This window comes from Puccinia triticina, chromosome 5A, assembly GCF_026914185.1.
Source record: "Puccinia triticina chromosome 5A, complete sequence".
Classification (NCBI taxonomy): Eukaryota; Fungi; Basidiomycota; class Pucciniomycetes; order Pucciniales; family Pucciniaceae; genus Puccinia; species Puccinia triticina.
Window position 1 is genome coordinate 1,286,057 of NC_070562.1, and position 69,577 is coordinate 1,355,633.

Below are 69,577 nucleotides of genomic sequence, written 5' to 3' on the forward strand. Positions count from 1 at the left end.
ATAACTGTGGCAGAGGGACTAATAACTGTGTCAGATGCACTATTCAATTTGGCGGAGGGACTACTAACTGTGCAGAGGGACAAATTACTGTGGCAGAGGGACCAACAACTGTGGCAGAGGGACTAATAACTATGGCGGAGGCAATTAGTAGTAGATATGACCAAAAGCCCCAGCTGACTCAAACTTATTTCTGTTGGTGGGCTACTGCCTTGCAGCTAAATGCTTTAGTACAGATTATTTAACTTGATGATCAAAAATTTGGTGCACTTTGCAGCACAGCAGCTGGTTCTGGCGGATATCCTTAGTAGGAAATCCGCCAAATTAGGCCCCCAGTTGCACGCGAATTGCCTGGGATGTGATACTGCCAGGAATCTCACGAGGTGCTTTTCAGCGGTATTTCTGCCCACTGTAAAACTTTGGGGGGCTTTGGGGCACCATAGCTAATGCTTTGGCGGATTTCCTTAGTAGGAAATCCCCAAAATTAGAGCCACAGTAGCACACCCATTTCCTGGGGTTTTCTACTGCCATGCAGCTCACCATGTGCTCTTAAGAGCACTTTCTGACTGCTGTAAAATTTTGGGGGGCTTTGGGCGCCCCAGTGAGGAGGTATAAGTTTTTCTTTATTTTTGGGCATTTGTTGTGATATTAAAATTCCGACTCCCATTCTGGGTAGCGGAATTAATTTTCCGACTCCCAAAATCCGCGCGCGTCAAAATTTGGTCCCGCGGACCCGGGGTGGACGTCGTGAGACGGTCCCCGCGACGTAAACACGTTTTGGGAGTCGATAAATTAATTTGTGGGAGTCGATTTTCAACTCCCTATAATTATAGGTGAAATAATCGCTGATTAATTCAATAAAAAATACAAAATTCAACATAAAGCCTCCAAATATTTTTTGTAGGCATCCTACAGTGCTGGTCTCTTCAACTGTGAAATCAGATTCAACTGATTCAGCCATCTTCAGCACCATAATACCATTATATCACTTTTGACCAATATGAAGTGATATAATGGTATTATGGTGCTGAAGATGGCTGGATAAGTTGATTCTGGGTTCACAGTTGAAGAGACCAGCACTGTAGGTTGCCTACAAAAAAAATTGGAGGCTTTATGTTGAATTTTGTATTTTTTATTGAATGAACCAGTGATTATATCACCTATATTTATATCAGTGCCAAACAAGGCCCAGGCTCTTTGTTGAAGATTGTATTGGCAAAAAAAATTTTATTGCCAAAATGAGGTGAAAGTCTATGTTTTGGGCTTGTTGGAATATATGCTTCAAGCCCCATTTGAGTAGCCAAGCTATATGATCTAATATCCAAAAATCACCAGTAAGACCAACTGTGTGTTTAGCTCACACTGCGGGCATCTGCCAATTCAGTGGGGATTCAAACCCCGCGCAACAAGTATTGCAGTGACACCTGGCTGGCTGTCCATCAGCTGGCCACTGGGGTATGTACACACACCAAACCTCTCAATGGCCTGCACAACAACCGGTCACCGACAGGAGTACGCACTCCTCTCAATGGCTGGCCCAAGGACCGGCCATCAGGAGTAGTCCTTGTGCCGGCCATTGAGATTTTTCCACACTCCTCTTGATGACCAGCATAACAACTGTTCATTGGGAGGAGGAGTCCACACTCCTTTCAATGACCAGCACAAGGACTGGTCATTGGGAGGAGGAATCCATACTCCTCTCAATGCCAACACAGGCCGGTGTTAAGAGGAGTACATGCACCTCAATGCCCGGTCTGTGCTGTCCATTGAGGGATGTGTGTATGTACTCCTCCCAATGACCGGGCCTTGGTCCAGCCATTGGGAGGAGTGCATACACCTCTTGGTGACCGGTTGTTGTGCCGGCCATTGAGAGGTGTCTGTACTTGTCTTGACGCCGGTGTGTGCTGGCATCAAGAGGAGTGTGGACTCCTCCCGATGACCGGTCCATGAGCTGGTCACCGAGAGGAGTGAGAGGAGTGTGTAATCCTCTTGATTGCCGGCACAAGGACCAGTCATCAAGAGTTTGTTATGTACTGCGGTGGCCGGCTGTCCAAATGCAAATCAGCCGGCCATATGTTGCTGCAGCTGACGCTGCATATTCTGATAATATATGCAGCTTCATGATGTTGCTGCAGGCCCCAGCAACAGCAAGATGCCCGCAGTGTTGGTATAAGAGCAGCTCTCATGAATGTAGAAGGTTGTGGGTTCAAATCCCACAACACACAATTCTTTTCACCTGAGTAATTTCAACAGGGCTGCCACAACAAAATTTGCACTGGAAAAATACTGTAATCACAACTCCAACTTCAAAAAGATATGCCCCATTGAATTTTTGATTAGAAACCACCCACAGCACTTCCCAAAAAGCTTGCTTTGAGGGGGGGGTCAATTTTGACTTTTTGCAGCACCAAATTTTTATGCCTCACCATCCTGTATTGAACCCAGTGTTGGGTTGTCTGTTATTCTGCTACCATGATGTATCACCACAGTATGGAGGGCTTTTGGATCAACCCATGAGCACTACCAACCAACCACCCAGCTGGCAGCCACAATTGTCTGTAGCCTAGTTGGTAAAGGTAGCACTCTATTATGTGTCTCAGCATAGCTGGGGTTGTGAGTTTGACTCTCACCAGACACTTCTTCATTTTACAGTCTCTACAGAATCAAGGCCAGGACAACTTACACCCAAGGAAAGTCCCCCATTCCCTTTTTACCCTTTTTCCCACCTTCTGGATACCCATCTACACCAACTCAATATTTCTCAAAGCACCAAGCTAGGCAAAAGTGTGAGAAAGTCACCGATAAGACAGAGCCAGACTATTAGGAAAGACGGTGGATGTTCATCATCTTTTTTTCCCTTCCCAATCCAGCATAACAATCCCATCTTGGAATTAGCCACACATATAATAACCATGGAGATCCCATCTTGGTTACCCCTTGTTCCTTTTAGTTTCAGCCCTTCCCTTTTCAGCCTCTCATGTGATGTGTAATCTCTTTCTTCTGATGTTTCATTGCCTCTCCACACTCCAGCCTCTTTTCAGAACTTTACAACCCCATAGGATTTCCAGCCTCAGCCCCTTGCTTGAGAATTTTCACTGTTTCATCTTTTCTTCCAACCACAACTCAGCCCCATAATATTGGGTATATAGTCTGCCCTCTTTGGCCCTATCTTTTGTTCCCCATCAGATCCTGCCCCAGAAATTCAGATAACTGGTCACTGTTCATTAGCCTTGCTTATGCCAATAAATCAGATTGGACAAGCTAGATATTCAGTATACAACTATTAGATTAGATTAGTAGACAAGTAAATACCTTTTAAGCCATACCTAAAGAATCTACATAGCCACACCTTTCCTTAATAGTCCATACTCTTATATTCTTTTTCTTTTTACCCTGAGAGGCAGACCTTCAAGAACCAAATCCCTCTCAAGCTCTATTCTTCCCTCAAATTAGTTCCACACTGCCACTACTAGCCAGTCCGTGCCGGCCTTCTTAAGTCAAGTCCAGCTCCGCCTCAGCCATTGCGCTGTGTACATTTACCCCGCGCTCCACCTTGAAGACACCCTCCGCGCTGTGCCACTCTGCACCAGCGCTGCAGTCTACACCCTCTGCAAATCCGTGCAGTCAATTCAAGTCCCCAACCCGGATTTACCACCACAGGTGGTGTCCAAAATCCTGGAAATTTGAGGGGGGGGGGGTGCAAAGTGACATTTCTATCATCATTGTACTTACACTTGCGGAAGTACTAGAGCATTAGGAGAGTTTTATGTGACCCTTATATTTGCTTACTTGCTATTGGGGAATTTGTGCTTGCGGAGTGTGGGGCTTCATTAATTGCGACTATTATGCTGAAGATCAGGCTCATTGTGGAGCACTGAAGCTTAGTGGAGCCAAGAAATTGTTAATTACTCAAGCCCAGATAAAAATTCTTGAAGAAGGTGGAAGCAAAAATTTCTTTACCATGACCTACCTTTATTTCTACAACAGTTGTACTAGAGTATTAGGAGAGTTTTACGTGACCCTTATTCGCTTAATTGCTATTGCGGACTTTATGCTTGTGGTGTGCGGAGTTTCCTTACTTTACGTTAAAGATCAGGTTCATTGTGGAGCGCTGAAGATTAGCCAAACATAGCAGTGCAGAGAGGTAGTCACTGATAATCACTCAAGCCCGGATAAAAATTCTTGAGGAAGGCAGACGCAGAAATTTCTTTACCATGACCATTCTTTTATTTCAACACTATCTTGAGGGGAGGAACCTTGAATATCCCGCTCCACCTTCCGCATCTTGAAGTCTGCCTATTGATACATTTGCCATCCTGAGACTTCCACACTGGTGACCACAACATACATGTCACAGGCCACACTCTCAAGGTTTGAGAGTCTGAAGATCCAGCCTGCTTCCACATCCTGCAATCTATGTACCAACTAGGATCAAGAAACCCCAGAACCCGAATCCTCAGATATAATCTTCCTCTCCACAGACCTGACCACACTGAGGTTGTCTTTTCTGGTTCATGTTTTAAATTTGTGGTGGAGAAGAACCAGGTGACTGAATGATAAATTGCTGGCATTGTGGGTTAGAGCAGAGATTCTCCGAACTCTAGTCACACATCTCTGAGAAAGCAAATCTAACAGAAATTTTTGATATACCAAGATAAATAACGAAAGAAGTTGGAACATAAAAATACATTTATCAAAGCGGTTGGGAACATTTTGACAAGATTAGATACAGAAGACGACATTCCTTTTTAATTATCCTCATAAATTAACCCCCTATCTTCTCCTATCAAGACCATCGTAGGAGGTTTTTTAATGAAAGCAAAAGTCGCGGCATGAAGACTATAAAAATGTACTTCCGGTGATTTAGTACTTGTATGGAGAAGGAAGCTATTTCATTTGTTCAATTAACAGTTTCAGAACTTCCGGTTGGATACCGATGTATCTGAAGGAGGCGGATTGGATGGCTCAGGGTCATCGAATGAATTCATGTCGATAGTGGCCAGGGAATACTTCGCTGGCATGAATTGTATAACATTACCATTGATTCGGCTGGATAGCGACTTCTCTGCTGGCTTGGCTATTAGGATATTCGGTGACTTGAGTTCTAGGCCGGGTTGGGGGCTGATGAAAGGCTGTCGATTTTGCGGATCTGAAGCATCTGGCAAAGTGCCTTTCGAATTATCCCCATGGCTCGATTCGGTGACAGGATTTGTGGATCTGGCTCGGATTGCAAAAATGTTGCGCGTCCACTATTGGGAAAAAGAAAAGAAAGAGAATGAGCATCATAATATTATTCATGTTATACTTTCAAATTGACTGCATTGAAAGCAGGACATACACAGAAAACCACTGAATCTACAAGGCCAACTAGAGTGAATATTACTCCGCATGCAATCTGGACGTCAAGAGACCACGTGCGGCCGAAAATCGAGGTGATTCTATCGATTCCCAATGGAAGCATGAGTAACAGGTAGCAAAGCGGATAGACGAGCATCTTCTTCGCCGCGTTTTCCATGGATGTTTCTTCGACTGATCGATCATAGCTTGTTTGCGCATACTGGGTTCTGAGCCTTCGGCGGACGTTCCAGAATATCAACGCATATGTTACTGCCGAAGCAGCACCTGCAAAAAAAAGCTTTTGGAATGCAAAATTTCAATCGCTTACTCAAAAATAAATTCCGTCAAGTGAGCAATAGACGGACCCAAACATAGTGCAGGCATAGCCTCTGCCAAGGGTACGCGCTGCTGATCCAACACCAAGCACCAGCTGGGCCATCTGGAAGTCAGTAGACGAAAATCAGACCTCGCACAAGGTCACAAACCAAGATAGTGAGTACTCACAAAACGGCCCAAGTGCATCCGTGGCAAAGGCAAGTGGGCCTATCATTGCCAAAATAAAAACCAAAGCCCATTTTATTCCCAGCACAATTAGAAGCGCAGCAGTTGAGGGTGGTGTGCGATTGATCAGAACAATGAAGGTATGGACTGCTATTGCTACCGTTGCGAAGGCGCCACTAGTATCTCCGAGTTGAATAAACACCCCTTGGACGGTGCAAATGGTGGAGTCTTCAATGATAGGCTTGCCAACGTGAGCAAGATTGAGCAAAAACCCAAGTGATTGAATAAGATCCGAAGCAAGGAGGTCGATGAAAACTGAAATGTCAACAAGATTGAGACAAGTCAGTCAAGCGGATAGGAGTGATCAGGTCTGAACAGACAATCATGCGATAAACTGACGGATGGCAAATTGGCTGCGCAGAAACTTAAGGCAAAACTCTTCTGAGCCGATCACACTGCGGGACTTGGGGTTCCATAGGCGCAATCGATAATACAGCAGGATACCTATGAGAAGAAGTGTTGCCAAAAAAGAAAGCTAGCATTGGAACGTAGGCATTGTCAGTCTCGGGGGAATGGACTGCTGGTATGATCACACGCACCTGCGCTGTGATTGCCACAGTCTTAGGATGCGAAAAGAGACGCATTTGGTGAGTGACAACTGCTTTAGAATAGTTGTGGCTAGGATTTCTTCAAGTTTTTTGCTTACTATTATGCCGCCTTGATGTCCCGAAACAACTTGGGGAGCCATGTCCGGAAATGAGAAAGTACTTGGTATTGATGAATTGATTGCGGCGAGGGCTTCAGTCTAGGAAAACCGGATCCGCCGGGCTCGAGAAAGGAGACACGGGAGGGAGGGGTATCAAGTGGGCTCGCCTCACAGAGAATGTATACTCAAGGTTATAAAGATTATTTGTAGAGAAGGTCAATCAAGCTGTTATGGTGATGTGTGAGTTGGAGTTGGCCAGGGACGAATTGGTGATTGATCAAAAGCATCAGCCTGCCGGAATCACTGGAGATTGTGGAGCCCGGCGAAGGAGTGAATGTGGAGCCGGAATATGGGTATTGTATTGATCCTCAAGATGTTATTGCGGGTAAGGCTTCGGGGAACAATTATTCGGTAGAGTGACTTGAGTGAGGCCGAGGCATGTGTTCTGAGAGAAGCCAAAGCTATTACCTAGTGACAAACATGGATAAACTTCTGGTCGTCGTGCACAGTGGAGCAGACAGTGTAGGATTGACCAGCCTCCTGTTTGTATATCTTCTGAGTGTGTACAGCGGGCTACGGTAGACAGGTGTTTTTGACTCGGGCCAACTTTGGGGAGCTTGGATAACGCCAAAAAAACAATCCACCAGCCATGTACTGTATACACATTTATGTATTTATACAGGGAAGAGCTCAGGGCAAACCAGGTGTGCGCCATTGGCGGCCTGTCAGGAAATCGGTGATCGAGCATGTAGAGCGTCCAGCAGGCTGTATGTTTCCAGGTCATTCATCAATGGCGAGATCACGTATGGATCTGTACTTCCTTCCATTTGGACAGTTGAATTTGAGGAGATACATCATACATACATATGTACATGAATAATATTTGGATGCGAGGTGATGTGCTCCCTTGACAATTATAGCCGGTCGCCGGTGCGGTGGTGGCACATTCCAAGGTTTTGCTTCTACCGGCACTCAGGCAAAAGAAGGCGACACTCCACCGGTGCGGCAGGGTGGGTCAAGCCAGAATCAATCAGGCGAGGTCAACCAATGTATCCAACTGGGCGACGAAATCGTGCAAGCAGATCGATGTTATTGGCAAGATGCATTGTGATACATGTTTATAATCGTGCGCGGGCTGGAGGGCCACTCAAATTCCTGGGAAGGGCGAGCCATGCCGCACCGAGGCGATCTTCCAGCCATCCTTGGAATTCTGATGTGCGATCGGAAAAGAAGCTCTATCTGCGACCGCGACTGGTCATAGGAATCTCGAGAGTGGGAATCGTTCGCATTTCTAGTGGTTGTCCATAGGAAGCCCTTTTTTTTGGACTGCTGGCCGAGAGCAACAATACCTGAAGAGGGCCCCGGCAGGGTCTCTCCATTCGCATTCGTCGGGACCTTGCCGATTTCTGGCAACTTAACCCGACTGGCAATCGCATTGGTCCGGGCTAAACCGTAACTTGGCTAATTCCCTCCTCGAGGGAGCTCCGAAGGAGGGACTTGCCAACCCCTTAGGCTGAGAGCATTTCAACTTTTGGTGGGCACTTTTTCATAATCAACCTCATTACACTCGTCACTGGAAGCTTTTCCTTCTAGTTTTCGTTTCTGGGACCAATTAAGTTCACGGGCCGCGCACCCCCGCGCGTGTTCAGCTCAGGCGCGGACACATGTGCAGGCGGCCATTTGAGTAGGTTATTGTTTTTTGGGCAGATTGAAACAAACAGGAGCGAATGATGAGAGCAAACAACAACAGAAGAAGAAAAAGACACTGATCTACATTAATAAGTTATGGTGATGAGTAAACTACTGTAGATAATAGATAAACAAACGTGGTACATATTATAAGCATGTGTACATATCTGGCATCTGCATTTTTTTGCAACGGTGGTGGGGGCGGGTGACGACGATAGCATTGATTTTCTTTTGGAGGGGTGACGACGAAGATGATGATCGTACATAACAAAGTTAAAAAAAAAGTGTTGAGAGGGGGATCAGGGTCACGAAGAAGAAGACGGCTTGAGAAAGCGATGAAAGAGTTGAAGGCGCCGGAAGGTGTTCAGACGAGAGCGGAGAGCGTTGATGATGAGCCGGGAAGAGGCGAGTGCGTTTGGGCCCCAGAGGAAGGAGAGAGTGGCGAGGGTTGCGGAGACGGTGAGGATGCGGAAGAGGACGGAGAGGATGAGGGCCTTCCGGACGGAGCGGTAGAACTCCTTCATGGCCAGACTGGTCCACGAGATCTGATTGTTCATGTAATTGATCGTCATCTTCTGGCTGCTGCTGCCCGTCCACCCCTGCTTTCCCTTCTCCTCCTCCTCCTCCTTCTCTCCCTCTTGCTCCTCGCCCTCCTCACCTAACCCCGCGCGCGGTCTCCCCCGGATCGTCCGCGTTTGTTGCTGCTGGCATTGTTTGATCAAGTTCCGGTATCTTCTTCCCAATAACCAAATCAATGCGTTGATATCCGGATCTTCGGAAGCCGATGGGGGAAGAAAGATTGTCAGTGGTCTGATGAATCTTGGGGCAAAGCTCAGAAAATGGGATGAGACGCACGAGTAAATCGGGGGAAGATGCTGGTGATGCTAGGCGCAACCAGTGTGATTTCGTGTGGTGGGACGTTGAGATGTTCGAGTGAGGGGGATCTGAACAGGTTAGGGTGATCGGGCAGAGAGTGATTTGGGGTTCTGAAGAAGGAGAGCAGGTCACTAGAGCAGCGCCACCCCCGAAAAAAAAAGAAGAAGATATGAGGTGAGTGATCTGGGGAAAGGTGAAGATTGGCAAATTTCGTGTGTGTGTGTTCTTACAGGGTCATTCCCAAGGTGAGACCCCAAAGGTTGAGATCGGGAGGTGGGTCTTCTGATTTGGCTGGGGGCCGATCGACTTCGGCGATCGGGTTGTGGGGGAGGAGGATAGAACGGAAGCGCATGGATCCGACGAGGGAGCGGAGGAAGAACCTGATGAGTTTGCCTCTGGAGGGGGCGAGTCTGGAGGAGAGGTCGATGGTCATCTCGCCCCACCTGGTCTGGGGCCCGGCGAGGGAGTGGAGGGGGACCCAGTAGGCCGCGGTGACCTCTGCGGGCTCGAGCGTCGGGAGGGGCCCGCCGGCGGGATGGGTGGAGAGGAAGACGTATGGGCTGAGGACCATGAGGAGGCGCTTGCCGAGACTGGTGGTGATCTCGCGGTCGTCGAGTCTGCCGAGCGGGATGAACTCCTTCTCGGCCAGGTCGATGCCCACCTCCTCCCAGGTCTCTCTCATCGCACAGAACAGCCCGTCCTCGTCCTCGGGCTCCATCCGGCCGCCCGGGAAGGCCAGATGGGCCGACCATCGATCGCTCGCCCGTGTGGCCCGCTCGATGAAGAACAGCTCCGGGGTGCCGCTCTGCACCCAGGCTTGAGAGAAGAACCGACGGAGCTGGTGGGAGAGATCATCTTGGCTGGCTGATGCGTTGGGATGCAGGGATGATTGCTGGGTCGGCTGGAATTCTGATTTCGGGGATGAGCTTGGTGAGTTGGTGGGGGATGACTGGGAGGATGTGGGGTCGGGTGCGATTCGGATGACTGTGGATGTGGGTTAGTATATCTGTGCTGTTCTTGTTCTTGTTTTTTTGTTTTGGTTGTGGGTGCTTACTGATGGCTACGGAGGCCCGTCGGTTGTGGTTCGTGCTCCGTTTTGGGTGTGGGCAGGGGGTTGCTGGTGTTGAGGGTGTTGAGATCGTCGTTGGTTCTGAGTGGTGGATGTGGAGGAGGGCGTTGAGTGTGGGCTGGTCCATCTTACGGTTGCTGGCTGGCTGCTTCCACCCAGCCACATCCCACCCGCACCCCGCCCCACCCAGAACACCACCCCATAAACACATACATACACATCATTCTGCCGAAAACCTCACACTGCACCTCTCAAACGAACCCAAGTACGCCAAACCATCGAAATAGTATTATGTATTACGTGGACACGATAAAAATAGAGTATGAGTAGGAAAGTTTACATTCACAAATTCATGGAGAATCACAGACGCGGATAATTGTTGCGGGGTATTTATTTATCGTGTTTATCTACAGCGCGTATCTGGCGAGTACATATTGATATGCTCCGGGCGGATTACAAAAGGTACATATTTGATATTTCTTTCTTTTTGGGTGTATTGAGTAGTAGCAGCCAGCTAGTAAAAGTCGCTGATCCAATCATGCGATAATGAAGCCCATCGGAGATGAAGGGAGTAATAAAACGAGCAAGTCGAACTGCAAAAACTGCATGAAAAGATCTGAAGAAGGGGCCAGTTGTCCACATGCAACCTGGCGGGCACGATAAATCCACCAGTTGTGGCCTTTTCCTCTCCGGCACCTCTTTCCCTTGCCTAAAACCGAGTACAATAATCTCTGAGAAAAAAAAAGAAATTGGGCCATCAAATCGTTAGATGAGCCGCGGATATCTAGTATTGAGTGATGATCAACAGGATTGGATAATGCAAAAGACCAACCTCAGAAAAGGGGCTGCCGGGTTCAAAAGGTAATGAGGCACTTTAAGAATGAGGGTTTAAAGGATCAGTGCTTTCGAACTTGATCATAGCGATAAACTACGGGATAGATGATGATTGTGGAAATGGAGCTCACATTTGATTTTTCCGGTCGCGAAGGATAATAAGAGGACGGCGATTTGAGTCTACAAGACCAAAATAATTCAGAAGCAAAAGACTTCCGTCAACCTGAGTACTTCATGATTGATCAACTAGTGATACACGATTGGTAGGAACACTTACTCCACCATCCAATGCGGCACTCAGGACGTGCTGTCAAGAAAGAAACTTATAAGATCATCTTCTAGTGTGTGTGTTTCTGTCTGCACATAAGAAACATAAAGAAGACGTACATTGTAATCGGTGAAGATTTGGGGGCGATAGATTCGGACGTAATATTGGCTGATGAATCCAACGACTATTGCAGTGACTCTGCCGGAGGTGGTACCATTGATCGCAACTTGTATTGTCCCGGCGACCAACTGTTTTTGAAAAGAAAAGCCTGAGTAATTATCCAAACAAATCATCAAAGAAGTAGATGACTGACTGGTACGTTAAACTTCCCAAAAATCGAATTCGGCCAGGTGTTCTCAATGAACAGGAACGGGAGAGGCGCGAGAAAACCAACGAACTTCAAAGGTTTAAAAAAAAAAAGTCACAGATGAGTTTTCCCTTTCCAGAAAGAATCATGAGTGGGACGTTCAGGATCTCACCAAGCTGGCAGGAATGAAGAAATATCGTTTCTTCACTCAAATCGTGGTTATCAGTCCCCAATAATCTCAAACCCTCTTTTGTACCTTTGTGAAGATGGAATCACACTAACCCCTGGTCCGTATAGTTCATGGGAAAACAGACTCCAAGTACTAACTTCATTGAATAAACTGCGTTGATAAGAAAAATTTCAGGATCATGTCTAAATGCTTGGACAAACCTCAAAATCAAATGACTCACGCCTGTGTGGAAACTCCCGAGAACTGGTGTTTGGAAAATGAGTAGAAGATCGCAGCTCAGCATCTCGAGTCACTAATCAAACAACATCTTTGGAGGAATAATCTTGATCGAAAACAATTGTAGCTGGATCGAAACGCAACTTGTCCACTGGCTGTAGGTTCGATCAAAGCTTCTGCGTTTGCAGAAACAATGATTTGCATCACGAACTGGTTCACGAACACACCAATGATGCTTATCAAGTTTAAAGAATAGCGAACTCAAATCAGCCTGTATTTATGCGCATTAAGGGAACGACTGGTTATAACACTTACGTTCCGCATATTTGAGCGAAAAATCCTTTGCGAGGGGGAACTTTGGTATACTGTGAGGTAAAAGCAATAAGCGATTGAATTTACGAAGATGAATTTTTCATGGATAACTAGACCTGGATTAAATGCTTGTCACTTACGATCATCATTTTAACACTAATTGTTTTTATCGACGCAATCAACACACATGGTAAATCATGAGTCTGAAGGTCCGAAGCTCTGACGGAATGACAAAAAAACAAAGAAGCTCAACTCTTTGGCTATCAGTAAGGAGATCGTGGCACATGTGGCGCTGAAGATGCTAAACCTAATGAACGGATTGCCGAAGTTAGAAAATTGTTTATAAAGACTCATTAAGACAGGGGATTAATTGACCAGAGGGAGCGGATGACAGATCCACCAAAGACAGAGCCGATCATTTGACAAGCTGGGGCGACAACCTGAACACATCACAACAAGTCAATTAGCTGATGACACACATGGAATGTGCATACTGCGTAGGGGAGAGAAGTGTGCTCAACTGGATTGAAGCCCGTGGTCGCATTCAAAAAACCAATGGAAGCGACAATGATGGACGCCAACTGTAAAACGCCAAGAAGATAGATGAGTGGTTTTTCTAAGAATGGGCTTCGCTCTGATTTTTAATTTCGGGTCTTACAAGAACGGATGCCAGCATCGCGAAAAACCCCATCTGACTTCCAGCTGCGCCAATAAAATGATCATTAGAATCCAGAAAGTCGGTGAGCACTAGGCAAGTTGGTGATTCTACTCACCGAGCGTCGCGCAAAGATAGCCAAGCGCCACAGATGCCACAGAAATGCATCCGAGAAACCATTGGGGGACTTGCGAATACTAGCAGATCGAAGTGTCAGTCGATCATCGGCGGTAGGAATATGTGTGCCAAAATAATGGACTCACTTTTTCCATCTCTTGGAGGTGGGGATCCTCGGATTTCGACGCTCCCCCATTACGATTGGGAAAAAGAATTCCAGTGATCAGAGTCCAATTCTGAATGATAGCCTGGGTACTGAAGGTTCTCGAACATCAGTATATTTTGAACTTTTCTTTTCATTTGATGCAAGTCATGGATCTCACACTGCGCTCGTCATCAACAGTGCAGCAAACGCTGTGAAAGCAATCATAACAGGAGGATCGGGAGGAGAATTTAGCTTTGTATTTGGCGGACAGTGGGCTCATTACCGTTTGAAATACCTTGTGAGGTCACGAAGGAGAGAGTGAAGGCTGGGAGTCCCTCCTGAGCAAGGCCTTGCTGGCTAAGGGAGCCATTAGGCAGGAATACTGCAGTGTGATTATATTCTTTCCCGGATTCAGTGAGCAAGCTTGTGCTGATCGAGAAAAAACAGGTTTCAGATGGCAAATCGTCGTGAAATATATTCGAAGTCATAAGCCTTACGAAAGCAGGGGGAAATTGTTTTTGGCCCCTGAGGCATATGGGCCAATTTTGTATATTGTAAGATACATCAAGATCGCTGATAAGGTAGGGAATTAGCTCTTGAATACCCAATATTACTGTATTCTGACAGAAGTCGCTCACCAAAACCGAGCCCAATCCACGAATTTACTTGGGCGATCCACGGTACATACATTGGTGACTGCATAAAATGATTGTGATTTTTGTTACAGAGATCAAGATTAATCGCTGAATAGAATGTGAATCTGGAGTTGAGCTTTCACAGGATACTCAACTGCACCGTTTACTCCAGCGGAAATGTTGGTCCAATCAAGGCTTACTACATAACAGTCGGATGAAAGACGTATAAAGAACATGATTCACTTCGTGGGTGCTCAAGATTGGCAGTACTGTTATGATTTGTAGCGCAAAGAAAAAACGCACAAGAAAATAGCCCGAATCCACTGAATTGGTGGTTGTTTGAGTAGAAAGATAATCAGCATCTTAGATCTCAGCTCGACGGCGGTGGGTATAAAAATCTAGCAACCAACGTGTTAGGAGAAGCGCCTCCAAAGAGTGCAGTGACCTCTTTTGAGGCTGGCAGAGCCAAGCAGAAAACGTTGATGGCGCTAACGGCGGGAGCCAGGAACTGAGGCAAAATTTCCCACAGACCAATCACCGGGGCAACAAGCTTAAACAGATTGATACGACGGGTGGCGAGACTGTCCCCACCATGGAGCGACTGGAACAAGATAACCGGAGGGATGACAGCCCTAAGTACGAGGTTCGAGAATTAACAAAATTGGGTATTTCTTCTTTTAAGATTCCTTATCGCGCACAAGGATAGTCACTTACGGATATAGACTGTTTCTCAAAAATAAATGATCCCTCTTCAGCTGTGGCTTTCACAAAACAAACCTCAAGATAATCCAGTGATCAACACGACTAACCATGCAGCCGGGTAGACTAGAAATGATCGAAAATGCCACGCGAGACCTAAGATGGAGGTTTGGTTAGCAAGATGTAGTATGCAGGAAACAGAAAAAGAGACTTTACAGATAGCCAAAAGTTGGTTGGCAAACTGAGCGACAACCGAAAGGAAGAATCCGGGTCCAGCATGGAGAAACAAAATCTGGGGGGCAAAGATTTCGGTTCCAAAGGCAGCATATGCTGCTGATGCAGCCATCATGGTGGCGAAGACATCCTCTTTGATTGAATAGGGACCGGGATTGAGCCAGTGGTAGCGTGTCGGCAGGATTTTCGAAAGCAGAGTACCCAAAAGGAACGACAGAATCTGTAGGGTAAGCAAGGAGATCTGTGAATGCATTTTTTTTTTTTTTTGCGGGGAAAGATCTTGCGTTAATGATATCGAGGGTCTCCGAGATAGTGGTTATGGACATCCGGGGAAACAAGGTTGCAGACTGACCTGAACTCTCACAGGTTTGAACTGAAAAAGTTGGGCAATGGCAGCCTGGAGATGGTTTTTAGGTTTGCAGATCAGTTTACCCACAAGGTGATGAGAGAGAGAGTCTCCAAAATTAAGCTCACAGAAATCAGGGATAAAGTGATGCCAACGACGACGCTTCTCAGAGTGATAACCGGTGCGGCCACATCATCAGTCGGATCCAATGGTTTCATCCCCCCCGGTTTGATGGGATTTGGGGAGACTGTGGGCTCGTCGTCAAAGGCAGAGACTTCGCCGGTTGGTTTTTCATCGAGTGAAAAATCCGAATCACGCTTTACAAACTGGTTATCAAATGGACGATAGAAATCATCGGGATCGACGTAGAATTTGCACTTTGTCTCGGAGGTCCTTTGCGATCTCTTGGAGACCCTCGTCCTCTCGGGCAAGATTGGATGGTTTTTAGTCCGGGGCAGACGAGAGCCACGTGGTGAGGAGGGTGGAATTCTCCATTTCTCTCCGCCCGAGACTAGATGGGAGGCGTGATCATAGGAGAATCGATCGCACTTCTTGCTGCTAGCTTGCCGGTAGAGTTTCTCGCAATAATCCATATCCGTGACCGTGATCGGATCCATCTGGACTTGAGGAAGGTGTATGAGTCAGGTCGGATGCTTGCTAAATCGTTGAAGCCCGCGGTGATCAATTCTGCGGAGGGGTTTTACCGGGTTCGCTGCATATACGGTTTGCGTGGAATGAGGCGGTATCCACAAGAGGTGATGTGATCTATTTATAGGCAAAGAAAGATTTGAGATGGCCGAGTGGGGGAGGAAGGAAAGGTTGAACGAAAATAGTTGCGTCTGGACGAAATATGTACTTGTTGGGAGTTCTGGCGTATAGAAACACAAGGGGAATCAGGAATGGCTGAGGAATCGAGTTGAAAGAAGTGTCTTGGTATCCACAAAGGAGGCGCAGCTAGTTCTGAGAAGGGTTGCAGACGAGCTAAGGTTGAAAATGTGACGCAGTCGCCAGGAAAGTCAAGGAAAGTCAAGGCAGACAGGTTGAACAACGAGTCGGTTCCGGGCAGAGACCTAGCGTATTTCTTGAGGCTACTGAGGGCTGGGGCAAGACGGAGGCAATGTGCGAGGCTAAGGTGGTCGTGCTGGTGAAGGGCGAGAGGTTTGTACAACCACAAACAAATGGAGGGCGGGCACTAAGGACAAGTGATGAGGATAAACAGCCGACTGGATCCACCTTAGATACGAAAAAAGGTTGATGCAAAAATAGAAAGAAAGAAAGACGAAATTGTAAGGGGAAATGTGAGTTTATTTGTCTATGTATTATGTATGTCAATATGTAAAATCAAGAGTCAAGTCAACGAAGGTCTTGTGGATACAGGTGCAAGTTGAGAGTTGGTTAACAATCGGAAGGCAGGTGAGGCTCCCCTGGAGGCTAGGACTTGAAGGACAAGTACGCAGGAGTAGGGAGGAGGTGGAACGATAGCTCGAATGGGTTACCTGGAGCTTCTCGAGGCTCTGTACTCGCAACGACCGATTACAAACAGTAATAAAATCTAGGGTTGCCAGCAGGACAGGCAAACATCGAGTGCCGGTCAGCTCGGTTATGTAGTCGTAGCAATTGTATTCGTTCCCATCTCGAAAGGGAGAAGTGAGTGGCACGAACATGAAGCACAGGTTTATTCGACACGATGCGCGTCACTAGTTCCTCAAGCTGTATCAAGTTTTCCTTTCTTGACTTCATGTACTAGTCAAGTGACTCTGGACTCTGGAGCCTTTATAAAGGGGATATTCATCCATACTATTTGTATCATTCGCAACTGCCTGCCCGCCCCTCAGAAGAGGGACGGCTGATCGGAGGTCTGCTTTTTGGCCGTCAACGCTCGCTTGGCGCGCTCCGTCAAATTAACCACCGAACGGCACTTTTGGCGGCGGACTGCAACTGCCCAAGTCCCTCCTTCAGAATTCACGAGAGCCCTCTGAAGTGGCGGACTTGTGTTACGGTAACTCCAGAGAGGCTGCTTTAGCTCGCTGATAGTCCGTGTGCGCACTGCAAGCCACCTGCAAGCAAGTCATGGGATGAAGCTTGGTATTCAATCCAGCCTACTCGGCTTTGAGTCCAGGCTTATCAGACCGGGCCCGTTTGAGATCCTTGTTCTCAATGGCCTTGCAGGCGTCGGCCCTCGCAAGCCATCCCCGGTCAAGTCGACAAGCAGTCCATGTTGGAATGAATCACAGGCAGGATGGAGGCCAGAAGCAAGACCGGGTTACGAGTAGAGAGGGAATCCAGGCCATCGGTGTTTTCTATAAATAGTCGGACCAGGACACCATCCCACAGCTGCTCCATCACAGAGCTTCTAACTTCCCCCAACCCTTAATCTGTTAATCACTTTCCGTCAAAAATACCAACCATACATACAAAATGCGTATCGCTTACGTTGTTGCTGGACTAATCGCCTTGAATGGTGAGTTACATAGATCCCTAGGTTCTGTCGGTTCTTAAGCCCTTGCTGATTCTCTTCTTGCGTTTCCGTGCCTTTAGCAAATGTCTCTGAAGCCGGTGTCGTGGTACCTCATGGCGCCCAGGCGAACATCTTCACCCCTGTCATTGCGAAGAGCCCCCCAGCTGAGCTTGGTGACATGAACTCGACCAAGGGGGAAGATAATACTCAAGAGGATAAAAAGTCAGACCCTGACGATGGCGTCGGCCGTGTCCACTCCAGTGTCCACGGCGCATCGGACGCTCGGCCCGGTTCCATCCCCGGAGACCAATCCTCTGACCAGGATGGCTACAGCCTGCCCACTTCTTCCGACACTAATCATGGTTCGCCACTCGATAAGCTCACCCTCTTGACCAAGCCTGTTGCCCACAGCGCCATTCACCAAGTTCCAGCTGAGGCTCCCCAGCCCGCTGACGCGCTCCTCAGAGCCATTGAACAACTCAGTGAGGATGCCACCCATCAGCTTCCAGTCCATGTCCCGGGCGACATTATGTCTTCCACAACCTCAAGTCCACTCTCAGCCCCGTCGCACCTAATCACCCCAGTCATCCCCCAAACTGCCCTCCCCATCTCCCAAGTGCCCAACACAATCCACTCGACCATCCCCTCCGCAGACCCATCAGCCCTACTCTCCAGCTTACCTGTGGGCGGCTTGAGGCAAGCCAGCAACTTGATCCATTCCACCCTCCCTAATCTGGCCGGGCTCAGCCCGAATCTATCCAACCTTCCTTTGCCAATCGTTGGCGGCAACCCCGGTGGTTCTAACAGCGGCCTTCCAGTGCCTATTCCCTCAGAGCCAACCAACATTATCAGTCCCATCCTTTCAAGTCTTCCCGTAGAGGGCGTCGAAAGTGCTCTCCCAGTATCAGACCCTACCAACTTAGTCAACCGAGTCTTCTCCAACTTGCCAGTCAGCCAATCCCCCTTAGGCTCTCTTCCGGTTGACCCCTCAACTCTTGCTAGCCCCATCCTATCTGCCTTGCCGGTTCTTGGTAACGGGAATTCCGGATCTCCCTTGAGCTCCCTTCCTTCCGACTCATCCACCTTGGTTAACCCGGTTATCTCCAATTTGCCCGGCGGCCAATCAGTTGGCAACATCATTCCCGGATCCACCTTGAGCTCTTCCCCAGTTGACCCTGCTAACTTGACCAATCGAGTCATCTCCAACTTGCCAATCGTTGACGCAAGCTCCGGTTCTCCCTTGAGCTCTCTCCCGGTAGACCCCTCCACCCTGGTAAGCCCCATCCTATCTAACTTGCCAGTGGGCCAGTCAAACGGCTACACTCAAGGTCCCGGAACGCCTTTGGACTCTGGTTTGGTCAGCCCGGTCCTCTCGAACTTCCCAGGAACTCAATCCGTCGGCAGCATCGTCCCCGGAGGTTCCTTGAGCTCTCTCCCTGTGGACGCAGCAAACCTGGTCAATCGAGTAATATCTAATCCGTTGGGTGATATGAGCTCCCTTCCAGTTGACCCATCAACAATCCTCTCGGGGCTTCCAGTAGAAGGCACTGGCTTCGCGACCAAAATTTCAACCTCAGAAGCTAACAGGAAAAACAATAACACCTTGGTGGAACGTGGGCGCGGGCATCGGGGACTGGATGCGCCAATCAAAGACTTGCTTGGCCACGGAATGGGCTTGGGTATTCTGGGAGACTCAAACGATGACAACGACGATGATAATATGGAATTTAGTGGAGGCTGGGCAACTTACTTCACTCAAAATCAAATAGCAGGTTAGTTATTATTCCCGTGAACTCGAGATACTTTTAAACATGAGAGCTAATTCACTGGCTTCATCCAACTTATCTTATAGGAGCATGTGGAAAGGTACACGAAGACACAGATGTAATTGTGGCCTTGGATTATCGGCGGTATGGCGCACTCAACAAGATATCCAAACATTGCGGCAAGAAAGTGAGAATTACGAGTGGGGACAAAACAATCATTGCGACAGTCGCAGATGCCTGCCCGACTTGCTTAAACCAAAATTCCCTCGATTTGAGTGAAGGAGCGTTCAAAAAGCTAGGCGTGACCGTTCAAGAGGGCATGAAGCCAATCACCTGGAAGTTCATTGATTAGATTCATTTTTTGACGTTTTGTTACTTGGGTTCTCCTCATGCATCAAAATGACGCAGCTTCAAACTCTTGTAAAAGCCTACTATCGATCTTGAAATCATTAAACATGAAATTAAAGATTTCAAGCATCCACACTATTTTGCTGATAAACAAAATAAATGCAGCCATTCCAACCAGTTTACCTGGCCGGCTCTTCGATCATCTCTTTTTCTCAAAATTTCTTAGCAGTAGAAAAATTGGACCATGCTCGACTGTGCCAGTGCTTTGTAAATTTTATTTGAGCACTACAGCCACTTGAACCAAAAAACCAAACAGTTGTACAACGATGAAAGAAAAAAAAAATTAAGCAGCAATAGCAGCTACACTAGCCATAATCCCGAAAAGGCTCGTGGCTACTACGGAGTTTGATAATCTGGAAGCTGATGACTATTGATATGTGAAAATAAATGTTTGGAAAAATTAGCAATCCATTAATCTTCACGCGATCTTCGGAGGATTCGGGTTTATATGAAAAAAGATTTCAACGAACCCAATCATCCTTGTTCCCACTCTTTTTGTCGCCACTTGGAGGCTGAGGTACGATTGGCTTTTTAGGTTCCGGTTTTTTGCGAGCTGGATCCTCACTCAGCGGTGGTGGTTTTGCTTCTATTAGTGGCAGGGGTGATGAAGCATTCTTTCCTTTAGGTTTAGGTGCAGTCTCTTCGAGTGGACTGGCGTCCTTGCCTATTGGTTCACCGGCTGGACCGCCATTCTTTCCTGGGGTCCCTGGGCCCGGGGCTGTGGGCCCTAGAGGCTGCGGTGGATCAGTAGGTTTTCCTGGTGCACCATCGATTTTCGCATCTTTTTCTGGGGAGCCATCTTTCTTTTCTGCACCTGGTGGTGGTTCAGGCTTGGGTACTGGGGTGGCCACCACGGGTTTAGCTTCTTTTCCTGGGACTAACGGGTTGGAAGGAGGAGGAGGCGCTAGCTCAGCATTTGAAACTGCTGGGGCTGCTAAAGAGTGGAGGTTCTGGATACAATCATCGAAATAAGTCAGTGTTTTTGGTCATCAACAAGCCAAGTAGATTTGATTTTTCTCTTCTCACCTCTTGAGGCTCTTCCGAGTCAGCATAAAGGCTATACTGTGGTCGAGAAATTGCTCCGCCAATGCTTGATAGAATACATGCAAGCTGTATAAAATTTGATGGAAGCATGATAAATTAATTATATTCGAGTGTTGATTATTTGGATGAAAAATTAATAGGGGGTTATAAAGCAACGTGATAGATGTCTTCGCTGATGTTTGCAGAAATGGGTCTTTATATAACGAAATCAAAAGTTCAACGAATAATAGAGGGCGCTCGTTGTTCCGCTGCCAAACGATACGTCATCAGCGTGTTCAGCAATTATGAATCCAGAACAACGTTCGGTTGCTGCACAACGCCAACCAATCCAATTCTTGCGGTGTCCCATCCAATTTTGGGGTGTGAAGATGGACATGTCCCTAGCACCGCACCCGACGACCTAGTGAACCTCCCTCGGAGAATCCCATGCTGCAGGCTCCTCCGGAAACCAGGTTATTGGGCCCGCCCCTCTTCGGTTGAGCCTTTCGTGTGAATCCCAATTATCTTCATAAGCGAGGCCAACAAAGGGTAGTTGCGTTACTCTACGTTATCCGACGTTCTTGAGTAACGTAACTATCCCCGTTAGGCCCGTTACGCTGGGAGTAACGGGCCATTTTTACGAAAAGTCCCTCGTACCCAGTTTGGTAGAGAGGCGCGGGCGGCATGTGCAACCCCACTACCATTGGTAGAGGGACTTGCGCGCAATGTCAGCCACAGCAGAAAATCATTTTGGTGTTATAGAGCACCCTTTTTCCGCACTCCACCTCGCAAACTCAGAAAACCTTGATTTTTTTTTCAGCAAGGATGTTGGCCTGCATCATGCCGTCATAATGGTCTCTTCAAAATCTTAAATTTTGCATTATATTTAAGTAGTTTATACCTTTTTTTAAAAGTTGCTGTTTTTGGCAAATCCTTCTTGACCGTCAGAATTAAACCCCATGATATGTTATAAATATGTAGTAAAAAACCTAAATAAAATCTCTTGTGCCTTTTCTTATTTGTTTCTGGCCAAACTGAATTAATAATTCATTTGCCATAAAGTGGAATAAGGCATTGCACTGTAAAAAAGAGGAGTTTGACTTGATTTTTATTTGTCACTCAAAAATCAGCTTCACAAGGTATGAGAAAGCTAGATATATATCACAAAAGATGCACATTAACAAGAAACTTTTGAAAACAGCTGTGGTCCCTCCATCAGCTAGTCTAGCACCTCCTCAAGAGGACCACCGACACCTTCTGACCTGCCTCTTCTAGACACCCGGCTCTGGCCCAGCAGCGCGATGATAAACAGGCCCCCGACTCTGCTGATCGCTCCCCTGTTGGCCTCGATACCCTGAGTTGCTCCACCCTCGAGTCCGTCGTTCGGCCGAATACCGCCACCGACCCTCGCGAGGGCCAGTACCGCATGGGCCTCGATCCTTCTGGCTATGAAAAGGTCCGCTGTCTCTCTCCCGTTTGTGCACAGGAGCAAGACGGTCTGACAATCTGCATTTCTCCTTCTCCAGCAGCAGGCCCAGGGGTCGACCGCGAGCCAGCCAGACAAGTTCGATCTATTCAGCTCGACGTTGTCTCCGAGCGATCCGAACCAGGAAGGCAAGTTCAAGTACGGGTTCCAGGCCTCTCGTCTCACCTCGACTTCGAGCTCCTCCAACGAGCTCGCCCCTGCAGCAGCAGCACACCTTCTTCGCATCGGAGTTTCCCTCGCTCGTCGACCGCATCACGCCCCCCGACATCTTCATCCAGCTCGACCACTTCGATGGCACCCCCATGGCCCACTCTGCCCGCGACCAGTGGCTCCAGGAAGGTGTTGCCCCCGCCGCCGTCCAGCCGGACGTCTTGGAGACTAAGCCCTCGACGAGCGTGGCGGTGTCGAGTCCCAGCAGCACGAGCAGCTCCAGCAAGGCCTCGTCGACCCGTGTCGCCGCCGCCGCCGCCCCTGCTACCTCTGCTGCTGCTGCTGGTGCGACGTTGGGGGAGAAAAAGGAGCGCGAGGATATCCATTCCAAGACTTCATTCAGCGGCGGCCCGTCCTGCCTGCCTAGCTCGATCGCCGAGGCCCGCAACCGCTCCAAACAGATGCCCTACTCGGCCCCCACTGACTCAGCGAACCCCGGCGGCCTTAACAACAACAGCAACAGCAACGGTGCCGCTGCTGCCCCCGGAGGCGCCGGCGTTGGTGGTGGTGGTGGTGGCGTACAAGTGGACAATGCTATGCAGTGTCTTAATTGCCAGACTACGCTAAATATACCTTCCTCCTTTTTTTTTGTGTGGATAAACAAACAAGCCAGGATTGATAGTTTTTTTTTGATGTTCAGTACCATGCAATCGGGACAAAAACATGATAATCAATGTATGTTGAAGGCAAGCTATAACATACTTAAGTCAACCTTCTTCTAGGCTTCTCAGATTGCCTTGTTAGTGCTGCTACGTGGTCATGCCACTGTTCAAGTAGCATGATCACGTCTTGTTGAATAATCAAAATCAAGTTTGAAACCCAAATGTGTTTTTTTACCTCATTCAACTCAGCGCCTTGTCAAACTAGTAAGATGAGATAATACATGTTTAATTACACAGCTAACTTGTTGGACATCTTGCTTTAAGCCATTGGGTTCCGAGATCAACAACTGAGGTTGGCTCAATGGCATTGCCCTCCTGAACTGTAAACTTTCAGCAATGAATAAGATGAGCATGATCACAATCTGGTAAAAGTGGTTAAATGTTGCTACTTGGTGTGTTTGGGACGGCATCAAGCCACAGTGCGTGATTGTGGAGCAGGCTTAGTTTCAACGTTGGGAGTCTGTAAAAAAAAGACCTGTAATCAAATCCAAATACTGAGTACCTAGGTAACAGGCAACGCAAATAGTTTACAAATGAGAATCTTCTCCTTTAAGCTGCAAGAGACAGTGCAAGCATGGTGTGATGGCTGTGAGTGCTGGGACAATAATTACTTATCTCAAGCACTCTCTGAGGAAAGAAGCCTTTATCAATCGAGTCTATCAATGCAAGTGGACTTTAGAATCATAGATTCGCTCTGGTTAATGTTGAGTGTTTGGTTGCAAGTGTTTTTCAAAGCTCTTTTCTGCATAAGCTCATTTACTGTCAAAGTGTTTCTCAAATTTTTTAACTTTTAAGTAGCCCATGGGTTTTACAACCAAGTTATGGCTAGGTGTGATAAATTAAAACTAATCATTTCATGGATTTTGATTGCAAATTAAGTCAAATATCAGAGGGAAACATGATTCTAGAAGAACTGGGGCATGGTGAAATGTCTTAAGTCAAATAGTGATAAAAATGATTTAATTGCAGCTTAAGCACAAGAGAGAGCTTGTCTGATTAAGAATGCCAATATACTACTTCAAGTTAGATGTAGCCCAATTGATCCTTAAGCAGGGGCTTCTCAACTCAGGGCACCCAGTGGTGTCAAGGCACTGCAGCAGCGCAGCCTCCTTGTTCTCTAGTTCTGTATATAATACGTGCTATGAAAATTATGGATATATTATGTAATCAGAACATTACATCTGAGGGCTGCACGTTAGTCATCATGCATTACCAACTTCAAACCTCATTTAGACCCGGTTCCCCTAAGCTTTATGTCCATTTTATTGGCTCAAAAAGAACCGCCTGGATCCCTACTTTCAAAAGGCACAATTTCTACATGTTTCCGCTGACGTTCACATTTTTTACAGCACTTTCCGTCCAGCCTTCTGCTCCAATGGCGGTCTGCGCACCCCCTGGTTACATAACCCTAACAAATTGGTACATTGGGGGTGAAATATTACATGATGTTTACATCTTACATGCTGGGCTACTTGTTACATGTTGAATGTTGCGTGTGTAAATGGGCTTTGTGGCGTGCGTTCTTGTTGCTTACAGGTTAAATGGTGTTTGTGCATGTCACGGGTGGTGCATACATGTTACATGTTATACATGTGTCACCATATTTGCAAACTTCTTGCATGGGGGTTACATGGTGCGGGACATTCATGCGGGGTACTTGGGGGTTACATGTTGTGGGAACATCCTACATGGGGGTTGTGTGTTGCAGAAACATGTTTCATGGGGATTGTGTGATGTGGGAACATGTTACATCTTGCACAAGCTTGTTACATGGGTTACTTGTTGTAAATTTTACATGGGGTGTAACAATGTTATACAGGGGTTAAATGCCACGCAACAATGCTATACGGGGTTTACATGCCACATAACAATGTTATACGGGGTTTACATGCTGCGTAACAATTTTATACGGGGTTACATGCTGTGTAACAATTTCATATGGGGGTATCTACCGGTGCACGCAGACAACTCCCAAAATTGTGTTCTGCAGAAGGCCAATTAGGCAGCCAACTCCCTTTTCTATTGCCAAAAAAATAATAATAAAATTGTGCGGACAACTCCCAAAAAAAAATGTAATTGGGAAAACAACTCCCAAACCCGGTCCCGGAAACGTATGGGAGTCGTTTTTCCAAGTCCCTAATTTTCTTTGTATATTCTGTGATTTTTTGTTAAATTAATGCATTGACTCCCATCCTCAACAGGGGAATTAATTAATCAACTCCCAAAATGCTTTTGGGGCCGCGCAAGGTCCCGAGGACCCAGGGGGGACGTCCCGAGACGGTCTGCGGGACGTAAACAACTTTTGGGAGTCAATTTATTAATTCTTGGGAGTCAATTTTTCAACTCCCTAGATCAAGAAGCCAAGAACAAAAAAAAACCTGAGCAGTGCTTATGTCTTGCTTCCAAGTTGGTGATGTGTGCCGAGATTGCTGAGTGCCCTACAAAGGCTAAGATATGTCATTCAGCTTGCTGCAGGTTATCTGAGGAATAATTCGCATGGAAAGCACCATAAAATGAATTGAGATCCACACAGGGGCTGGGTAGCAGATTTCTAGATGATATTGAAGCAAATCACACTTTATGGGCATTCATATGAGCAAATCCGGTCGTTCAGGTGAGCCATTGTTGTGGGGAGGCGATTGATAGGGTAGATGAAGGCCTGACATAGTTAGATACTGAAGTTTGGAGAAAATTGATTGACATAATGCAAAGAAATGATTGATACAATTGTGTTGAGTCAACAGAGCTTGTGCAAATTTTCTGGAGCTCAAGATGCTTCCCCCCTAGGTGTGACTCACTTCACAAGGGCGCTTTTGGTGTCTGATTCCCGACAAAATCTTTTGTGGCCCAGCCTATTTTACCCGCAATAATTGCACCACATACATAATCACCAACCCCAGATACAATCTAAGCTTGGCTAAATAAAACCTTAAATGATTTCTAGAGCATCCAGGCAAAGCAGTAGAATTTAGAAAGCTTCCAATACTGCAAAAATGGCACCATTTATTTAAGAATTGTCGCCTCATTGAATTGAAAGTAAATGAATTTATCCAGAAGAGAGTTAAGGTACCAGTGTCAGGCGCGGTGATGCCAAGAGGACGTTTACTCTTCTAGCTACACCGGTGACTGTGCAAGGTGCGATGGAGCGCGCAGCAAACGCGCGGTAGAAGTGCGAAGTAACTGCGGACAGTTACTTCTAATGAACCCAAAAAAGGGGTTAAACGGAGGGGCCAGGGGCGCCTGGGGTGGTTTAGTGCCCTCCGCGGTTCTTACAGGGCCTGCGCAGGGGTGGTTGTGACCTGTGACTTCTGGGGCCCTTGGAAAGGGGGTAGTTGCGCGATTACTCGTACCCAGGACATAGAAAGGGATGCTAATCCCGATAGAAAGAAAAAAACGCAGACTTACTTTTAAAAGGAAGTCTGCGGCAAAAAAAACATAAGTGATCCGAAGGAAACCAAAGTTGAGGCAAAGTCAGGCTGGCGCACTGGTCGGTAAGACGAGGGCAAGACTGGCAAGGCGTCGAATTGCTTAAAAGGTATCTGGGGGACCTTTATTTGCACAAAGGCCCCCATTTATATAGACGAGCTACAACCGGTAGGGTTGTAGCTCTATGAGGTTACTCTTCCTTTGGCTCTTCGGCCGGAGGAATAGAGCGTTGACAGGAGCTTCCAAGGATTCTGTGATACAAGTCTCTCCTGTCAGTCATCTATTGGAGATGACGAGTTCTCTCCCTCGAACACAGGGAGGTTTTACTGTTCATCTGCGGCCGGAGAGGTGTAGTAGTTCACTTTACTCCTACATTCCTCCGGCCGTTTCACATCAATTCATCTGTTGACGTTTCTCCTAGTTTGATTGAACTGGGGAATGTCTTGCAACCCGTTCTCTTGGCCTGAGAACAGGTTTTTAACCTGTTCTATGTTTTATTCTCCGGCCTATTCCTTTGGCGGGAGTTCTGTCACCCGCTTCTTAGGTCGTAGTCGCTAAGGCCGGGTGGATTTAGCGACTGCTTTGTGCTCTGCGCCGCAGTTAGCATGTAGAGTTAATGACACAGCTAGATTAGTTAGCCAGGCTCTACCTTATTATAGTAGCCTGGCTGACAACCAGACACATCTAGCAGTGATGAGTAGGCCAGAATAGAGAAGAAGAAAAAATAAAATCCAGATGGGTCTATGAGACAAGGTTGAGTAGAAATTATGACTTGGTTGCGCTCCTAGACTAGATGTACTATAAAGGAAACATTTGGGCAGCAGTTGCAAGTACCACATCTCAGGAATGCAAACCCAGGAAAAGTGCCTCGGGCCAAGTCAAGAAAGAGCAGTCAAAATATTAGCATTCTAAAACAGGTGAGCTACTAAAGCCTTCTGTCCACGTCTGAATAATTCAAGTAGTCCCCTCTGTTTGGCTGACAAGTGCCCAAGTTGGGGCTTTGCTGAATTTGGGTTGACTACATCTATATCATCTTGGTTTGTTGCCTGGGGCTTCTCCACACATGTCCAAGGTATTTTGACCAACTGAGAAAGATGGAGTACTTGGCATAATTGAGTGCAAATGTTCTTTGAGAGGAATTGTTGCATCATTACCTTGACATCTTGACCTTGGGCCCAAAAGGAACTGTGGTACGCAAGAACATTAGTTTAAAATTTGAATACTGGCCTATTCACATGTAATAGAATACAACTCACTTGGGGTTTAGGTCAATCAACTTTGGCTTTGTGATCAGAGGTGGGTTCCCTTTGAAATTGGTGACGGTCATCTGGCCTCTGGTTTTGCAATAAACCCAGTGTTGGAAGGCGTGCAACAACAGTTTGGCAGTACTTGACTCTTCTGTCAAGTTGTAGGTTGCAGTATCAGGGGACAAGAGAGAGCGATAACCTTCAATTTTCTCCTGGAAGAAGAAAACTCTGGATGGCTTGGCTTCAAGGTTTGGCATTGCGGTTCCTAGACAGTATTCCTGATCTTCCCCTTGTAATTCAATCATGTCACGATCTCCTAACCAAGAGGAGCCATCATCTTCCTCCGGACAGTAGCATATGTCTTGATTTACTGGAAAACCATCAATGATCTAATACGTATTATACAGGGCAAGTTAGTTTTTATAGAATGTGTTTGGCTTTGCGTAGCAGATGAAAAACACACCCGTAGTTTTTGATCCAGTTGCTTCTGATCAGGTTGAGCATCCAACGTCCTTATGGTATCACAGAAAAGGGCAAGGAACTTTCTGGACAATGTGTAAGTCCTCATGGCATAGGTGGGCTCAGTCATGTGTGTGTCATTCTTCATATTTTTCCAAAACAAGCTGTACTCCGCTACCATGGGGTAAACCTCTCCAGAGTTGTAGATCTCTGCTTCAATGACTTTGCTTGTCTTCTTTGTTGCAAGCGTTGAGTTGTAGTAGACACGGTAATTAAGTGCATAGCTTTTCATTGACGTTGTGGTGGAAAAAATGGTAGTCAATCTTCCAAGTTTCAATCCTCAAGACTCAAGCCTCAAGCGCCAATTCTCAAGCTCTCAAGATTCTCTTTCTCCTCCTTCCCCACTCTCTTGGTTCTCACTTCCAATTCCCTCCCCTTTCCCAACTTTTTTCCTTTTCTTGGTCCTAACACAGAATGTACTGTGGGTTTATTTGAGAATTGTGGTTTTTTTCTTTCTTTCTTTTTTTTTCCTTCTTCTCCTTTTCCCCTTCTTTGTTATGTTTTCTTTCCTCATTCCTCAGATTGTTGGCCCTTTTGGTTCTTGATTCATTTCTGTTGTGGTGGAAATCCTTGAGTTTGAATTGCTCCTCCTTGCCCGCCTCTTGACTACTCCATACTCCATATGTGGAGTTTGTCCACCGCAAACTACTACATCCCCCCTCAAACTCCACACCTCTAGGTACAAAATGGAAAGAAATTGAGAAAAACAGAAAGAAAAAATAAAATGAAAAAAACACAAGCCGAAAAAAATTGAACGAAATGAGAATATTTGAAAAATTGGCAGAGATTTATATGGGAGATATTTCTTGGAGAAAGTAAGATAGAGACAATACAAGATCGGAGATAGAGAGAAGAAAAAAAAATAATCATATATTCTTGACATGGATGCCGCATGGAGGTTCGCCCTGAGAGATTTGGTAAAGAAGTCTGCCCAATTGTCCTTAGTCAATACCCAGTTCAAACCGATGTTGTGTTCGCGGACCGCATCGTTTACAAAGAAAAAATTCCTTTCCAGACTCTTCATGCGTCCTTTGGAGGCATTGTCATCCGATATGAGGACAGCCACCCAATTGTCGCAATTGATTTTGAGCTTTGGATTGGTCTCGAGTGAACTGAGAATCGGTATCAGGAAAAGTAAGAAATCCACTGAACTTCCGAGGGATATGAATTCTGCCGCGCATGTGGAAGTTGCCACGATCTTCTGGCGACGTGATCCCCAGGCCACCGGGCTGCCGAACAAGGTAATGATGAAGCCGGATGTCGACTGTTGGAATTCTCCCCCCCAGTTTGCATCCACCCAATCAACCAGTTCGTCGCCAGTCAAGCGTAGACATAGCCGTTTTGATTTAGTAGTATTGATATATTGGACTAGATGTGAGAGAGAATTCCAATGCAAATCATTCGGATTCGAGCTGAAACAAGCCAGGTAATTCACCGCAAAGCTGATATCCGGCCGGGTTCCTAAGGCGAGATAATTAATTGAACCTATGAGTGATTGATACAATGTTGCTGATACTGGTTCCCCCCAAGAGGTTGAAAGGTTTTCCCCGGGGAGTGGAGTGTGGACCGGCACCATGTTTGGGTTCACTTCTTCCTGATATTTCTTGACTATTTGTTCAATCAAGAGATGCTGGCTTAGTAAAATCGAATCTTCTTCGTATTCCAAACGTATGCCAACCAACTTGTCAGGTTTGGCGTCCCACTTAACCCTCAGACTTGTCTCCATCTTTTCACGAAACAGGTTGATGTCCCCTTGCTGGTTTCCGAAAACAATCCCATTGTCAACGTGTATCCAGACGATTATGACCGAATCTCCTTTCCGGTACCGGTACAGACATTCTTCTACTTCGTCACACTCGAAACCCCATCCATGTAGTAGACCCTTGAAGTGCTTGCACCAGCACCGGCTGACCTGGCGGGTACTGTACAACGCCTTCTTCAGTCGTAGAACTTTTCCAGACAAATGAGGGAATAGATCCACTGGGGGATCAACGTAGATTGTTTCATCAATCGGGCTGTGGACAAAAGCGCCTGTAATGTCGAAAGAGTTGATCGTCCATTTATTTCTGATGGCGAGTTTCAGGAGAACCCGCAGCGTTGAGAGTGATGCCGTAGGCGCAAATGTCGATCTGACGTCCTTGCCTAGTCGTTGCTTGAAACCTCGTACAACAAATCTTGCCTTGAGTTTGTTGATTGATCCGTCGGTATTTCGTTTGATGTCGAATACAAATCAAGTGCCTATTGAGTGTTTGTTTTCCTTTTCCTTGATTTCAAAGGTGTCAATGTCTTCCAGTTGAGACCACTCTGTGATGCAAGCCGTTTGCCACTCGGCTGAAGCCGGACATCTCAGCGCCGCTTTCAGGGATGTCGGTATTTCCGCGTCAGCTATAGCCTGGATCCGTTCCACCTGATCGTCTTGCTCTTCACATATTTCTTTGGTGCGTTCTTGTCCAAGCGTCAGGACTCTACGAACGGTCGGATTGTTAGCAAGGGTAGATGGCGCGGGAAAGATTGGTCTTCCTTGAAAATCAAGAAAGGTGGCACACTCAGAATTGACCACTTTCTTTGTTAGGGGGTTCCAAAAGAACCACCCCCTCTCGTCGTCTTGATAACCAACAAGGTAGCCCGTCCAGCCGCGCTGGTCCAACTTCCTACGGCGTTCCTTTGGTATGTGAATTGACGCTCGCGCCCCGAAAGGATAAAAGGAATGGGCTTCAGGTTGTCGGCCCGACCACATTTCGAGAGGGGTAGTCTTGCAGCGGCGGTTGGATAGTCGGTTAACCAGGAAGCAGGCGCACCGATACGCATACGACCAGAGATGGGATGGCAATTCTGAATGGGTAAGAGTCGATCTGGCGATGTCACCGAGAGTCCGGTTGAGTCTTTTGGCTTCGCCATTCTGTTCAGGAGTGTATGGCGATGTGAATATTAATTGAGTTCCTACGGAGTCGAGATAAGTATTCAACGAATGGATTGTGTATTCTTTGGCGTTGTCGCAGCGGATGAACTTGGGAGCTGAACCGAAGTTCAGTATAATCTTCTTGACGAGCGCAATAATGATCTGAGGAACTTCCGCACGGGACTTCATAGGGAAAACAAAAGAAAAGGTAGTCGCGTGATCTCGGATGGTGAGGAGGAAACGGTTGCCGGAGGTATCAGGGTTGAAAGGTCCCATGACATCAGTAACCAAAAGATCAAGCCGGTTGTCTCGAGGAATGACTTCCGGAAGAGAGTGTCTACGGCGCTTGCTTTTGGTCTGTTTGCACGTTTCACAGATGAATGGCTGCCATGATTTTAAATCGAATGAAGGCACAAATCAGCGAAGGAATTCCTTGACAACGTCGTCCGATACGTGACCAAGTCAACAATGCCAATCGTAAGACGAGACTATGGGTTTAGAGGACGAACGAGTGGAAACTTGGAATGCATTAGGATGGAAAAAATTGAAAGAATCGGGGGAAACCGTCCACGTGCGGTTTTGGTATTGAGCAGTGATGGAAGCGAAAGAAGATGTGAGAACAATGTCGTGGTTGGGAAGGAACCGAGGCTGGAAACCGGAGTCGATAAGTTGTCCAAGACTAAGGAGTGTACCCGACATTTCCGGGCTGAACAGTACCCTTGGGATGATTAGGGTACCAACCCCATTGGCCATCTTCAGGTGTCCACTGTGGGTCGCCAACATCGAGCCGGTGGAAGACGCCAGATTCAGCTTTATGGCCGGTTGAAGTGGACGAAGAAAAGAAAATGAAGGGAAAGATCCGCTCACGTGGTGGGTCGCCCCAGAATCCAAAACTGTGCCTGCGCCAGTCGTACCATTCGCATCCGCGCCCACCGCTGATCGAACCGCCGCATTCTGATCACTGGTGGGTGGGTCGTTTGGTGGTACGACTTGATGGGCAAAACCGGAAGCAGGGCGACCGTATGGGGGAGTATTTGGAGGAGGCAGCTTGGCGTTGCTGCGGAGTGTCAGGCATGACGATCTCCAGTGTCCTTCCACTCCACAGTAGGAGCAAGGTTTACCGGTAAATATTGTCTTGTCGGTCGGTCCTTGATTCCCTTTCCGGAAATTATTGATGGCCGCTGATATGTCATCAACGGTTGGATAGCCAGGTCTTCCGACGTTTTGTTGTCTGGGGTTGCCTTGACCGTTTGATTGAACAGGACGTTGTTGAAGTGTGCCAGTCGATGTTTGTTGTGGCTGTTGTTGTCTCGGCCTGTTCCAGTTTGGTTGGGAGTTTGCAAAGTGGGGAGGAAATGATCTGAAAACGGACACACTTTGAGGTTGTGTCGTGTTGAAACGGCTGCTTTCCCCATATGCCGACGTGATGATGGTCTGGATATCTCGGGCAGTAATGTCCTTCTTGTCGCCCAATTGGAGAGAAATGTTCTGGAACAGCTGCAATCTCGACATGTTTGGCGGAGGCGGAGCAATCGCTTGAATGAACAGGCTCTCGACCAGGGGAGACAGACCCGCCTGAACGTTCTTGAGATCTGAGAATACATCGAATACCTTATTGAAAAGTCCCTGGACTTGAGATGGGTCCGTTGTGGGTCCAGTGATTTGGAATTCAAGTAAGCGGTCGACGAGTTCCATTTGCCGGAAACGTATTGTGCCTTGGAAGTTAGCCTGAACAGCCTCAAAGGCTTCGGTGCCCTTTGTGTACCTGTCGACGAGAGACGATAGTTCATCGTGTACCGTGATTTGGATGAGGTACAGTAGACAATTTTCCTCCTGAGCCGAAATCTTCCTATAGTTTTCCTTATTGTCGAAAAAAGCCGCATGACTGAGGGTCAATAGGATCACACGGGAAAGATCCCGTTTCCACTTATTGAAGTTGGAACTGTCCGTTTGATTTCGGACTTGTAGACGCTGGGTTGCTGGAGAAATTTGTTCCTCGGTGTTATGTTGGTTGTTGTTGCCTGTGACATGGAAGAGATGCTTTTGGGACTTGAATGTATTGATATTTCAGACTCTGTGGGTGATTGGGGTTGTGAAAAATCTTGTGGTTCGTTGACCTTTGGTCTGTATTCAGGGTTTGGAATGTAGGCCGTGACAGGTAGACCGAATGGATTCGGGATAGTTCGATAACCGGGGAGAAATGGAGCCGATAAAGATTTGTCTTTGTCGATGTGTCGCGTTACTGTCTTGGAAAAAATGTATGAAATAGCCGATAAGAATGGAGACGGGGGACGATTGTGTTCAAACGGATCAGGTTTCTCTTTGACGGGAGAAGGAGGAAGTGGTGGTAGCTTGAGAAGCGCCTTGTATGCCTTTGTTTGTTTCGGACGTTTTGCACGAGTTGGTGGAGGAAGTGGTCCCAAGAGTTCAGGTTGTTCTTGCCGGTTCCTGACCATAAACCGGGTCGAAAGAAGCCAATAGTCAAATGATGAAGGCTAGGCCTGTTGGTAGACTGTTGACTCTTAATCTGTTGTGGTGGAAATCCTTGAGTTTGAATTGCTTCTCCTCGCCCGCCTCTTGACTACTCCATACTCCATATGTGGAGTTTGTCCACCGCACACTACTACAATTTCCTTGTTTTATTTCTGTTTCCTCTCCTTGTGTTGTTTCCTCTCTTCCTTTCTCTGTTGTCTTCTGTTGTCTGTGTTGTGTGCGCGCGCACGGCGCGCGAGGAGATGATGACATGCTTGTGACAGGCCTCCAGGAATCCAAGTTCCCGGCGAACTTGGAGGATGGGAGGCCATAGCATCCTGTTCTGATCCAAGTCAGGGGTTATCAAGAATCAAGATCTTTTTCTGAGTCCAGAGTCCCCGGAGTCCGCTTTTCAGAATCCATTCATCTTCAAGAATCCTATCAACAAACCCAACCGCCGCCGAGGATCCAAACCCCGGCGAAACAACTCTCAAAACCACTTTCCCCCCCCAGCTATCACTCAAATCCCTGACGACTCATCCGGACCATCCGTGAGGGCAGTCACCCGACACCATTCCCCTCCCAGCGCTGCCGCCAGCCTAGCACCGGACGGAGCTCCATAACGTATAAACCATCAGGGTCAAGCTGATGTCTGACACCATCAACCCAGCCTACCTCGGTCCTGCCTCTGAATACACCAGACCGCTCAGGGGTTTCAAATCGTTCCCAACTGAGATCATTGAGATCCAGAATTAGGGGTGAAATCCCTGGATAACCATAAAAATTAAGCTCTGTGGTATATATTTACTTAATAATAGGGCGGACAATGATAAGGACTCACATGGGGGGAGCTTTTTCATGATCACCATTGTTTTGTTGATTGTCTTGGCTTTGATGTTGGCAGGTAAAGGTTTGGGGAGCGAGGTCAATCCAACTTTGGGGGGCTCACTCTGATGCACAATAGGATTGATTGCTGCAGCAACAGAGCTGTTGATGGAAGACAGAGCTTTGCTAACCAAATTGGCCGAGTTACCCTTTCCAATGGATGTTGGCACGACAGCCATTGTTGATGGAGTTGCAGCTGGTTTTCAATGTCTACTGAGAATCCAGATTGCAGCGCATGGTGCTGTCCTTCCAACACCATTGCCTGAGATCAACACTGGGAAGTTATGTTACCAGTAACAGGAAACGTAACAATAACGTAATGGTTTTCTCATTGTTACCGTTACCGTTACTGGTTACGCTGGCTCGATACATTATCATTTTTTTTGGGAAAATGGAATTCCCTCTTGTTACGTTATTGGAGCAGGGAATAAATACAATGTTACTGAAATAAAATGGAATTGTTACTGGTTGATAGAAGTAAACAATAAAATATTTTTATTTTTTGGTTGAGGTCAAGGGGACTAGAGTGGACAAAGCTTTGCCTGCCTCCGCAAAGTCTCCTGTAAGAGGCACTCCTTGGGGGAATGGTTTGGTCTTTGGTGGAGAAAACTAAATCTGGCTAGGCCCGGACTTAGGCAAGGGTCACACAACAACCACAGCACCCCCGGTACCCCGGGCAGGCCAAGCCCAAGAGAGAGCCAAAACAAGCTGTAGGCCGTTACGGCGCGTTACTGGGCATTACGTTAATACTGGCTTGGAAAAAACCATCAACTACACAAGTTACGTTATGGCAAGCACTCATAATGAGTTGTTACTGAGTATTGTAATGACTGGCAAAGTAACGTAGAATAGTTACATTACGGATTTTGCCCCAGTAACATAAAATAACTTCCCACTGTTGCTGAGATTCTTCCTCATCAAGTTTGTGCTTGAAAAAACTGTTGTAATCCAAAAGAAGGTCAATGGATTTTTTGGCTTTGAGGTATTCAACAAACAACTCCTGATCTAAAACTGATCCTTTGTGTGTCCCTAGCTGACAGAAAGCAAAGTGCTTCTCCTCAAAGAACAGGCCGCCATCATAGTTCTTGATTTTGAGCTCCATGGTACCCTTGTTCCGTTTACAGAGGGATTGAAGGAGCACCTGGTGAGAGTTGGGATCCAGGGGGAAAATCCAAGCACCAGTCCGTATGGGCACTTGATCAGGCAATCATTTGTTCTTGTGCCTGACTTCAAAGCCGCACTGAACCAACACGTGATTGGGCGCATTTTCCAAAGGTATGGCTCCTTTACCAGTTCCTGCCTTCCTGACAATCAGCTTTAAAGTACCGGAAGCAGCGGAAGCCTATGGGTGTATTGATGCAACTCTGTGCATACGGGCAGCTTGGTATGCATCCTCTTTCAATTCAGTTGGTGGATTAAATGACGTTTGAATGACTCCTGCAATGGGTTTGTAACTTTAAATTGACTAAATATCCACATGTTGGGATTTTGAAAGGGACTTGCCTGGCGTATTTCCAATCATAGCAGAAGTTTGCATCATTTGGGAGGCGTGGTGTGCTGGAGCCAGGACACCAAACCGTGCTGGAATTGGTGTTGGAGTGGGTGTAGGGTTGGAATACAATGTGCGCGCCCAATTGATTGCTTCCTTCCTTTTGACTCTCATTGGGCCCAAAGTGGTCTGGGATGGGTTGGTAGGATTAAAAGGGACATTAGGATTGGAATCAAGTTGCTTGAATGCGGCAAGGGTGATGCAGCTTTGGCAGATTCCAGCCAGAACTGTTGCGGTGCTTCCGCACTGCATTGGGCCATTATAAATGAGGTAGTTAGTTTTGAGTGGGAATATCATAAATTAATGGAAGAAATGGAGTCACTTGCTTGTATATAGATTGGTTTGGTTATAGAGATCTTATTTATTGGGCTGCCAATCATGAAGAGTTGGCTCTGCAAGGGGTGGTCAGATGCGGCCAGACTTGCTATGTATCCTAATTTTCTCACACATAACTGGGTGTTATTTGGTGCAACCACATCTCGGCCATCACCCACTTATTGACCAGGCAGCCATGTCCGCAGAGCGCAACAGTAGCTAGAGGGGCATAGTCTCATTTAATGTATGGTCTGTACCATAACTGTGCATCGGAGCGGGGGGGTGGATGAAAGACCACATGCTATGGTCAGGTTACAAAGGACAATGGCACATCTGGCATCTTGGGGTGGTTGTGGCACAATTGGTGGGCCAAACCCATGAAACCGCGGAGCATCCTGAAACTTAGCATTTATGGCGGTTGAGGTCAGTTTGGACCTGGCAAGTATGGCGGGCCAGGGGCATAATTTGAAAGAATTTGAGAGAATCGTGACACTTTTGACGTTTCAGGGGTGTGAAATGTGGTTTTTCATTTTTTGTTGGCATGATTGGCGTGTCAGGGCCTCCCTACAAAACTGCACTACAGACAAAAAAAATCAGTGTTTTGAGTGTTTTCACTGCCCACAAAATTTCAGAATGGATTTTGGACTTCATTCTTTTCATTTATTATCATTCATTTCACATGACAATCTATTGATTCTGATTATTCATTATTTTTTTGGAATGGTATTCAAGATTTTCCAAAATCATCATTTAATGCAAGCAATTTTGTAAGTTTTGTGATGTTCCAAATACTTTTTATTTTGTTATATTCATTCTTCTGAAGTCATTTTACACACTTGTCCATGTTTCTGTCCAGTGACTGTACATAGGTTGGATGGGAAAAATCAGGATTGCAACCTAAATGTCAAGGGGGCAACAAACTTAACCCAAGTCCCTTGCTGCTGCGGGCTTCTGGTCTTGCAAAGCAAGCCTCCAATAGCCCTTGGCAGGAGGGACTTGCGCGCTATCACCCCTTTTTGGCGTGCCAAGATTCTGAGTTTGGCTGGGTGGTTTCTTCAAACTATCACAGTTCCTTGCACTCAGAGCCTAAAGGCCTAAAAAATTGCTAGACACAAAGCCTTGCGTCTTGCCTATCATCCAATACAATCTGAGTTCTGTTGCACAACCTCTTCAAGTGCAAATAAATCATCCAAGTAATTCAAACCTTGGGGTTCACCAAAGATGAGTAACAGAGAAGATATGTGCTCAATTAATTCATACACAGGTTTTTTTTTGACTTACAGTCAGCTCTCTGAGCCCTTGATTGCCGGCACAGACCGGCCATTGAGACCATACAACCCTCTGGATGACTGGTACAGACCGGTCATCAAGGGGATACGTACAACACCCTGGATGACCGGTACAGACCGGTCATCAAAGGGATATGTACAACCCTCAATGACCAGCACAGACCGGTCATCAAGGGAAAATGTACAACCCTTGATGACCGGCACAGACCGGTCATCAAGGGGACTCAACCTGACTGGCAGGTGCTCTTTGGAGACATATGAGGTGGGTGGGTGCTCTTTGGAGACATCTGAGATGGATTTGTTCTCAGGCATGTTGGGACAGTTTTTCCTAATGCTTGTTTGGGGGTTGCAGCCTTGGTTTCATCCATCTCTTCTCTACTCACCGGCACATTGGTGAGCACGGTCCTCAAACTAGCTACACCTTAGGTAAGGTGGGGTAATTGAATGAGGGCCTGTGCTCTGGCAATCTACTGATCTCCCTTACTGAGTTGGTTATTTCTTTGTGAGTATTTTTGCTTGGTGCATTTCTCAGAGGATACATGTGGCAGTACATACAGATAAAAAAATACAAGGCTCTTGAATAGTATCTTGCGTTGACAAGCAGCCAAAAAAAAAACAGGAATATTGTCCTGTGAAAAGTGTGCAAGGAAGAGAGTGAAAAGAGGCATAAAAAAACCATTCTCCGTGCGCCAGAATGGGGAGGTACGGTTTAAGTCCCACCTGACGGAGGCTTGCTTCGCGAGTTCAGCCTACCCCCCGGGGGCCCGAAGTCTTGAGGGACTTTGTTAAGTTCGAGGGGGCAAGGAATTATAAAGCTACAAAAACCTACAAAAACCCCTTCCAGCCAAACTCAGATTCTTGGCTCCACAAAAAGGGGCAATAGCGCGCAAGTCCCTCCTGGGAAGGGCTGTCGGAGGCTTGCTTTGCAAGACCCAAGCTCGCAGTGCCAGCAGCGAGGGACTTTCCCTGAAAGAGGAGAACATCCTGCTGGAGATGAAAATCACATCATAAAGACCTGTGACAGTTGTCCTGCTCAAGAAATGTCACAATACATCCGAACAAGCGCCTCAGAGACGAGCAGAGATACCCTGACGCCGCCGCACCATGGTCCGCGGAACCCGAGTGCTGCTGCACGACTACCACCACCTTCGGCAGATAACCGAGCGGATAATCGGGACCGGCATCGACATCCTTGACCGGCGAAGGATGGCGCGGATGGTGGCCGGCGACACCGCCTGCGCGTCCGCCCCCGATGCCCAGCGGCTTGCCCGGCTCAGCCGCAGGATCTTGAGTGGCGCCGAGCTCGATTGCCCCGAGTTCAAACTCGCCGCTTCTTCTTCTGATCTATGGAGCGCGGATATGGTCGGGTTCTTGGCCAACAGGTGCGCAAAAATATTCTCTCTCTTGACTAATCAAGAATCACGTTGACCGGGTGTTTGTTGTGTGTGGTTTGTGGATGGGAAGGAACAGGTGGACGGCAAAAGAGGCCGCATATAAGGCACTCTATCCGTACCACGAAGCCCGCTGGAAAGAGCTCAGTCTGCTCAAGGGCCAGCCCGGCCAGCCCAAGAAACCCGTCCTCATCTTCCACCCCCATTCGCATATCACTCTCCATGTCAGCCTCTCCCATGACGGGCCATACACCATTGCTTCCGTCCTCGCTACTTCTTCTTCCTCTCCTGATTCCCCTGGTCATCATACCATCACCACCGGAAGGACGCACTCCGTTGTGTTGTGATCGCCTGCATAAACTGTCCCATCCAACCTGATGAAATCCCTCTATGCAGCCCAATCTCCAATCACTTGCATACACCTGATTTTTTTTTGTCGGTTTATTTTTTTAGAGAATAACAGGGACAAGGAAATCATATTACAGGAGGCATTTGTCTTTAGTTCTTGTAAATTTTTCATAGGAATCAATCTTCCATTTCAGAGGAGAGGGCTTCTTTAGCCTTGACCTCGGCGGCCTCGATGATCGGTTGAGGGACGGGGGCATGTTTGGAGTTAGTCTCTGAGACCGAGATCCCCGACATCTCCAGCTCGAAGTCTTTGTCCTTTACTTCGTCGTGGACCATGTGTATTCTATCGTCAACGCACACAGAGAAAGAAAGCACAGGATGCGATGAGTGAGTGGGTGCCGGGGGGATACAAGAGGGACTGACATTCTGGCGGCATGTTCGACCGCTTCAAGCGCGGACATCTCTTCCAACTTCAATTTCTCAATCTCCGTTCGCGCGAGAGTTCGTTCCTTACCGATCGCACAACCGCGGTAACCCTGACACAATAGGAGAGGATAAACAGGCGTGCGTTTTTTTCTTCTAGATGGAATGTGGGTGGGTATGTGTGCGTACCCAGAAGACCCCGCTAGGTTCGAGGCAGAATAGGTCGGGCGAGCCGTCCTTGTCGAATTCCTCCCGGTCGATCAAGGCTGCTTGCCTCAATGACCGGGAGGAATTCCTTCCGGTTGTTGAGGCGAGTGGCCTCGATCGACCGGAAGGAAATCCTCCCGGTCGATTGAGGCTGCTATATCGTCAGATCGAGGGGAGGGGAGATGGTCGAGTGATGGGTTTTCCTACTTTGATCGGGATCGGGTCGTTGTAGTTTTGCTTGTAGGAAGCGGCCTCTGCTGTAGCCCGATGTCCTAGCTGTCTTCCATCAGCCAATAAACCAACAGTTGCCTTGTTATTTGGATCATAGAGTTAGTTCAGCGTTCTGGTTTTTTTTCTTCACTGTTCAGCTCGATCCGACTTACGAGGCCGATATGGAGGTCCACCGTCCGCAGTCTTCGGTCGCTCCCTGGGACCAATAGCTTCGATTGGACTAATTTCTCGACCGCAAGTACGACTCCGTCCTTGCATTTCAGCCCGATCACCGTTCTAATCATGCCACACCCACCCCGTGTTTGTTTGTTTTCAGTCCAGAGTCCGGTTAGTTTGGTTGTTTATTTGGATGTGACTGAGTTTTCTACGGCCTTGTTGGCATACTCGACCTAGTAGTTTTTGGTCACCTTCAAACCGGTCATCAAGGGTAGTAGCAACTCCCCTCGATGACCAACGCCAACCAATCATCGAGGGGAGTTGATACTCCCCTCAATGACTGGTCTCATCGAGGGGGGTGGACTAAGTGCCCTAATCCGGGCTAACTTCGCCACGGATGCGTATGCTCTGATGAGTCAGGCCTTAGCCTGAGGCTAGATTGCAGGTTAAGGCTCGCTAAATTTAGTTGACCTTAGCCTGAAATCAAACCTGAGGCTTGTTGACCCGGGGTTAGCCCGGACGGATGCGATTGCCGTTCGGGTGAAGTTGCCCAAAATCGTGAACTTGACCCGACGAATGCGAATGCTCTCATTGATCATGAATTGCCAAAAGAAAAGGCTAATATTTCTTTTCTCAATTTTATAGGTGCCATACAAGATTAGAGTCGGCCACCATGGCTCGCCGTCAAGACGCGACAAGTCCCAACACCTATAGTTCACCTGCGGGGCACTTGGGGAGAATCGTAATTGTTTCTGGAAAGTGCAAACGTTCAAGGTAATTTGGGTGTCAGTTGGGGAAAAGCAATCACTAAGCCTATGAACTGAACATACAGTCGAACAAGCCGAAGCCCATGTCGTCATCTGATTCTTCCTTCTCTTCCTCTTTCTTCTTCTCCTCGGCCTTAGGAGCAGCAGCAGCCCCTCCTGGAGCAACGGCGGCGGCAGCAGCGGGGGCAGCGGCACCACCTCCAGCACCAACATTGGAAAGCATGTCTTTGACGTCCTTCCCTTCTAGGGCCTGAGATGGAAATATTTTGAATACTTGAGTTGATTATTCATGTTAATATCCAAATGGAATGTAAGTTACCTTGGCGAGAAGGGTAGCCCAGATGGGTTCGATTTCGACCTTAGCGGCGGACAACAAGGTGTTGATCTTGTCGGCGGTGATTTCGAGACCTTCATCGGCAAGGATGAGGGCGGCGTAGGTGGAAGCGAGTTCGGCCATTGGAGCGGGTAATATTCTGACAAGCCAAATGGGGTACACGTTAGTTAGCAGGCAAGACGGGGGTTGCGGAAGTTGGCAACCAAAATCAACTGACCGAATGAGGCAGGTGAAAGCCGATGATCGTTTTAAGCCTGAGGCGGACCGTCGGTCTATTCCGGTGAACTGCTGGGTGATGTGGGTGTCGATGTGGGAATCACGGCGTGGAATCGAGCCGATTGGTGTGCGGGTGAGTGTCATCACATTAGGTCAACGCCGTGCGCGCACGCTTCACCAGCAGCAGCCGAGCACCGAGGGCGCGGCGGCCCCAGCTCCGCGGGCGTCTGATCCGCGCTGCGAGCGCCTCCACCCCCGGGGATTCCTCATGTGATACCCGAGAAGCACGGGAGCCCACTCGGACTGCCTTCACCTGCTTATGTACTCGGATAGCTTCTCGTCGTACGTCGGACCTTGCACAAGTTAGTGTTTCCAACTTACCTCCCGTGTGCTCCAGGAAACTGGCCCAATTAACCTACTTGTGTATGCTTTTTTCCCTGCCGTCAACCCGTTAGACCCATCGACTTATTCAATCAATCGCTATCAACATTCTTCATGATCGATTTCAACGGCGATTGGGACGAACCCGATATCTGGTCAACTCCAACCCCCTCTCCCCTCACAGCGGATCATACTTCTGACCCGACTGGCGCTGATCTCGGCGCTTCAAAAAACCAAATATCACAAGAACCTCAAGCTTCATCATCCAGTTCAATACAGTCCTCACCTGATCTCTCCGACCCATCCTTCCAGCCCAGCGAAAACATCCACCCCGAGTCAAACTCGGACCAAGAACTAAGTACTCCCACAGCCCTTCGATCGCCACTACAATTACAATCCTACCTCCAATCCCCACCCAAATCTACCGCACTCGACTCTGCCCTAGAACTACCTCCCAGCGATTCACAATTTGCTACCTTACCTTTGGCCACTGGCTCCTGGTCGACTGGCGAAACTATCTCAAATGATGGTCTGTTTGATCCCAATCCACCCTCGGGATTCGACGAGTTTGACTCCCATCAAGGATTTGATAATGAGGACAGCAATGAGGATGATGAATTTGGAGACTTTGACGATGGCGAGATGACTGTCAGTGATGAGAACTTCGGAGGCTTTACCGCCTCATCACCCCTACCTCCAACTTTGCCGACCATGCCGGTGGTACCATTCAAGCTACCCGATCAGTTCTCCGAGGGCGCTGTACGGGCCGCCCTGACCCCAGCATTGGAGGCTCTATTTACCGAACATTATTCCCGGCCGGATCCATCTCAAGCTTGGCTTGAACCTCTACCGCCCGCTCAGAAAAAAAAGAGTGAACAACGCTCCACGAGTGAGTCTCGACAAATGCCCACGATACTCAAATCGGAAGATTTGCAAAGAACTTGGCGAACCCTAGTGGATGGAGGAAATGGACTTGGAAGGCCGGTCGAATGGAGGCGCAGTCAGATCCGTCGTTTTCATCTGGTTCATCTCGGCATCCCAGTCGATCTCAACGACGTAAGCTTCCCAATACCTATTTACTGACCGCCGATTAGTCACTGACGGCCTGCGCGAGTGTTTTCAGTTCCTTGCACCCCCTCCCTTAGCCAGCAAGCTGTTGACCATCGATACCAAACGTACCAGTCCCCGTCTCAACGGTCAATCAAACTGCCATTCACCCGCAACGGTCTCCCCGTTCCATGGGCCGAATCTAGATCAAAAACGGTGCGAGGAACTAGTAGGAATGAGTGAAGGTGAATACTAGATTTTGATCTTTAGAACCGCTTAGATCTGAAATACCGGAGAATCCAAAAAAAAAAAGGTTCTTCTGACCTACCATTTGCTCGTGAAACATATTGTCTTTTTTAGCCAGCCTATCCACCCGAGACCTTGAGCAACTCGCGTCAATCCGGGACGAACTTGAATTATTGGGCCGGCGAGCCTCAGAAATGTTGGTGTTTAAGCAACAAAAGAGAGATCGATCGATCCAAGATTGCAAATCGTATAATACGATGATTTCGGTGCGTGTTCAATCAACTGCTTGATCTGACTCACATCCGTGCCAAGCCTTGTTCAGAGATTGACTCGCTAAACGTATAATTTCTCTCTTTGCTTATGATCAAAACAGGATTTGGTACTAGCGGCGCAAAAGATCCAGATGGCCTCGCCTGGCTCGACTAAAAGAGCCTCCTCGATTAACATCGGCTCGTCCTCGATCTCTGGTTCATCTTCCAAGTGGCCCTCCTTGGCTCGAAGTAACAGTCATAGCAATCGTACTGGGCCTGCTCAGACCACTTCTTCCCCTCCTATCGACACCCCCGGTAGCAAGGCTCATTGAGCCCAACTTATCGCTTTGCCTATCCTTCCAGTAAGCACTTCTCTTTGAGCTTCCAAGCGAAATAAACTTTTAAATTGATGGACTGTGTATTTTGTTTGTTTGATTTTTAGTGCCCGCTGCTAGTCTTTGGATGTACCATTTGTATATTATCCCCATGTCTACGTGTTTGCTTTCGCTTTATTGGCTATTCTCAATCCGCAAACACTAAAAATTTTCCAAGTAAAGAATATGAACGACACCTCCCATTTAATCATGGAAGAATTTATACCGTGAGGTCAGTCTCACTCTTTGAATGGGACCATAGCCACAGGCAAAAGTCGACCAATTGTGCCTATACAAGCCCAGACAGTGGAAGGATCCGATCGGGGAAAAGAAGGGACAAATAAGTTACGCGGGGTAGATGCGCGCCAGTTTTCAACGTATGCCTGAATCGGCGTCAGTCGACATGAACCATTTCTGGCAAAAACTTTGAATTTCTAGAATCCCCAACACATAAGGGCACAGACGGCTACCGCTTTCTGATGATATCACCATAATTTCACAAGAAGGGGAGAACATGGAATGTTGCATTTCATCATGAAAAACCATGGCAAGATCAAGAAGAATTATGAGAATTGCGGTTGTTTTCCTCCCTGATGTTGATTCATTCAAATTTATCTCAATAACTGTTTTCCCAATTTAAATTATGAAAATAAGGATATTTGATTATTGCAGTACATGAAATCTATCATTATTATTAGCACCTATGCTGTCTGAGAGAAAATTTATCAGAAGTATCCACGCAGCACAAAAAAAGGCTTAATTTTGCGAACACACAACACCAGTGATACAGATTTAAATACACCAAAGGTAATGTATTCAAATAAACGGGTCGCTTGATCTGAATTAAATGCCGACCAAGAACCCCCACTGTTTGACAAACCGTTTAGCTAGTTTCGCTTTAGTCTTCCAGCTCAACTGGTAGCTTTCCAAGTCCTTGATATCAGCGAGAAACTCGTGCTGGATGGCTTCCGAGGATTCGCGTCGAGGGAAGTGGGGTGAATGGACGAAGTACCTCAGGAGGTGGAGGTCCAAGAACAACAACCCTAACGTCCTCTCGGGGTTGTTAGAATGCGACTTGGCTGTTGGATGAGCTGAATCGGCTGATGGATTCGAAGTGATCAACAATAGTGTCCGTTCCATTCTCCTATGTAAAGCACCACACACGTCTTTTAGAACAAGGACTCATTTCCTGCTGGGTATGCGAAGATCCTTAATCACTGACCTCATCGCGATTCTTACTTCTTTTCTGACCGCCTTGGTTCCTTTCCCAACCACCCCAATCCGCTGTCTGATTAAGGAGCCAAACAGCTTACCAAACATGAAACAAATCAACATTGATGGTGCTACGCCGATTGCTCCAAAGGTCAGTGACTGGCTGCGCAAGACTGATTGGATCCCGTCCATTGCCAGGGACAGATCTACTTTGAGCTTTTGAACTACGAAAGAATTGGATCCAGGTCAGCCCAAGTAGCTCTAGGGAAGGACCTAAGCAGAGTATTTTCGGGCGTACTCTGGATGAGAAGTACTCGAATTAACGAGCCCGCGATTGCCGATCGAATTGGAGCCTGAATGAGACGAGATTGCACCTGAGCGCTGGGGCCTCGAAGTTCAAGCCAGGACAATCGAGACACACCTTAATCTCTTGCTCCCAGACCTTTAGTACCGAAGTCAAGTTGCCCTCCTTGACGCGTTCTGAGAGCTTGGACAACTCTTCATCGCTCCACTTCAGCTTGTCGCGCCCAAACTCCACCACCATCCGTTCGAGGCTATCGAGCTCAGGGGCTAGACTATCCTTCGTCATTATGGCTAGGGTGCCTTCCTGACCGGCCCTGAGAGTCTGTAGGATGTCATCGACTGGTCTGATCACCCATCCAGATATGAATCCCTTGAGAGTGTCCTTGGCATATCTGAATCCATCCAAGATCTTGGATCGATAACTGCAGGCAAGGCTTGAGAGGGCATAGGAGAGGACTGGCAGGGAGACCAACCAAGGCCAATTACGAGCAAAAAAACCAGGCGGGGACAGTGGGGAAATCCGAATTTTGAGATTGTCTGGATAATTGGGCAGGTGGTTTGATAAGAGTTGGTGGAGCTGCTCGACCATGTCCGTGGGTTGGTATCCATCCGTTGGTTTTTCGGCTTGCGAATCTAGCTCTGACGTCACAAGGACCATTTTGCTAACCAAGTCAGACAGGGCAACGTCTGAGTCGGCCGGACGCTGGGCTTCGTCTTCCAAGTTGTGCAAGCCGTTGACCAGACATCCAATTTTTTCGGCCAGCTCGGCATGGACCAGCTCTAGTGCTTGCCTCTTCACCCTCGCCTCCTGGCGCGTGAGTAGGATCGGAGAAAGGGTCGACAAGAACTGGATCGAATGTGCCGGTGAGTTAAGCAGTCCCGAGGTGTTCGTGCTCAGGATGGGGAAGAAGCTTGAGATCGAGATTGGTTGGTGGGGTCTAGCCCATGTCTGATGATAGAGCTGGCGAGCCCAGGTGGATGGCCGGTGGCGATTATGGTCGTCCTCTCTCAGTTGGTCAATGGCGCGTCGGGTGCGGGCCCAAATCTGAGCAGCCAACTCTATCGAGCGGCTCGGGATGGATTGGACTAGATAATACACGGTCGACAGTCTGTTGTTTTCGACCGTTGACCAGTATTCGATTTGGTCCTTGAGCCGAAAGGATTGGTGGCAGAGCGAGTCGAATAGAGTCGAGTAGGATCGGAGCACGATCTGGATGAGCAAGATCGATCGAATCTCTGCAGGGCCAGCCTCAGGGCCTTCCGAGCCATCGCCGGAGATTACGAGTGCTTCGAGCGCAGCCAGCAGTTGCTTGTTCGGAACCGATGTGCGATTGAATTGGTCTCTCAGGTCGACCACGCCAAGCAACGCCGGCAACTTCGACTGGGCCTCGGCGGCACTCGCCGGCTGCTTGGAGCTGGAGAGCACCAGCTGTTTGAGATTGGCGGCCACGCCTGGCTGTCTGGTGGGATGGCTGAGTAGGCCGGGCGAACAGTTGAGCTGGAGGGCCAGCTCGGACGACCGGTCGGAGGCGAACGATGACATCATGGCGCCGGTGTGCACTCGACTCAGCCTCATGACACATGTGAAGTGGCCGGCTGTAGGAAGTGTCACGCGCAAAACACAGCTCGGAACCGCAACTGTCACCGAGGAATCCAATGGGGGTCGACTTTGATCTGGAACTTGACCCGGGAGGCTACATCCCTATCGCTTCGAACGCGTGGATACAGAGCAATCGAAAAGTTTACAACGCTGAAGTAGAGACCCTTTGAAATTTTAAGCCGGAGGGAGGCACGTCTTCATGTAGGAGCGACTTCACATTTTCATATATTTTCAAGAATATACAGATTAAAAGCGGAATTGTGACAAAGAATGACTTGGTTACAAGATAGACAGTCGTTTTTTTAGTTAAAACATACACTTGAGCGATGGTTGTGATACAAGAATACAAACAAGAGTATGTTAGTCAGATGAAAAGGCAGAAGCCTTCGGATCAAGAGTGTTTGAGTGCTGCGCCAGAGGTGACAACTTGAGCCGAAGAAAATCTGAAAAATCACAGTTGTGTGTCAGTCGAGATGTGCAAATATGACAGCGATTTGGGAGAAAATGAGACGCTCTTACCTGCGTAGATCGCGTTCGCTCGTCTTGACTTGTCCGTGCAGGGATCGTCGGGCCGCTTGCGAGTGTTCAGCACGTTGGATGAAACTCATCCTGTTGTTGTAGAGGGAACCGGCACTGGATTGACGGGCTAGCGCGTTCGCCTCTACGGCCACGGGTTTCAATTGTCGGGATCGGAACTTCTTGAGTACGGCACGAGTCGCGAACTTGATGAGGTCTAAAATAGATAGAGATAGGGGCGGTTAGGATCATTTGACGTGTAGCGGATGAGACAGGCGGTACGAACCCATTGGGAGGAACCAGATCAAGTTCCAGGCCCATGCCACACCCACCCATGACAATGGGATGGCCTGTACGGCTGAGAATTCCATTGTTCCGAATACCGCCAACAGCGAGGCAACGGTTTGAGCAATGCAAAACGCGCCAATCAATGCCAAAGAGGGTCTCTCCATGAAGAACCAGCTGTGAGAGCGGGTGACGAAAATCAAGGCTTGCGAGATAATAGCGACTTGAAGGTAGATGACCATGTGCAACTGTGGGTCATTGGCATCTTTCAAGGGAGACAGGCCGAAGTTGTCCTCCAGGAATGTTGTGTTGACGATGACCACAAACAGGAGGATGGTTGACAAAGCGAGGTGAAGGCCATATGCGACGGCGTATGTGACTGCCATCGTGAAGAGTAATTTTAGCTTAGCTCCAAATGCCGAAGGTTAAGATTACTCACAGATCTCAGCCAGGTCCCAGTGATCAGGTTCGTTGTTGGGTAAGACGCGATCGAGGGAAATAGTCATGACGGTTCCGTCGTTCAAGATAGCGATGACCAGGACCATGAAGGGGGGGAAATCAAACTGGAAGGCAAAAGCCATGATAGCAAAGCCAACAACGATCCGGATGGTAACAGCGCATGCGTAGATAGAATAGTTCCTCATGCGCTGGAAGACGATTCGCGACTGGCGGATGGCATGGACAATGGTTGATAGACCGGGCTCGGTGAGGACAATATCCGCAGCTCCTCGGGCAGCATCGGTAGCACCCTCAACGGCGATTCCGACATTGGCACGGGCGAGCTATAAAGTTGAGTAATAAAAAGAAATGAACTCCGTGTTTTGAAAGGGTGAAAACATCACAGGCTGAACTTACAGCAGGAGCATCGTTGGCACCGTCACCGGCTGTGGAAGGGTAAAATGGTAGTTTTACATTTGGTTAGTATTCTGGGTGAGCATAAAAAAATTAAAGCACTCACTCATGGCAACCATGTGACCCAGGCTCTGTAATTTCTTGACAATATCATACTTGTGCTCGGGGTACACTCCAGCAAATCCATCGGCATCTGTGCGCATAGAGACTTGTGAGCCAGTTGTTCACTTAGGGTGACATGCTCAGAAATACAAACGCACCGATAATCATACTGTCCAACGATGAGAATTTGCTTCCAGGTGGGGGGCCCTCTTTAAGCACCTTGGACGCAAACATGTTGTCACCCAAACCCAATCGTCGTCCGGTTTCCTTTGCGATGGCGAGTTGATCACCGGTGACCATCTTGACCCTGAGTCCAAGGCTAACAGCGTCGTCGATGGTTTGCTTGGTGTCGTCACGGGGAGGGTCGAAGATGGACAAGAGGCCAACGAGTTGGAATCCACTTCCAGGTCCTTCGGCGTCGCCACTGGGGACATCTTCGTAAGCAACAGCCAGGGCCCGCAAACCTCGACGGGCAAACTCTTCAACGTCGGCTTCGAGCTGGTGTTCAATTGCATCGGTCTTGTTGTAGGTGCAAAGGTCCATGATCTTTCCGGTCATACCCTTGGTTACTCGGCGCATTTCCCCAGTGGCAATATCGATGTAGGTTATCTCTGTTCGTTTTGAAACTGGATCGAATGGCTTGAAGTCCACGAGTTTGATCCCTCGACGCGCCACATCAGCTCCGACAGTGCCAACCACACATCCATCAATAGCATCCTGGTTCTCAATCCGGGAAGCGTACGAGGCCAAAACACAGACATCTTCCGGTCCGACATCCGAGTAGGTCTTGATGGTAGATTTGTCGATCGTGAGCTTGTTCGTGGTCAGAGTGCCGGTCTTGTCAGAACACAGGATAGTAACACCCGCGAGTTCTTCGATGGCAGTGATACGGGTGACAATGGCTTTGTACTTCGCGAGCTGTTGAGCGCCGACCGCGAGAGTGACCGATAATACGGTGGGCATAGCGATTGGGATACCACCAATGAGTAACACGAGGATGTTGTCCAATCCCCGGCGGTAAGAGTAGCGGAACGCCCCGTAAAGAACGATAAGCTCTACAATATGCAGTCAAACAGAAAACATAATGAGCTCCAGGCTACTCTAGAGGAATATAGAATGAAGCTTACCAAGAGCAATTGCGATACCAATGGAGACAAGACAAAAACCTCCGATCTGTGCACAACTTGAGGTTAGCCATCTTGATTATGCTGAACGACATGTACAAAGTCAGCGCACCTTGGCCAAAACCGCTTGCATGTGTCCAGTCGAGTCATTTTCTGCACCAACCAGGGTGGCTGCTCGTCCGAAAAAAGTGTTTGCACCGGTAGCACTAACGATACCCTCGGCCTCGCCCTGCTTGCAGATGGATCCCGAAAAGCATTGATCGCCGACTGCTTTTGAAATTGGGAGGGATTCGCCAGTCAAGGCCGCTTGGTCAATGCTGACATTAATTGCGTCGTACAGACGACAATCTCCGGGCACCACATCACCGATCTGGACAAAGAGGACAATCAGAAAACCCAGCAAAGAGTAGATAATTAATACGGCCGAATGAATGAACCCACCTTGAAAGCAACGATATCGCCTGGGACTAAATCAGCCGAGTCAATCTCTGACCAGCTTCCGTTGCGCCGCGCCTTCGCTTTCGGGGCAAGGGAGTCCATGAGGGCTTTGACAGCATTGCCGGCGGACCTCTCTTCGTAGTATCCAATCCCGGAGTTCTGCGGACAAGAAGGTCAAATGAGACTTTCATCTATGTATCCAATGCTAGCACATGACGACTTACAATGAGGAGCAAAGCCATAATACCAACGAAATCCTGCCAGTCTGGAGGACGGTTTTCTCCGTTGGAGAGTGCAATCGAGACTATTGCCGCACCTTCCATGACCCATGACAACGGACTATGTAACAAGATAGTTCCATCGTAAGTTCACGCATGTTGGAATCGGATGACTGGAAAATTTAAACTTACTTCCACATGAAGCTGAGGAACTGCAAGAACGGATTGACTGATTTTTCTTCCAAACGATTGGGACCAAATATCCCCCGTCGGCGCTCGACTTCAGCGGCATCCAGGCCATTTTCGCTTGTCCTAAGGGTGCAGAGGGAAGCTCGTCAGCAATTGTCACATTGGAATCATAGCTGATTCAGGCACTTACTGCAACAGCTGCCAAACGTCTTCAAGCTCTACCTGTTCGAGGTCGACCTTTTCGCGATCGTAAAGGTCCTCAGCATTCAACTGGATGGTCTTCATATCAACGAGACATCTCGTCGCCGCCTTTTCTTCTTCGAAGGTCTTGTCAAAGTTCCGGGCGGCTTTGGGTGCGGCATTGGACTCGGCCATTGTAGAAGCGTTGGATGAGGTGAGTAGGAGGTGTCAGAGGACAGATGGTGTACTTCAAAGTTGAAAATAGCCGGCGATCAACGCAAGGCTTAAACAAGACGGCAAGCTAAGCTAAGCTGAGGAGAATCTCTGAAGCTTTCTGGTTTAACTGTTCCTGAACAATCGACTTTCAAAGTCGAGTGCTTGAAAATAAATGGAGGCCACGTGGGGTGGAGGGTCTGCGAGGCTCTGTGAGGGCTGAGGGATGTCTTGGAACAGATGCCAGTCGCCCTTCTTAAATAATTGCTACTACACCGTTCTTGAGCCCATCGCCCGGTCGGCACTTCCATGGCTCCGGGCTACACGAGCTAATCCAGCTAGGGGCACGCTCGTTGATCCGAAATTCAGTTGACTTTTGGATCGATTGGCTTGTAAAATACTTGATACGGATCACTTCATAGATCAGATCTACATGAGCAGGCCTGGCCGGATCCATTTGCTCATACATACATAATATCGCCGGGAGGACCCGAGACTGATCAACCACGACTTGGCAGTACAGTCGGCACACTCATGAACACCTCCGATGCACGTGTCACCACTTTGGTTAAAGAGGTGTGTAACAAAAGATTCAAAATTTAAGCCAGGAAGCCAAATGGTGTTACTCCGTTAAGTCTATGTAAACCAACTTCAGATAGTATGAATTGCCATGGACACAGGCAAATGAAATAAAGATGAGGCGAAACACGGACTGTTATGCAGAGCTGTGAGTGGAGGGAACTCCCACTTGCCCAAGTGTTGGCCAGGCGCTTGGTTCTGTTCGTCTGATCTATGTACCAGACAATGATGCCAAGGCTGAGGCGAGCTTAACCAAGCCTCTCTGGAGGAGAGCCCCGCAGGGTCTCTGTCTCACAGAGAGGCTTGCCCCCAAGCGGCGAATTCTGGCGTGAGAGCTGACAGACCGTAGTCCTGGCCAGCACCCAAATTCCACTAAATCAATGCCTACACATTTTTCACGCAACATACGGGGCCATGAGTAGCACAGCCTTGTAGCCTGGCTGCTTGCGCAGCCATCCATCCATCCATCATCTATCCATCCCCCCAGAGCAGTGCTAGACATCCTTTCAAAAAACACGATGAGCTGTTTTCCAAAAGTCAAACTCTTGTTTTTTTTCACACCTGTACATTCCACTATCCAATAAACTTGCTGTGTCCTACCTGTACCGTGAAAAAAACATAGTACAGAAGCCACCATAACTGTTCACTTTGGCATGTGTATTTAGCTTTTATGTACTTGCCTCGCATGTACAAATGTACGGACAATCCAAGAATCTTGGTAAGATGATGTTACAAGCTTTGTAACTTCAAGACCGTTTGAGTTAATGACATGTGACCTATGTAGGATTGAAGGAGAGATGCAGGCCTTCAATCTGGCACCAGGGCGGCCTGATTGGCCCGCAGGAGGCAAATTTAGTGTGGTGTTGAAGTTTGACACCAGCCAAATGGTTGGAGGTGGTCCTCAGCGCTCACGCCAAATTTCCCCGCTTACTCCCAAGTCCCTCCTTTGGAGGCTTGCGCTTCGCACGAGGGGCGCCAGCCTGTCAACTCAGAAGGGAGGACTGACTAAGTTCGAGGCTGAGGGTCATGATCCAGCCGGTAGCGCCAGGCCCGGTGTGGTTAGCGCAATCAACGCGCGCAGCGTGCAAAATAGCCAAGACTTAACTTTTTTTAACATAAACAGGTGTAAATATACTTTATATCACTTTCACAAAGATGTTACATAGTTTTCTCATTAATTTAAGGGCTTTAAAAAGGTACTTTCTGGCTACAAATATAAGAAGCACTCATATGCAATCCTTCTGAAATAGCCACTTATATATACAAAAGTAGTATAAATAGAGAGTTACAGTAATTTTCTTTACACTTCAATCTAGTATTCACTTCTAAGAATTGTTTAACATCTTTGAGAAGTATTCCAGACTAAAAATCATTTACATATAGAAAAGCCAAGGCTCATATGTAACTACAATTTCATTACATAGTTGTAAATCTTCTAAGATTAAAAGCTAGTCTGATGTTGGTTCTTTTGTCTATAAAAGAAGGCCATTTTGGGTACTCTCTCCCCCATGCTTGCATTAGATAGTAATATTATAAATTACTAGCATTCATCACACTGATAAATTGAAATTGATAATTTAACTGATAAATTAAAGATAAATTGAAATTGAACCCCCTTGAAAACTTGTAATCCTCAATTCTCTTTGAGCTGTGTCATAAGAGCTCATTGATCAAAAGTTATTCAGAAGTAGCAACACCAAGAAAGTTAAGAAAGTGCCACATCTTTATTTTTCTTTGTGTTACATTCTCCCAGAGTTATTCCAGAAGGCAGCTCTTCAAGCATTTTATTCCCTTCCAAGCTCATCTCCCCGCTGTGAGAAGTTCCACACCGGTGAAAGTGCTGTATGCAGGATGAGCGGGGGCAGAGCTGAGGGATTAGGCGCATAGCAATGGTTAATGAAGGCGGGCAAGGGGATTGTAGATGTTTGCCATGACAATATTCTATTCTATGTCTCAGCGCCTGGAGCTGACTCTAATAGTCTGAGGGTGTCTGGCCAAGGATGCAGTCTAGTGCGCACTGATGTGTGTGCAGGCTTAATGAGCTGGAATAGCTTGAGTTGAGCAAGTCTGTGCCAGTTTGGCCCTGACACAGAGTTACCAACCAATAAGGGAAATTTCTCAACCAGCCGTGTCCACTCACTGGCGCATAACCAGTCAATCAAAGCAAGCTGCCTGGCTCAGAAGATGGCAATGGAGCTTTGGTTCTGCTGCTGCCCTGGGGATGCATGCACTTCAGCACTGTTTGTTGGGGCCAAAGTAATTATTTATTGATTCATGATCAGCTGGGTTCTGAATTTTGGAGCCTCAAGAGTGTGACTGTCGGGCAAGGGGTACATACAGCGGCAGACTGTAGCACAGACAACGGGGCTGGAAAGAGACACAAAAACAGGCTTTGAAGGACTACTAAGCCACTCATGCTGCAGCAAAAAAAGAGGACAATGTCAAGAGACTGGACCTTTAGTTGCAAGCATGAGCTGCTGGTGGCAATGGATGGGCCGTGATTCTCTGTAGCACAAAGCTTTCAGAGTTGAGAGGACTATATATTCTCTGTAGCTTTCAGAGTTGAGAACTTATACCAGGGGAGATATGTTCCCACTCCCCAGGGAGTGCCTTACCGTAACTTTTTTCCATAACTGTGCTGGAGGCCTTTGGTAAAGAAATATTGAGTAGGTATGAACAAGACTGGAAGTCAGCTTGAAATCAGTTGGAAATCATCCAAGTTTATTAAAATCACAGAAACACGGAAGGCAAGATCAAAGTTTTTGCCTGTGCTCTTTAGCAAAAATCCCATAAAAGTTGAAATTAATCCCCAAACACCCCGGAGGGCACCTCGGATTGACCCTTCAGCCTGTGCCGGAGCAACAGGCAAAAAAAGGTTGGTCAAAAATGTAATCAAGGAGGCCCTAATCAAGTGATTAGTGGGCTCCAGGGAGGGGGTGGGACGAAACCAGATCCCCTGGGGGGGAAAACAGCTTCCCCCCAGCCCTTTAAGTATTGGTCCCAGCTCCCACATGACAGAAGTTGACGACACCCTGGGCCCTGACATTCTTTGCACACCACAACTGTGTTGCCAGGGCCCTGCACCTAGGCAGGCAACATGCTGGCCTGTATGTGCACACTCATTCGAGTGTATACAGGTCAGCTTGAGAGGTGTATTCCTCAGGATGACCGCTCAGGGTCATTCGGAAGTGTTCCAAATCCCAATTCGGAAGTGTTCTGAATCCGAGGGAGTTGGCTTCGAGGAGTATGTACACCCAGACTTCGGCCTCCTTCGCGGTCTACACGTCTCTCGACAACCGGTACAGCACCCCTCTCGATGACCGCTCTGACCGGCCATCGGGAGAACTCATATCTCCTCCCCATGACCGGTACGTGCCGGTCATCGAGGGGACTCACACCTCTCGATGACCGGTCTGTACCGGTCACCGAGGAGACTCAGATCTCCTCCTCATGACCGGTCTGTGCCGGTCACCGAGGGGATGCACAACTCTCGATGACCGGTCTGTGCCGGTCATCGAGAAGAATCAGGTCTCCTCTCGATGACCGGTCTGTGCCGGTCATCGAGGGGGGTCAGGTCTCCTCTCGATGAGATGACCGGTCTGTACCGGTCATCGAGAGGACTTAGGTCTCCCCTCGATGACTGGTCTCCGCCGGTCATTGAGAGGACTCAGTTCTCCCCTCGATGGCCGGTCTGTGCCAGTCATCGAGGGGAATCATGTCTCCTCTCGATGACCGGTCTGTGCCGGTCATCGAGGGGAATCAGGTCTCCTCTCGATGACCGGTCTGTGCCGGTCATCGAGGGGAATCAGGTCTCCTCTCGATGACCGGTCTGTGCCGGTCATCGAGGGGAATCAGGTCTCACCGGTCATCGAGAGGACTCAGGTCTCCCCTCGATGACCGGTCTCCGCCGGGCATCGAGAGGACTCAGGTCTCCCCTCGATGACCGGTCTCCGCCGGGCATCGAGAGGACTCAGGTCTCCCCTCGATGACCGGTCTCCGCCAGGCATCGAGAGGACTCAGTTCAATTTCTTGGACCAAGAGTCAGAAACACCATCAGCCTACATCGGTATCCCAAACTTCGTCAAGAGGCCCTCGGCCTCCACTCCAACAAATTGGATCTAAATAATCATGTATCCATCAGCTCGGCGAAGCACTTCACATTTGTGGACTGTGGCCATCGCTATCGGGCCAGATACACTATCTTTCAGCCGGCTTCCAGCTGTGTACAGACAGGGCCAGCCAAAACTTTTTTTCCATAAGTGTTGGAGATGTGGAGGCAACGATCACCCATACCTCCTGGCCCAACCCCTTGTGCAATTTATAATATCACACCAGGCGTCCAAACGGGACCTTAAGAATATAACACAACCAAAAACACAAAAGATGGGCTAGCAGGAGCATTGATGTGACTACCTATTGTATCACTAACACCTTCAACCTTTCACTCCCTGCATCTTGGCCTCATACCTAATTTATTTGTGACAGCCTCTTGTGCTTATCATGTTGTACAGACATTTTGCTTGCAGAGACATAAACATGTTTCTTGGATTATCACTTTTATACCATCTGTTGTATTGACAACTAGGAAATTCATCAATTTTACAAAACTTTGGAGTAAATTTAACACCTTAGGCCTTGCTTGGCACCAACATGGGGGTTCACAATAGGATCAAAATAAAACTTTGGCGCCAATTTTAAGGCCTTTACAGACAATGTTTTAAAAAATGAAGAAGTTGCTCTGATTTCCAGGGGACACAGGGGGGTTCACAATAGGATAAAAATAAAACTTTAGAGCCAATTTTAAGGCCTTTATCAACAACTTTTTAAAAATTTGGGAAGATGTACAGGATTGAGTGTCCCTTGACAATCAGACACACTTCTTCATTTTTAAAAACATTGTCCATAAAGGGCTTAAAATTGGCTCTAAAGTTTTATTTTTATCCTATTGTGAACCCCCCTAATATGATCCAGGCAATGTATGATTTTTTTTATCTGATCAAGACCACCAAACCTTGATCAGATGTCACAACAATCCACATTATATCAAACAATTATATTGGCACCAAACAAGGCCTTAGGTTTTTAGACGCACCATAAATGTAGGTGTTATATTGCACAAATCATTAAATAAAAAAACAACCTATTCAAAATGTGGCACTCAAGCTTTTTTTCAGGCAAGGTGAAAAACTCATCTCCTCAATATTTTCATCATATGCAGGAAGTTTTGCTATGTTAAGTGCCATAATAGAAATATTACACTATTGAACATTTTAAAGTATAGCATTGCTTTTATGGTGCTGAAGGGAGTCAAGTTATTTCACTCTGATAAAAATATTGAGGATATCAGTTGTTGACCTTGCCATCTCAGAACCTTCTATACATTGAGAATTTAAAAGAATGAACACATGAGCTACTGACACAGAGTAAAGCAGTTGAGCTGGGCACCTGGACTCTGTAGCGGTGCAGCCGCCTTAGCCTCTAGTCCTGAAATAAACCATAACTTGCCAAGGAATAATCCAGAACTCATCTGGAATTCATCCAGAACTCATCCAAAATATATGCCTTTCTTGGCTCCATGACCAGTGTTTCCTTTTCATGGGGATGTGAAAGGCGCAGTATGTCATATTGTCCCCCTCATGTACTTGTGTACATCAGGGGGACAATTGGTGTCTCAACACAAAGTTTCTACTTTTCATGTGGCTGTGAAAGGCCCATCCTGTGATATTTCCACCCCAATGTATGCACGTACTATTTCCACCTCAATGTATGCACGTACATTAGGGTGACTATTAGCAAAGTGCAAAAAAGTTCACTTGCATGTGCACATGTGGATTTTGAAAAGCAAAAAAAAACAAAAAATCACACAATCATTTTTGTGAAGAGGCCAGGATATGTGGCCAAACTGGGGTGGCACTGCAATCCAACCTTGACTTACCTCAGACTTTCACCCCAATACAATAGTTTATCACCATTTTTTAGCCAAATTCAAATTAATTACAGCATTTCCAAGAAAATGGGTTTCACTAATTTTACTTCAACATTACCACATTCCAAAATTCTAAACCCAATAATACCAAGTTGACTTTTACTTTAATTTTGTACATGAGGGCATATAATGTGAATTACAAGAAACTCATTTTTTTTACAGGAATTACATTCAAGAATGGCAATTTTGCTTTCCTATCCTTCGACATCATCAAACAGGAGCAATTGATGAGCTTGACTTGGGTGAAATATCATTTCATGATATTTTTTCCTCTAGTTGTACCTAGAAAACAAAATAATTCTACAAAACATTGTGTTGACTCCCAAATCAATTCTGACTGACTTTTGACTCACTTCTGCATCCACTTCAATTCATTTAGGGATGAGTTACTGATGCACATCAGGTTCACATCCAACCAAAACTCACATCAAATTCAGCTCTGGCACACCCTGGGGAGTGGGAACATATTTCCCCTGGTGTTACATACAATCTAATATATTTACATATCCATTTGTCGTAGGCACTTCTGTATGAATTCTGAACCAGTTTGCATCTTTCACTTGTATTCATGGCCCAGGTCGCAGGCGGAGCAACGGTGGTAGACTGGAGTCACCTGCTGATCACAATGGGTACCCAGTATTGGAGCAGAGAGAATGAATACAAATGATATTATCAATGAGTATGCTAATAAAGGAAATAAAAGGTATATATATATGTAGATACAAGGGTACGACCATAGGAAGTGTAGTCAAGTCTTATGTAATAGTGTGTGAATACTATTACATAGTAGTATGGGGTAATCTACTTAGTTAGGATTACACTATGCTACAACACCCAGCTGTTGTCCGGTAAGTTTCCAACACTTGCACTTAAATAAGAGTCTACTCTATGTACATACTCACTCCTGATCTCATCCTATAACCCAGAAGCACTTCCTCTACTCCCCCACCTCACCAAAGGACAAATCCAACAAGCCTTACAGCTTTTCAACCTTCTCCCACCAAGTAACCCCAGTAAGCCAGTGATCATCTCCGAGTTGTGTATTGAATCATCATTCTGATTGACATTTCATTTGTGGTTGTTGAGGATATTACCATCACTTCAACCACTACCAGATATCCTGAATGGGATATCCAGGATACCATGTATCCCAAAGCACACTCCGTGATAGATAGGAGTGTGCCAAAGCACACTCCGTAATAGGAGTGTGCCAAAGCACACTCCGTAATAGGAGTGTGCCAAAGCACACTCCGTAATAGGAGTGTGCCAAAGCACACTCCGTAATAGGAGTGTGCCAAAGCACACTCCGTAATAGGAGTGTGCCAAAGCACACTCCGTAATAGGAGTGTGCCAAAGCACACTCCGTAATAGGAGTGTGCCAAAGCACACTCCGTAATAGGAGTGTGCCAAAGCACACTCCGTAATAGGAGTGTGCCAAAGCACACTCCGTAATAGGAGTGTGCCAAAGCACACTCCGTAATAGGAGTGTGCCAAAGCACACTCCGTAATAGGAGTGTGCCAAAGCACACTCCGTAATAGGAGTGTGCCAAAGCACACTCCGTAATAGGAGTGTGCCAAAGCACACTCCGTAATAGGAGCTTTGGCACACTCCTATTATGGAGTGTGCTTTGGCACACTCCTACTATGGAGTGTGCTTTGGCACACTCCTACTATGGAGTGTGCTTTGGCACACTCCTACTATGGAGTGTGCTTTGGCACACTCCTATTACGGAGTGTGCTTTGGCACACTCCTATCTATCACGGAGTGTGCTTTGGGATACATGGTATCCTGGATATCCCATTCAGGATATCTGGTAGTGGTTGAAGTGATGGTAATATCCTCAACAACCACAAATGAAATGTCAATCAGAATGATGATTCAATACACAACTCGGAGATGATCACTGGCTTACTGGGGTTACTTGGTGGGAGAAGGTTGAAAAGCTGTAAGGCTTGTTGGATTTGTCCTTTGGTGAGGTGGGGGAGTAGAGGAAGTGCTTCTGGGTTATAGGATGAGATCAGGAGTGAGTATGTACATAGAGTAGACTCTTATTTAAGTGCAAGTGTTGGAAACTTACCGGACAACAGCTGGGTGTTGTAGCATAGTGTAATCCTAACTAAGTAGATTGATAACTACGCCGCAGGACAGCGCACGCAAGTCGTATAAAGACATCAATTACATTTCTCAAGTACATACTCAGCTTTTTCTCAGACTCAAGAGGTCAAATCTAGCGCGTGGAGTGCGGGATTCACTCGTGGTAATAATACTCTTTTAAGCTAGAAAATTTATTATTCTCAGTTACAATCTTTTAATTTTTGTCTGAGGGCAGACAACTAAGTTGGGGGAGGCTGTGGTGAGATCAATCAATCATCAACAGCATTAAAATAGTATAGTTTTAAACATACTCCATAATAGGAGTGTGCCAAAGCACACTCCATAATAGGAGTGTGCCAAAGCACACTCCATAGTAGGAGTGTGCCAAAGCACACTCCATAGTAGGAGTGTGCCAAAGCACACTCCATAATAGGAGTGTGCCAAAGCACACTCCATAATAGGAGTGTGCCAAAGCACACTCCATAGTAGGAGTGTGCCAAAGCACACTCCATAATAGGAGTGTGCCAAAGCACACTCCATAGTAGGAGTGTGCCAAAGCACACTCCATAATAGGAGTGTGCCAAAGCACACTCTGTAATAGGAGTGTGCCAAAGCACACTCTGTAATAGGAGTGTGCCAAAGCACACTCTGTAATAGGAGTGTGCCAAAGCACACTCTGTAATAGGAGTGTGCCAAAGCACACTCTGTAATAGGAGTGTGCCAAAGCACACTCTGTAATAGGAGTGTGCCAAAGCACACTCTGTAATAGGAGTGTGCCAAAGCACACTCTGTAATAGGAGTGTGCCAAAGCACACTCTGTAATAGGAGTGTGCCAAAGCACACTCTGTAATAGGAGTGTGCCAAAGCACACTCTGTAATAGGAGTGTGCCAAAGCACACTCTGTAATAGGAGTGTGCCAAAGCACACTCTGTAATAGGAGTGTGCCAAAGCACACTCTGTAATAAATAGGAGTGTGCCAAAGCACACTCCGTTATCAGGCAATCCACATTTGGTTATCCCTAGGGTGGCCAAAGCCCGGGTATCATTGGCGGCTCCCTGACTGGTCTAAGGTAGAAGAAAGGCAATTGGAACCATTATTAGCTGAGTTCCTGCCTCCCTCAGACGATTCACTCTTGGATCCAGATTCCCAGGCCAAACAGCTGACTGCATACCTCAAGATTGTTCAGGAGAAACTTGGATGCAAGGTTTGGTTGGATCAAGCCAAGGCAAAGCCTTGGTGGTGCAGCAAGACTCTTGACCCAGTGGTTCATACTCGTAATTGAGCCAGGTGGTGGATGCTACTAGCTAAGTCTCCTGAAGCTTGTGAATGTTATTGGCAATGGAATGACTATTTTCTCTCTTTGGTTGTAACCCTCAAGCAGAAAAGTTTGAGAAGGTTGCTACAGGATCCCTTGGAAGGCGACTTGTACCAAGTCCTGCGCTCCACTACCAAGTCAGCAGGAGGAGAGGTGCTACCGCTCCGTGGCCCGGGTGGTTCTATTGTCCACAATAAGGACAAACAAGCTGAGCTTCTCTTCAGAGGGACTTCGTTCACTAATTTACCTATTGACTTGGAAGACACTCATTTTAATCTCTTGGTTCGTTTTGTCAGCTACCCTCCGGTGACAGTTGCAGAAATCCATTTGGCAATCCAGAGAATCAGACCAAAGAAGGGGCTGGGCATAGACAGCATTGCTAATGAACTTCTTAAGTCTCTCTCTGACTACATTGCGGGAAACCTAACAAGCCTGTATAACAATATACTAATGAAGAGAAAATTTCCAACAATCTGGAAGGTTGCTGTAACAGCTATCATCAGGAAGCATGGCAAGCCTGATTACACCAATCCCTCGGCATATCTACCAATTGCTCTGCTCAGCACCATGGGGAAGCTATTTGAGCTGATTGTGGCCAGGCGGATCACTGCATGGGCGGAGGAGTCAGGAGTCCTGGCGGAAGGGCATTTTGGTGGTAGGAAAGGCTTGGGGACAGAGGATGCTCTGTTTGCACTCAAGCACTGGGTTAAATCCAAGTGGTGGCTGGGCTGTTTCTGGACGTGAAGTCTGCCTATCCCTTGGTGCACCCAAAGAGGCTCATCCATTATCTTTTCCAAATGAAATGCCCTACATACCTGGTACTGATCATTGCAGACTTTTTGAAAGACAGGTCAACCACCATAAGACTTGATGACTTCACGTCAGAGGCGTTCCCTATCCAGATTGGCTTACCACAGGGTTCCCCTTTATCAGTGATACTCTACATTTATACAATAATTCTTTGCTGAATCAATGTTTTTCCACTTACCTGGACACAGTGTCAATCGGCTATGTAGATGATGTCGTGCATTTGGTAGCGGCGCAGACAGCGGCAGCAACTATGGAGGGGCTTGCCAAGGAGGGTCTTTGCTCTCTCCAATGGGGTGAAACCCACGGAGCAATCTTTGACCAGGCCAAGGCACAGTTCTTGTGGTTGACCAAAGGTAAACCACCTCAGAGGGAGTTTGTTTTTGGTGCTCAAAGACTACCATTGATGTCCAAAGTCAAGTGTCTTGGAGTGTGGCTGGACAGGAAGATGTTCTTCAACAGGAATTTTAAGGCTTTGGAGGAGAAAGCTCACAGAACAATGAATCAGCTAAGGATTTTTGGAAATACTAGATGGGGTTCCAGGGAGGTGGACCTTGTGAGGCTGATAAAAACTGTTCTTTTTCCCAGGTTGACCTATGGAGTGGCGCTGTAGGCCACGGGTCCAAACAGAGGGAAGGTAGCTGCCCTGGCTAGCAAAGTGGACAGACTGGCGGCCATATTCACGTTGGGGTTTTTTCACTCAACGTCAAACGCTTTCATCCAATTGAGATCCGCGGCTCCAGGTTTCCAACAGGAGGCTATAAGGACTAGCTTCTCTTTCTTTTATAGGAAATTGATCACAGTCAAAGATAACAACACGGTCCAAACATTCATCCTATCAAGCAGGGCCAATTCCACGGCTAGATTTGCTGATTCGGTGCAAATTAATGGCTTGGCGGCAGACTTGGTGGATCAGGTGATGGCCAAGGATCCAGAGACCATCTCTCTCTCTTTTGAGTTTGGGAGAACCCCATTGAGGGGGCTGGAATACTTGAATCTTGGGTTGTCAAAAGACAAGGCAATATCCTCTGTTAAATCTTTAGTTTTGTCTCTTGCTTTGGATCCGGGGAGATTGTTGGTTTTCAGTGATGGGTTGTTTCACCCAGAGAAAGGAGGGGTGGGAGCGGCGGTCTGCATTGAGGTCAATAGCTTTAGCACATACTCACTAGGGAGTAAGGCAATTGTCTCAAACCATGAGAGTGAGACAGGGGGGATCTTGGCGGCTCTTGGGCTGGCCAAGAAACTTTTTGTGGCTTTGAGACACTGACACCTTTTGATCTTCGTCAACAATCAAGGCATCATCATCAGGACCAAGGATCCAGCGGCACCCAGACCGGGACAGGACCTGTTTATAAGGATGTGAACCTGACAATAAGGGACACATTGCGTCAGCACAGGCGCGGCACGGGTATTGACTCCAAACTTGGTTTGATTGCTACTCACCTGACAATAAGGGACACGTCCCGTCAGCACAGGCGCGGCACGGGTATTGACTCCAAACTTGGTAAAGAGAGAGGAAAGGAGCTGGTACCCGGCTCTGCCGGGAGTAGACTATGTACAAGTGTAGCACCGCAGTAACTAGGTCTAAGTTAATGAGAGATAGAGTTACGTGCACATACAACAATGTACTAGGTTAAGTTTGTACTCTTGGCTACCGCACATCCTAACACCCCCCCCCCCCCCCAAGAATGCAAACTTCACCGCCTCAGGCGCAGCTTCTTGATTGTGTTGTCAATCTTGTTGGGTCCAAGTTTCTTGGTGAAGATGTCTGCTTGCTGGTCGTTGGTGCTTTTCCATGTGATTTGAATCTTGTTTTCCCACACAAATTTGTTGATAAAGTAGAAAGCGCGAGTGAGGTAGCATGTTTTCTTCTTAGACGCGTTGTTGCTGGCAATGAGGATAGCCGCTTGGTTGTTGCAGTAGATATTTGATGGGACAACTTGATCAATCTCTTTGAGGAGGATTGTGATACCAGACAGTTTCTGGGCACCGTCTGATAGAGCTATATATTCAGCCGCACAGGTCAAAAGATCTACAACCGTCTGGTGTTTTGCACCCCATGCAACTGAGTTCCCAAGGTACTTTATGACAAAACCAGAGGTGGACCGCTTGTGTTTGCCACCCCAATTTGCGTCTGACCATAGATCTAGAGAATTCCCTCAACTATTAAAGACTAATTTAGTGTCAGCCAACCTCTTGAGATAGCCAATGAGATATTATAGAGCTGCCCAATGTTGTTCCGAAGGATTGTTGCTGTATCAAGCTAGCAGGTTTACTCCACAGGACAGGTCTGGACGCGTCCCACCTGCTAGATACATCAGCAATCCCACTATTGATCTGTAGTCTGTCGGAGAAACTGGCTCAAACGTGTTGATTTCTAGCGCATCGTCAAGTAGGGTGCTTCTCCGGGGGTTAGCTGGTCTTTGATAGTCCCTGATGATCTGCTCTGATAGTCCCTTCTGATCCATTATCACCTCGCCTTCCTCATCCACAATGTTCAAACCCACTAGCCTCTTCACCCCGTTTGTCCATTTGATCTTCATGTCCTTCTCCATCCCCGCTCGCAAGTCGTCCAAAAGATTCTGTTTCGTCGCCATCACCAAGCCATCGTCCACGTGTAACCAGATGATCACGAAATCAGTACCGCGTTTGTACATATATAGGGATTGCTCTAATTCTGATGCCAAGAATCCAAGCCCTTCCCTCTTGCCTTTGAAAAATTTCCACCAGCAGCGCGCCGCCTGCTTTGTACTGTACATTGCCTTCTTTAGCCGCATGATTTTTCCTTTAAGCTCTGGTCTGATCTCCACCAGCGGCTGAACATAAACTTCCTTGTCAATCAGACTGTAGAGGTATGCCGAGCTGACGTCAAATGTTGCCATCGGAAACTTGAATTTGTTGGCCAGAGAAATCAAAACGCACAGCATGTTCAGAGATGCTGTTGGGGCATATGTCTCATTGCAGTTGACACCCTTCTTCTGATTGAGACCTTTTGCTATATATCTTGCGCAAAAGATTTCTGGGCTGTTGGCTGACTCTGGCGGTTTGATTATGAAAACCCAGCGGCAGCCAAGGGCTTTTGCACCCAAAAATGGGTCCACTGGTTCCCAGACCTCAAGCAAGTCAAACTTTTCTGCTTCACATTCTGCGGCCATTCTCCATTCAAGTGACATGGGGCTCTTCAGGGCAGTCTTGATAGTCAAAGGAATACGCCTATCTTGCGTGAGAACCATTTCTGATATGGCCTTCTTCTCTTGTTTGTGGATAACATCAGTTGGTTCTTTGCCAAGTTTCAGGATGATTTGATTAAGGATTGTATTCAATTGACCTTGCGCTTGTTCTTCAGGGACTTGAGCCTTTGCGGGGACAGCTTTCTTGACTGGTAATCACACGAATTCCGGGAACATGACAGCTGCGGAGTGGATTATTCTGTTTTTAGACAGGGACCAGAATAACCACCCACCACCTGCAGGCGGGAAACCAATCAGCTGGGCATCTTGCGCGCGCTCACCTAGCTTGTGGCAATGTTCTTTAGGCACCAGGACAATTGCTGCCGCTCCAAAGGGATACATTTTATTTGGATCTACCTTGATGCCGTGCAGTTGAGTGAGCGGTGCATCTGGTATTGTGCTGTTCGGGATCCTGTTGTGGATGTACAAAGCCGCTTGGTAAGCAAAACTCCAGAAGTGTTTAGGGAGTCCGCTTTTGTGCAACATTGTGCAAGCCATATCACCAAGCGTCTTATTCACGCGCTCTGCTTCGCCATTTTGTTCTGGAGAGTACGGGGTTACTGGGGTGTAGCTGATACCGGTTGGTTTAAGCAGTTTTTGGAGGGTGCCACACTGCAAGAAAAACTCTAGAAACTGCTTGCAGTTGAGATGCAGCAAGCTTGAATCAAGCCTCAGCTCAAGCTGGAGTCAAGCACCCAAATTCCATGCTGGTGCACCTTGAGTGTGTACCTTGTTCAGCATCTCAATGCTGAACATGCTGTAGTGCTCATGCAGTAGGCTGAGGCAAATGAGCATACCCCTGAGCAACCTTTTATTTGCTTTTAGTAAACACTCCATCTGCCATCGAATCCAGCCAGAATAGCATAACAGGGGTATGTACACATGCAAGGGATATCTACATATGAAAGGAATATGTACACATGAAAGGGGAATGTGATAAGGTGTATTAACACATGAAAGACACAAATGATTAAAGGGGTATGTATGCATGAAAGGGGTATGTGCAGTAAGGGGTCTTTGCACATGAAAGGGATATGTAAACATCACCTGAATGATGAAAGGGGTATTGAAAGGGATGTGAAAAACTGAAAGGGGAAATGTAAACATCAAAGGGTCATGAATGCATGATGAAAAGGGTATGTACACATTGTGAAAGCATACATGCACATGAAAAGGATACACACACATGAAAGGGGTATGTGCACAAAAAGGGGTATGTACACATTATGAAAGGGTTGAACGCATAAAAAAGGGACATGTGCACATGAAAGGGGTATGTGCACATGAAAGGGGAATTTTCACATGAAAGGGGAATTTGCACAGGTATCAACTCAGTATTTTGGAGCCTGCATGTACTCAGTTTTTTGTACCTCAGACTCACTCTTGCATAAATTATACAATGTGCATGGAATCAACCAGTGCTTGATTCTTGCATGAGGCACAGCTTGCTTTGAGCTCTTGCATCTCAACTGCAGGCAGTTTCTAGAGTTTTTCTTGCATTGCCAGTGTATTCAGGGGCATTGTCTGTCCAAATATGCTTGGGGTAACGTCCAACTGATGTCTTGATGTGCTCAATCCACTCCATGATTTGTGGCGCAACTTGATCTCGGCTGGTCAGGATGGCATTCCAGATGTAGGTTGTCGCGTGATCTCTCAAGGTTAGAAGATAGTGTCTTCCCAAAATATTTTATGGGAACGGTTGTGCAACGTCAGACACCAAGAGGTCTAAGGGTTTGTCTCTTGGGATTAGGGAGTTTGACCTGGGAGACTTCTTGTTGAGTGCCTTTGATTTGGTGCATTGGTTGCAGAAGAACAATTTCCACACTTTCTTCTTGAGCTCTTTGGGGAAATGGATCCTCAGATATTTCCTCACAATATCTTCCAAGATTTGGTCTAGACGCCAATGCCACAGGTAGGGATCAAATGACAGGGTGGAAGTGACTTTGTTTATTTCAAAAACGTCACTACACATTGCTATGTACCAACAAAAATTTTGGAAGTATGTAGCAAAGGAAACATTTGATGGGCTAATGAGGGTAGCCGCTTGTCCTGAAAAGTTTAGGCGCCATCCAGAATCCGACAAACAACCGACTGAAATGATCAGAGTTTTGTCCCTTTTTTTCTTTGGCTATTAGCCGAAGAAAATAATGCATTTTTCTTCAGCTAAAAGCCGAAGGACAGCAGAGCTGGCCGGGCCAGCTCCACTGGAGCTGGCGCGCTGGCTGGCGCTGGTATTGGTATGTATTGGATACATTACTGTATCCAATACAAATACATAGCAATACGTATCCGATACATACCAATACGTATCCAATACATACCTGTACAGTGTACTGAAAATACATATTGATACGTATCCGATACATACCGATACGTATCCGGTACATACCGATACGTATCCGATACATACAAATACAATGTACTATACACCTTGCCACGTTTTTTTTAAAAAAACTGCCCTAACCCCTAACCCCTAAAACCCGACCCCCAAAAACCCGCCCCCTAACCCCCAAATGGGGCATGGGGGCAGTGGGAATTGAACCGGCAACCTTACTGTAAGGAGGTTTGCAGCTGCGCTGCAAACCACTAGGCTAACAACCATTGGTTGCGCTGCCCAGGTTTTGTGGCTAGGTTCCTATGAACTCAGCTCTGCCAGCCCGGCCAGCTCCAGCGCTCCTTCGGCTTTTAGCCAAAGAAAAATGCACATTTTCTTTGGCTAAAAGCCAAAGAATTATAGTGCCACAGGTGAATGATCAGACCGTTGACACCAGGGCAGTGATAGACATTGTCGATCTCAATTGGACCCTTCAATGTATTGATCTTCACTCGTCCCTTGAACCTGACAACAACGGTACAGTTAGCAACCGCTAGCGAGATTGTCCTGGGGGTTGCCAGTTCTTCTTTGGTGATGAACATGTGGAGATTGCCACTCACATGTGTTGATGCTCCTGAGTCAAGTAAAACTTTACTGTCATTGAATTCAGGAACGTCCAGATGTCACACACAATTGCGGGGAAATGGTGGTTGGTTGGGGGGAATGTAATTGGAGTGAGGCTGGTTGTGATCAACCGGCAGAGCTCCAATCACTTTTGAGTCAAAATTGTCCCAGAATGTGATGCAGTTATTGTACCAATGGCCCAATTGGTTGCAATAGTGACAGGTGTGGCCATATCTTTCCTTGAGATGCTCGCTTGGGGCCTGTCCACGGAATCGGGTTGCTTTCTCGGCTGATAGATTGGGCGGTCGGGCATCTTGTTGGGGGCAATGTTGGTGTTGTGGTTGAGGACCATGCTTGTGAGGAGGAGTGTACCAAGGTTGAGGGGGTCGCATTGCATGGACCACATCTAGATCCATTGGCATGTAGCCATTGTTGACCAGTTGGGTAGCAATTTTGTTCTTGTTCTTGCTGGATGCCGCTTGGATGATGCTTGTGACATCGCTGAAGGAGGTTTTCTCAATGGCTTCCAGTTTCTGGCCAACTGTGAACTCAAATGTTTGGACATCGACACCAACAGGTGTGGAACTCCGACTGGTGCTGGGCCGTCGGCAGTTACTGTAAGGGAGAGTGCGCTGTGCGCTGCCTTCGCCGTGGCCCTGAGAAGTAGAGAGTCTGAGGAATTGAGGATAGTGGAAGTTGGAGGGGGATTTGTTGGGAGACGACAGGAGTGGATCCTTGTTGGCGGTGGATGATCTGGAAAAGAAAGAAGTCCAGCAAGAAAGGGCCGGAAGATGTGATCTAAAGAAGGGATTTGGGGAAAATGGGACTCAAAGTGCTGAGAGTTTGAACTCAGAAGACACACGGACTCAGAGAGGGATCAATAAGATTAAGATTCTGGATGGATGATCTGAAAAGCCAAAAGAAAAGGGTTCAGACAAAGTCCATGCCACCCCATCATCTGAGTTCAAGCTGAAATCAGACTCTGGGGACTGTTACATGTTGTGGACAGGTCATCATACACCTGCGTGCCTCTGCGCACACAACAACAAAACAAGAAGGAAAAGAAAACAACACAAAAACAAAGAAAACACAAAACAACACACCAACCCACCACATACATCTCCATCCAAAAGTGCTGTGGTATGCTTTATGGTTACCCATCTAGTCCATTTCAAAATTTCCTTTTTTCTCATATGTACACTCTCAAATCAACCAATATGGCGGCACCACTGGATTCTACGGCCAAAACTACACAGGACACCATGGACAACACAC

General features: G+C 47.3%; 10 protein-coding genes across 10 annotated transcripts; 3 read left to right on the plus strand and 7 right to left on the minus strand.

Annotated features, from left to right (window-relative positions):
* Positions 1-4,910: 4,910 nt before the first annotated feature.
* On the minus strand, positions 4,911-6,583 carry PtA15_5A140 (uncharacterized protein; the record flags this gene model as incomplete). The annotated part of the gene is made up of 7 exons (XM_053168872.1): positions 4,911-5,246; positions 5,336-5,632; positions 5,700-5,773; positions 5,839-6,150; positions 6,235-6,370; positions 6,435-6,455; positions 6,542-6,583. 7 exons carry the CDS (start codon positions 6,581-6,583, stop codon positions 4,911-4,913), a joined length of 1,218 nt encoding a protein of 405 aa, XP_053020125.1.
* A 2,167-nt stretch (positions 6,584-8,750) lies between these two features.
* On the minus strand, positions 8,751-10,302 carry PtA15_5A141 (uncharacterized protein; the record flags this gene model as incomplete). The annotated part of the gene is made up of 5 exons (XM_053168873.1): positions 8,751-8,775; positions 8,894-9,002; positions 9,086-9,237; positions 9,337-10,090; positions 10,161-10,302. The coding sequence occupies 5 exons, from the start codon at positions 10,300-10,302 to the stop codon at positions 8,751-8,753; spliced, it is 1,182 nt and encodes a 393-aa protein (XP_053020126.1).
* Positions 10,303-10,884: 582 nt separating this feature from the next.
* PtA15_5A142 (uncharacterized protein) lies at positions 10,885-15,750 on the minus strand (the record flags this gene model as incomplete). The annotated part of the gene is made up of 30 exons (XM_053168874.1): positions 10,885-10,906; positions 11,008-11,047; positions 11,141-11,189; positions 11,287-11,316; positions 11,397-11,525; positions 11,591-11,674; positions 11,757-11,786; positions 11,867-11,924; positions 11,995-12,017; positions 12,135-12,225; positions 12,306-12,355; positions 12,443-12,458; positions 12,556-12,609; positions 12,678-12,742; positions 12,824-12,883; positions 12,961-13,004; positions 13,076-13,154; positions 13,221-13,329; positions 13,398-13,428; positions 13,515-13,648; positions 13,717-13,792; positions 13,858-13,915; positions 14,010-14,053; positions 14,158-14,177; positions 14,265-14,486; positions 14,569-14,577; positions 14,664-14,709; positions 14,770-15,028; positions 15,140-15,184; positions 15,262-15,750. The coding sequence occupies 30 exons, from the start codon at positions 15,748-15,750 to the stop codon at positions 10,885-10,887; spliced, it is 2,466 nt and encodes an 821-aa protein (XP_053020127.1).
* A 1,801-nt stretch (positions 15,751-17,551) lies between these two features.
* PtA15_5A143 (uncharacterized protein) lies at positions 17,552-19,709 on the plus strand (the record flags this gene model as incomplete). The annotated part of the gene is made up of 3 exons (XM_053168875.1): positions 17,552-17,594; positions 17,672-19,363; positions 19,444-19,709. 3 exons carry the CDS (start codon positions 17,552-17,554, stop codon positions 19,707-19,709), a joined length of 2,001 nt encoding a protein of 666 aa, XP_053020128.1.
* A 517-nt stretch (positions 19,710-20,226) lies between these two features.
* PtA15_5A144 (uncharacterized protein) lies at positions 20,227-20,899 on the minus strand (the record flags this gene model as incomplete). Its single annotated transcript, XM_053168876.1, has 2 exons — positions 20,227-20,715; positions 20,792-20,899. 2 exons carry the CDS (start codon positions 20,897-20,899, stop codon positions 20,227-20,229), a joined length of 597 nt encoding a protein of 198 aa, XP_053020129.1.
* A 17,952-nt stretch (positions 20,900-38,851) lies between these two features.
* On the plus strand, positions 38,852-39,485 carry PtA15_5A145 (uncharacterized protein; the record flags this gene model as incomplete). The annotated part of the gene is made up of 2 exons (XM_053168877.1): positions 38,852-39,129; positions 39,218-39,485. The coding sequence occupies 2 exons, from the start codon at positions 38,852-38,854 to the stop codon at positions 39,483-39,485; spliced, it is 546 nt and encodes a 181-aa protein (XP_053020130.1).
* A 178-nt stretch (positions 39,486-39,663) lies between these two features.
* On the minus strand, positions 39,664-41,964 carry PtA15_5A146 (uncharacterized protein; the record flags this gene model as incomplete). Its single annotated transcript, XM_053168878.1, has 7 exons — positions 39,664-39,829; positions 39,910-40,022; positions 40,099-40,146; positions 40,324-40,425; positions 40,500-40,598; positions 41,590-41,743; positions 41,822-41,964. 7 exons carry the CDS (start codon positions 41,962-41,964, stop codon positions 39,664-39,666), a joined length of 825 nt encoding a protein of 274 aa, XP_053020131.1.
* Positions 41,965-42,315: 351 nt separating this feature from the next.
* PtA15_5A147 (uncharacterized protein) lies at positions 42,316-44,077 on the plus strand (the record flags this gene model as incomplete). The annotated part of the gene is made up of 4 exons (XM_053168879.1): positions 42,316-43,257; positions 43,325-43,493; positions 43,609-43,760; positions 43,868-44,077. 4 exons carry the CDS (start codon positions 42,316-42,318, stop codon positions 44,075-44,077), a joined length of 1,473 nt encoding a protein of 490 aa, XP_053020132.1.
* An 885-nt stretch (positions 44,078-44,962) lies between these two features.
* Positions 44,963-47,210, minus strand: PtA15_5A148 (uncharacterized protein; the record flags this gene model as incomplete). The annotated part of the gene is made up of 4 exons (XM_053168880.1): positions 44,963-45,263; positions 45,342-45,555; positions 45,630-45,684; positions 45,753-47,210. The coding sequence occupies 4 exons, from the start codon at positions 47,208-47,210 to the stop codon at positions 44,963-44,965; spliced, it is 2,028 nt and encodes a 675-aa protein (XP_053020133.1).
* Positions 47,211-47,625: 415 nt separating this feature from the next.
* Positions 47,626-51,333, minus strand: PtA15_5A149 (uncharacterized protein; the record flags this gene model as incomplete). The annotated part of the gene is made up of 10 exons (XM_053168881.1): positions 47,626-47,677; positions 47,754-47,967; positions 48,037-48,414; positions 48,475-48,817; positions 48,891-48,919; positions 48,994-49,080; positions 49,148-50,044; positions 50,117-50,162; positions 50,226-50,580; positions 51,149-51,333. The coding sequence occupies 10 exons, from the start codon at positions 51,331-51,333 to the stop codon at positions 47,626-47,628; spliced, it is 2,586 nt and encodes an 861-aa protein (XP_053020134.1).
* Between the last annotated feature and the right edge of the window lie 18,244 nt (positions 51,334-69,577).